Source organism: Adiantum capillus-veneris, chromosome 21, assembly GCF_014529385.1.
Source record: "Adiantum capillus-veneris isolate H3 chromosome 21, ASM1452938v2, whole genome shotgun sequence".
Lineage (NCBI taxonomy): Eukaryota > Viridiplantae > Streptophyta > Polypodiopsida > Polypodiales > Pteridaceae > Adiantum > Adiantum capillus-veneris.
Window position 1 is genome coordinate 88166577 of NC_140951.1, and position 72089 is coordinate 88238665.

At 42.5% G+C, this 72089-nt stretch overlaps 1 protein-coding gene and 1 pseudogene across 1 annotated transcript; one reads left to right on the forward strand and one right to left on the reverse strand.

Moving 5' to 3' along the window:
- The first annotated feature begins 28476 nt into the window (after positions 1–28476).
- Positions 28477–51785, forward strand: LOC147431309 (Nuclear transport factor 2 (NTF2) family protein). Its single transcript, XM_086493919.1, has 9 exons — positions 28477–28635; positions 28734–28842; positions 41607–41690; positions 41801–41840; positions 42503–42571; positions 42641–42715; positions 42940–42974; positions 51190–51337; positions 51617–51785. The coding sequence occupies exons 1-8, from the start codon at positions 28524–28526 to the stop codon at positions 51332–51334; spliced, it is 669 nt and encodes a 222-aa protein (XP_086350045.1). The 5' UTR covers positions 28477–28523; the 3' UTR covers positions 51335–51337; positions 51617–51785.
- LOC147431310 (chlorophyll a-b binding protein, chloroplastic pseudogene) lies at positions 32400–34543 on the reverse strand (annotated as a pseudogene).
- Positions 51786–72089: the final 20304 nt, after the last annotated feature.

The window sequence follows — 72089 nt, forward strand, 5'->3', positions numbered from 1 at the left end:
CATGCGTTTGTGGCAGTGGACAGCCCGCTGAAATACCTCAAGTCTAATCTGTGCCATTGATTCATGTTAGCCACGCTGTCTCGCTTCTACCCCCTGAGGTTCAAGACAAAGTATACGTAATAGATCCGCTGATATCGCCTTATCTGTAGAACTCAGTTTCCTTTTTGAGTCTGATGAACTGGTTTAGCAGAGTCAACTTTGATCTAGCGTGCTTTCTGGTCATTGCATACAATCAATCGTGAGTTTTTTCTTGCCTTGTAAAAACCATGTTGCATTTAGAATCTTTCTCCTCATCTTTGATGGTGTCTTTGTAGTGATCATTGGAGTCTCATGTTATTTGACATGGAAGCTAAGATTGTTTACTACGCAAACTCCGGGCAAAGCAAGGCATTTCACGGTCGTGTAAAAACGTAAGGCCGATCTGGGTACATTTGGAAGTAGTGTCTCTTTGTAATGTGTTGCTGACTCAAGTGGTTATGTATGTAGTGCCGCGAAAAAACTTGTATGCTGTGTAGAGCATGTTTTGTTAGAAAATGATCTAGGAAATACCGTCCTACACGAACGGGTAACCGTGCCCATGCAGACTGATGACTATAGCTGTGGCTGGTAAACTTGTTTGAATGCCCTGTTACTCCTCAATCAAATTATGGATGTACGGAACGTAAATAATCATGATCTTTCATTGTTTTCTGCAACGTTTCTATGAAGCAACAAATGTTTGTATCACGCTTCTACAGGAACTTCAATTACATAACTACACCCCCAACGATGTGCGACATTTTTTTGTAATGGCCATCGAGCTTATTATAATCTCGGTAAATAGACACACAAGAGAGGAAGAGGTGAGAGCTGAGGAGTTCGAAGAGGCTCACATTAACGAAATGATGCAATGCCACAATCAGACTCAAGAAGAAGTTCGAAATATGCAAGAAGCAATAAATCAATATTATGCGGACGCCGCAGAAGTAAAGGAATGGGCTACACGCCGACGGCAAGAGCAAGAACAGAGGGAAGCTTCACAGGTGCAAGAAGCATGACAGGTGCAAGAAGCATGACAGGTGCAAGAAGCATGGGAAGCCATGGAAGAGGCCCATGATTTCGAGCGACGCGATAGGATGCCCGAGACCAGCGTCCCCAGAGGCTGAAGTAGCAACAACCGGAGCAGAGGGCAAGGGAGCAACCGGAGCAGAGGACAAGGGATGAGTGGCAGCAACCGGGGGAGAGGACAGGGGACAAGTGGCACAAACCGGGGGAGAGGACAGTAGCAAGGAAAGGAAGCAATTTACTTGTATAAATCTTGACAGAAACAACACTATGTAAAGTTTTGAGACAATGAAAATGTAAATTTTTGAAACATTGTTTGACCGCCACAAAATGTCTCTGCATTAGTCATTTTGAAGAGTACATCATGGTTTGCATGGCATCAAAGCTCTTTGCGTGCAGAAGGTATGTGACCTAGCTTCCGGTGGAAGCAATTAAGTGAAGTGTATTTGTTAGTGACTCCTTGCACAATGTTGTTTTCTCCTTGCGTCTTGGAATCTGAAAAGAAGAAAAAGTTAGATTCTGTCTAATGTATTAAAGACAATCAAAATTCATCGATTTAGTAGGCACCTTTCTATTGTTGAGATTAAATGCATACAATTCCGGCAAAAGTGGAATTTCTTCACATCTAAGATCTACCCTGAGGTGTGCAAAAGTTGTGCTTGACATTGTCTCCATCACAATAAGTAGGCTGTCTCGAAAGTAGAGCTCCATTGATAAAGGTTTGTTCTCGAGGCTATTCTCTGTATTTTGGTCGAGTGGAATAAGCTGCCCACTAAGAAGATGATATCTAATATAGTAAAACGACACTAAGAAATTTTGAGAGCTTATAATGAACTTGCAAATTATGGACTTCTTTTGCAAAATACAGATTTTGTTATGTGATTGTTTCCTATCCCAATTATCATCTAAAAAGTCCAAACAACTCTCAGACTTGCAAATGAACATTGTTGCGGTAGTTCTTATTTGCTCATCAAAGAAAAAATATACAAACACTTCAAGAGGCATAAATAGTGTGAGCCGAACTATTTTTGTGGCAATTGAATACTTGAGGGACTTTTGTATATCCTGAAACAACTTATTCCTAAAGCTTTCACTAGTTTTCGAAGCTGGTAAGGACCAATCCTTGTTGTCAAAGGATGGAAGTGACAAAGGAGCTACACGACCCCAACCAATGGAAGTTCTCGGTTCCACGTATGACATATCATAAAAGAAAATTCCATTATCTGCAAGTTCCTTGTGTTTTCTTCCTCATTACATTTGCTCACCAATAAATGCATGGAAAGCATCAAAATTCCCATCTATGCTCTCAACTGGTTGCCAATCTATCCTATTCGATGGATAAATATCTGAAACATACCAAAGATGATATCCACCACTTAACCTTCGAATATAATCATGCACTAAGCGAGATGCTCAAAATAACTTACAGTTGGGTCGATGCCTTGGAAAACTTGGAGGAGATGTTTGCAACCTTAAGTCTGCATGCTGGGAAGCATGTTGTATGAGGACCTCTTTCACCCGCTTGCTTTGTGCACACACTTTAAACTCTTTAACTTGTCCCTTGAAAGCCTCCACGAAATCATTGCGTTGCCTCCTCTTCCTCCTCCTAGTTTGCAGTAGAACCCAACTTTTGATAGTTATTCGAGATGGTATCCATGCTTGATCGTCTGTAGTATAACTGTTAAAAATGCTAACAGAGTCAATGGTAGTGCTAGGCCTTCGAGAAGTAGTCATGGTGTGCAGTAGAATACACAGAAAGGTTAGCACAAATATGAAAAAGGGAAGAAGTTTTGAGAGGGAAGTAGAGCTACTCAAAGTCATATTTGGTCGAGAACAAAGATACTAGATAGAGTCTTCAATGAAAGTTCTGAAATTCTTCGGTACAGAGTTAGTACGACTTACGGCATTTATGCCTTGAAAGCGTGAAGCTGTGCAATTTGATGAACAAAAATAATATTTCCTCCCTTTTTTTTAAAGAGCTTGACTCCAAAGTGTCGATTTTCAACGTAACGTTAGCCTCTTCCTCATTGGTCGAGCGCCACTCTCTCTCTCTCTAGAACTAAAAGGCCCAAAAGTGAGTCCAACTTTCTCCTAATGAGAATCTCTATGCCGTTATGCTAAATCTTTCTCTATGCTAATAATATTTTATAAATTACTCACTTTGTTTGCTTAGACAAGAGTCGTTATATATTATTATCATGATTGGTATATTATGCACTATTAAGCATATTTGAGTAATTAAGAGTGATAATTATGCTCTTGTTAAGCATAATGCATCATTAATTTATTCATTAAGTATTGTGCATACTTATAATTAAGAGAAATATTGACAAGATTGATTTTGATTAGCAAAACTTACTTTAGCTTGATTAGAAAATTAGTCAAAATGGGATTCTCTATTGCATGGTTAAGAGACATGCGTTATCAATTATTATCAAATTTTTAGCCATACACCTAATTTTGCTATTGAATTAGAGAGAAAATTATTTATTTTGAAGAACTAAGTGGATATATTTTCCTAAACCTTTAGGATATTGGGAAGGACAATAATATAGTTATGTTATCGGCTCTTTCATTTTATGTAGTTAATCTTAAAACACCTAGGATATAGGAGATTATGTTGTTCGACCTTTCACTTTATGTAGTTAACCTTAAAACACCTAGGATATAGAAGATTGCATCAATTAATTATATGAATTTTGGAAATAAAAACCTTATAATCAAATGTATCTTTTGATCTTAGAAAGTTTTGGTAATTTTTGAAGATATTTTAAAGCTTGTTTATTATTAATTTTGGCTATTCTTAGCTAAAATAATAATAAAATTAGGTCTAAAATTTAAGAAAGTATATAATAAAAATAAAAAAAATTAGATTTGTTATTTATCTATTAGAACAATCAAAGATAACAAGAAGAAGCTTAAAAGTCAAATTTTTATAATTATTATTAGCAAAAATAACAAGGATATTAGTTAATTATGGTAAATGGTATACCTAACTATGGATACCATAAGAGATCTCAATTAATTCATAGGGATTCAGTAATCAAGTATTTATACTAAAGGTAGCCAAGAATGCCTTAGTGCATTCTTGCCTATCTTTTGAAAAAATAAAAGAGACCAATAAAGTAATAAAAAATGTAATAGCTATGGCACCTCACAAAAGAGTTTGAGATCAAGTGGCAAATGATCATGAGGCTAGTCTCAACAACTAGATGACACCAGTGGATCATGAGGAGGTGATACCTATTATACTTGCAACAAATGTTACATAAGTTAGAAATTTCATTCAAGCTATGCATACATTGCATACATGACACTCGATATGAACATTTGACGTATGAACACTTGACATATGAACAAGTGTGTTTGTCGTTAACGGGAAGAAAAAAAAACCATATAGGTGCTGCATGACTGTCGTCAGCTCATGTCGTGAGACGTTTTTGGTTAACTCCTATAACAAGCAGAATCAATAGAAAAACCGATCTTAAGGAAAGCAATGACCAAAACATAGGGTTTTTCCCAGAAAACATGTCATTTGGTTGTAAACTAGGAAAAAGGTGTTTGAGACACACTGATTGACTAAGAAATTTTTTTTGTTAAACCTTTTGATATGGTTTCTCTTAGACTCTCTACTTACTAGCATTGCTATCAGGTGGCAGTTGCCATGACATGAGACGACGGACAAGGTGCACCACTACCGCTATGATGGGAGTACATCCTAGTTGGCCCAGTGGAATACTGCAAACTTCTTGTTTTTCTATAGCATGAGACAATGTCTAGGTTAGTACCATTGTTGCTTTTGCAAAAATATTTCCAATTTGGCTAACCGAGTTACTTGCCGAGTGGTATTGTAAGTGCATAGCCACTGTTGCAGAAGCGGATCACAACACCTATGAAGTGCATGCAGCACTACCTAGATCAACATAATGTTAATCGGACACATATGACACGATAGGCGCACAGAGGCAATCTCTTTAGCTTGTCAAGTTGAGACCATCTCACACATACAACACTCTGGAGGGCTAACTAAACCACAATCTAGAATCTCACTGCTCTCAACTACACCACCCAATCCACATACACACAAACAGAAGGAAACTCACTAAACCATGCCAGAATCGTAGGACACTTAAGGAACACCATCCCCTCACTAGGATACACATGTCCCAAAGCCTCTACACTCAAAACCCTCAATCTAGACCCATCTGCAAAAAACATGTATGAAGACAGACTTAGATTTTAGAAGTGCTCAAAACTAAAATTTATGACTGCATATGTGTAGCTTATGTTGCCACGATTCTAATGGCTACTTGCACGTAGAAAACAGACATCGTTTGATATACTTACGGCCAAAAATAGTTCGTAGATATATGGGCGCGTTTGCGCTGTTCCACGTGGAATGCATGGCGTTGATGAGCTCTCACCGAGCCTCTCGAGATGGTGCAATCGGATCTCCAATGTGATGAGCGAGCGGGGAGTAGCGCCAGGATGAAGCTCGCGCTCTCTCTTTTTCTCTCTCACACATAGTTGATGGCAGCTTAAAACTTAGATTATGATAAAGTTCTCTTTACAAACTGGCCAAGTTACCTTATATACAAAGGCTACCATAGATTAAACCTAAAATAGAGTTCAAGGGGTAAAATGGCTTTGTATGTACAATCTGGAATTGCCGTTGCACCCCCGCTTCTGCAACTAGACTAACTACTCATTATAAATGATGTTTTTAACCATAGTCTACAACATTTCATAACTCTCATAAAATAAGGCTTTGTTGAATTATTTCGTACTGTTGACCCATGGGTCAACACTCCCCCCCTTCGAACTCATGTCGTCCCTAACATGACCTGGTTGTCAATGTCGATGCGGTCATTGTTGTCGTTCTTGCTTTCTTGTGCTCCACTGCTTGTACTTTTGTCAAACGACAACAAGAACTGTGATCCATGAAAATCATAATTGATGACGAACTTTATGTCCTTCACATCCAAGCCCCGAGCTCCAACATCTGCTACTGCCAACTGACAACTTTGTAAGGATTTTGTAGAAATTATATGGCTAAACCGTCAACTTCTTTAGGCCAAATTGCACTCCAATACAAAGTCTATCTGTCATGCCGAATCTAGGATATAATTTTTCTGATTAGAGGTTCAAAATCCATGTCGAGCATTCGATCCGCCTGATCAAGGACAAGATAACTAAGATATATTGTGATGTGCACAACTAAGAGAGAATTTGACCAAAGTAAGCATGCCCTTCTAGAGTAAGGTTTTCCCTTATATTGTCTATCATGAAGTATATGTGCATATCTATCTATCTATATCACATATATTACATATATTTCTCTCTTTCTATGGTGTGCAGAGAAGCATCCTTCAAACTCTTGTGCATCCACGTGTGCCGTTTGACCAATCCAACTGATTTCTTCAAGAGTAAGGCTACCCCTTACATTGACAGTAAGATAACCCTGAAACCTATGAATTTATCTATAGTAGCATGGCCTTTGATGTTTGACATCCCAGCTAAAAGGTTTTGTTGTTTGATTTGTAATTGATGGTAGTTATAATGCTAGTAGTGAGTCTCTTCTCAAGATATGATAACTAACATACATACACTACAAGTATATATCTAACATATATCTACATGCATCCAAGTGCACAAGTATAGGAAAATTGGATGTGACAAGAGGGACACTCTTTCTTGCTTTAATGCAGTGAACCAAGAAGTAAAAAACTGATGGATGTGCCAAAAGAGGCACTCACTCTAAAGTTTCAAGTGATCAGGCTATTTTAAGTTTTCAAATCAGTGAGGTGTCACTGTCTACAAAACTTGAAATGACCAAAAGGGGCAATCACTCCCAAAAGGTAGTGCCTCCCAAATGTTCTCCTCCTTCAAATGTACTAGAGAGTTCTCTCCTATCCTCTATGGTTTACCACAAAAATGTGCACTATTGTCATTGGATGCCAAGGGCAACAATAAGACTGGCTCCTCCTCCGGTTCAAAGCAAAACAAGAGAAAAGGTGACCATAAGAGTCTAGTGCAAGATGAGAGGAAGGAAGGGGAGTGTGAGGGAGAGCAAGGCCCAGCCCAGGAGACCGAGGCAACATTTGTCATCTCAACCTACCTTGAAGGGAAGCCTCAGAACGTGCAAGACTACTTCACCAAGACACATGGTTCCAAAGATGGAAAGGACTACTCCCTTGGTTTGGATCTCCTGATGGGTGCAATGCTGGATTGGGACAAGAGTGAAGCATCTCACCCAAATAGGTATATGAGTGAATTGTGTGAGTTAATCCGTTGGGAACTTGAAGAGAATGGGTCAATTGATTGAATGGCCCTTTGTGTTCTAACTTGTGGCCCATCTTGAAGTGTGTATGGACTCAACAAGATGTATAGGACAAGAAGAAAATAACTATTTTGATTGCAAGTATTGTGCAAATACTTGCGTCTCTGTGATTTTATGCTAATAAGCATACTCCAACTCTATGGCTATAGTGTACCAAGCATATTCCATCCTTGTCAAGTGTTTATTTGCTAGTGTCCCTGTAATTTTATGCTAACTATCATTCTCCATCTCTCTTACTCCAGGTTTAGCATATTCTCTCTCTCTCTCTCTCTCTCTCTCTCTCTCTCTATATATATATATATATATATATATATATATATATATATATATATATATATATATATATATATATATATATATATATATATATATATATATATATATATATATACACACACACACACACACACACACACACACACACAGATATATATTACAACTACAACTCTTTCTACTACAATGCATGTAGATGCATTTATCCAAAGCTAGTGCATCCATGTATGTTGTAAGAGAAAAGGAATATCTAGCATCAAACTTTCTTTTGATTTCTCTTATGGTGCATGTAGACGCGTTCATCTAAAGCACGCACATCTTTGCATGCCATGGGAGAAAAACTTAAAAAAACAATTAAACACGAGATAATAACAACATTTGGAGATAATACCTTTTCCTTGGCTTGGCATGGCTTAATATTATCTTTGTGAGATATGGGTGATTGTCTAGATCTCTAAGAGATCTGGGGGACTTCTATCAATGACAAGAGCAAGGCATTCTCTCTCTCTCTCTCTCTCTCTCTCTCTCTCTCTCTCTCTCTCTCTCTCTCTCTCTCTCTCACACACACACACACACACACACACACAATGTATTTGAGTGGTTGTTTATGTATGCAATTGTCTTTTATAAATTTGATGTTTCACCATGTAATATTGATGTCTTATTTTGATTATTTACAAGTGATGGTGTTAGTCAATTACTCAACTTTTGTTACAATGGTTCACACGCCAAGAAGTAGACCAAACAAGTATGCATAAGACCACTCAATTCTCAATCATTTTACACTACTTTTATGTTCATTTGAACACACATGTTTGAGAGGACTTCATTGACCAACCAAAAATTATTTCCAATCAAAAGTTGATTGCAATTTTTGTGCAATTAAGCATGCATGCACATACACACAATGCTAGTGCACTAACCCTGTCATTTTATTTCATTTTTAAAAACCATGAGAGCATTTTTTAATTAGAAAGAGAGAAAACTATAATCTCTTTAGAGATGTCAAGGTTGATAATATAACCCCGGAAGTCAATTTGTCCTTAATGTAGGCACATGAATCTTGAGAAATTTTGGATAACAACAGTGCCCCCTATTAATCAAGCATTAATCACAATGTAGGCACATGAACCTTGAGAAATTTTGGATAACAATAGTGCCCCCTATGGGCGTGCTTATTCCAATAACTTTTCTTTTTTACCATCAACGTGGGGGGGTGGGGGGTGGGGGAAGGTATTAGAGAGAAACTTTTATGCACATCATATATTTACAACTACACATTGTTGTATATTACACCCTCGAGGGGTAACCATAGGAACAACCTCCCCAAGGGAGAAACACCCATCAAGAATGCAACCCTTTGAGCTTAGACACTCAACTTTGGGGTTACATTACTAAGCCCTAACCAACAGAGCTACGCGTCCAAAACTTGTGGTGTTGGCACCTTGGAATACAAAATAAATGCAATGACTCTAGTCTTGGGATTTATGAACTGTGTAGGCTATTTTAATGGCTCTCTACATTCAATAGGGTGCTTTGACCACCCTCTAGTGTTTCCAAATTATGCCTTTTGTGGACAAAGGTGTAGGAGGTGCTCAAGGCCTATGGTCTCCTTGGGATGCTCTATCAATTTGTATTAATTGTAATAAGCATGAGAATAGGAAGATGTAACACGTTGAAAAAGGGGCTAATATTTAGAAATATTTCTCCTAAGAGACTATTAGAAAGCAAGATTTAAACTAAAAGTAATTATTTTATAAATGATACATTGATTGTGTTTGTCATACTATGTTACATAAAAGGTCTCTGTCATAGCAAAACACCTCTACCTCTCTCTCTCTCTCTCTCTCTCTCTTTTGCTCTGCATATTTTCAAAAAATCGGGATTTCTAGTATTTGGAAGAGTCTAAAATTGCAAACTTCCCAACTAGATTTTCAAGCTTGCTGAAAAATTTTATAAGTTTTAGTGTAGATACTGGCAAATGCTTCAAATTTTGACCTAAAGTTTGGAAGAGTTTAAGGGTGCCCTTATTTTCTTTGGTTAGGAAAAATGTTTTTGGCAAAACTAATGATGCTAGCTATACCACATAGCATAGCAGTGCAACAATGATGATTCAAATAAACTAAGTTTATATATTAAGAGCCCTCCAATAGACAGAAAAATCAAAGCGTGTGTCATATTTCTCACCGTTGGGGATGAAGTTTTAGTGCTTATACTATTGTGAGGAGTCAGCCCCTATGCTTGGATAGCCTTCAAGTCATAATGATCTCCCTGGACTTTTAGAGCCGAGTCCCACTATGTCTTTGTGGGATTAGTAGTATTAAATAAATGTTGCAAAAATGTTAGTTACGCTTCTTAATTTTCTATTTCGTTATACTTAGGAGATAGACTCCTATAATACGTAAGCGCTCTTATTGGAATTGTGTATTGTGTTATGCATTCTGATGGTATTCAAAGAGTAAAAGTGAGTGGGACACATCTATAATGTATTTGGAGAAAATTCTCATAATACTCTTAGTGCACAAGGGGACCCGGTTCTTAGAGAGCCCTAGGGTGCATACATGCAAGTTTGAGGCATCCTAGAAATAAGGAGACTAATGCTAAGGCTTCTTTACGCACCTGATCTCCTCATCTCCATCAAAATCTGTGTGTGTCTTTGTGCGTGCATAGTTAGACTATCAAACAGTAGTGAAAAAATTCATTCAAAGTCATTCTTTGATGCGTTTGACATCCACCTCAAGGTTTCTTGCTGCCGCAATTTTTTTTATTTTTTTTTCCATACTCACAATTGTGAGTGGACATGGTACATTAACTTTGAAAATAATGTACAATGAACCTCAAGCACTACTTGTGACTTGAAGTGGCAACACTTCCAACATGGGGCATTACAAATACTCAACAGACAATCCTAATTTTCCCCAATCCCACCAGTGCGGGGTGGGCTACTCGTTACCACATTAAGCCATCTGATCACGTACAGCATGTTTCCACTTGTTGGCTTGTGAGGCTATCTTGACTTTGGACGTTAATGCATAAATGAGCTCAGTGCTCTATATCATTGAACTGTGCCACTACACAGTCTCCTCCGAAGACCCGAAGGTTTTGGGCTCTCCATATTTGTTTTAGATAGCAATATCATTGAATTATGCCACTACATAGTCTCCTATGAAGACTCGAAGGTTTTGTGCTCTCCATATTTGTTTTAGATAGCAAACTCTGGTAGTTTATGTGCGTACTAAAATAGCTTGGTTTTGATAACTTCTTCCTCTAAGGATCATGCCATTCCTAAAGAAGAGAACCTTCCAGGTCTTTTGCACCCATTTACATATTTTTGTAGCCAGACTGCATGTGGAGGGGTAGTTTTTGAACAGATGCAAAGGATCTTCTATGCCATCCACTAGCGTAAGTGTCTGTGCTGCCTAGCCCTCTAGCACAAATTTTATTCCAAGTTGGGAGAGCTCCCCATAACTTGCTATCGTAGTTTTTAACTACACATGCGCACCCTTTGTGCTGTTGGACTATGGGATCTATCTAAGGGCGGATCCGCATGCGTGCTCCTGCCTTGTGTGCATCAACAACGCTGCTTCCCTTACGAGACAAACTTGTTGATGTGAGCTCTACCCCCGCTATGGATGTGTGCAAATCCCCTCTAAGGGTGGATTCACATCTCCCATTTTTAAAAATAAAATATTTATGAAGATATGAAGTAAAAAAGATCCTTTTTAAATGCCTCTTATCAACCCAAACTTCTAGTCGGTAGAAAAAAGTTAACCGACTCAGCCATGTTTATCAACCTCAAATATTTAATTCCCCTTGGGCTATCTTGAATTATTCTTCACAATTTTAGTATGTCCAAAAAATTATATCATCAAGTATCTTGTATCAACCTAGTGAACGAGGTGTCAATCCCTCCAAAAACACCACATCAGTACCACCTCTTCCTATGTCAGAAACGAGCAAGAGTTTTTTTTTAAAAAACCCTCAATTAAAGATTGTCCAAAAAAAATTACCCAGTATTGTCAGCGTATCTTCCAGCTGTTACGCTATATGAGACAGTAAGCGAGCTTTTAGGTATATACAATAAACCGAAAGCGGCACAAACCGTCCTACTAAATACCCAGTACCATCGTTGTGTGTACCGTATTGTCAAGAGTTCAAGCCATATGAAGAGTTCCCTTCTAAAGTATAGGCGGATCATATCAATCCCTAGTAATGAAACATTCCTCCACCATGTGTGGTTCCTCCATTTGGGTAAGAAGGTTACCTAATCAAGCAAGGAATATGCAGTAAGTTTCTGTTACACAGGGCCACTTACCAAGCCATTTTATGCATGGCTTAGTTCAAAGTACATAATACTGTAAAAAGCGGGTTAGGAACAGAACAACCCTATCAAATTGCTCCTTCATCTCAGTGCCTTTTATGGAAAGGAATCAACCTAAACGCTTGTTATATTAACCATTAACAATCAATCATACCAAGTGTTTAACAGGTAGCCTTTTACTATCGAATTTTTTTGTTTAGCCGCCCACACAGTGGGCCTTACCAAGCCATGCCATTATCACAGAAGTTACATAATGTATACAAGCAGAGGTGCTTACATCACCTTAGACCCACCCTTTCAAAGAGACATAACCATACTATAAAGAGCGATTTTGACGCAATTACCGACCGATGTGGGCTGCACTATGAGCTCCATACCACCACAACAAATAGTAATACACAGAGTCCTCTCTTTCAATTATACAAATCAACACACACAAGGCTAAGTGAGAGGCAAAATGCACTCACATGTTTAAATAGAAGAAGATTGATCATGAATAATCATGGCGTGTAGCGAGCAATATACTCCATCATTCAAAGCTTTGAGTAGGCAAGGTGCCATTTTTACTAGGGAAACAAATGCAATCGCCTCTGATGGGGATTGATTATGGTAAACAGAGTTGCCTAAGCGCCATTACCACGGCAGGGAAGAGAGAATGAGTGAGGCAAAGAGGCAGAGTGTGAGGCTGGTCTTGTTAAACAAGACCTTTTTGATGCCCACGTTTTAGGCTTTATTAGTGTTCCTCCTTAGGGGTACCACCCCACGGTGGGCTTATCCAAGGGAAGCCTAAAAATAGGCACCATAACCAATCCTATAAAGCTAGTTGTTCCGATGTTATCATCCCCAGTTATAGCATGGGTGGATACCCATAGAAAAAATGAGAGCAATATGGGGGTGTTTTTGTAATGCAAAGTAATATGAGAGTAAAACCTAGGGTTTGATTTAAAAGATAGAACATAGTTGTTAGGTAATAGAAAGAAATATTAGCTAAATAAGTACTTATGTGTGTGTGTGTGTGTGTGTGTGAAAGGACAGGGGAACTGAACATGCTCATCACCACCCAGCCATGCCCTATATAGGCCCTTGGCCTTCTAAATAAAGGGACCCCCTTGACTGCATGTCCGTCCTGGCCCTTGGCCCGGACTGGTCCTACCCTTGTCCTGACATTACTCCCCCCTTGGAGAAGCGTTTTCGTCCACGAAAACACAAGTGATGGTATCCTTATAAGAACACTAATGTTTTCTACCATAACATCCCACATGGATCCAACGGTTCATTTGAGCGGAACCCGGTTCAGTAGGAGGTTCAATGAAACCAAGAGTAACATCTTGATTTTCTACATTGTTGTCCATTTGTAACCATCTGATGGTACCGGTTCCTATCCAAACGTAGTGTGTAGACTCCAGTTAGAAATCTCATGAGCATGGTAAACGAGTTTATCACAACACAGGTGTACCAAAAAGAGTACCTCTTTTCACTTTCCATGAAAGTAACTTGCTGACATAACTCATCAGCCAATTTTAAGTCCTTGACTTGGCCCTCTTCTTCATCATCAGTAAACAACCCCACCCTAATGAGTGTTCAAGGTTGAGAACCTGAGTTATACATGAAGAGACTACCTAGTCGCAACATGCGTTAACTGATAGTAAGTAAACTCCAAAAAGAGCAATAAATGCTTATGAAGCTAATGTACGCACTTTGCATATCCTTTAGCCCAAGATTACACTTTGTAATCTGTCAATCCCCTTGGATACTGACAGTACTGAGGTGTGTTTCCCCCACGGTTTACAGACAGTCTTTCCAGATGGCAGGTAAACGGAAAATCACAATAGCGTATAACATGGAATCAACAATGTGTGGAATAACCATCATGGTTAACTTTAAAAAATCCACAAACACCCAAACCAAGCCATGACTTCTATTGGTGATTAGTAGACTTAAAGGTAATCTCATAGAGATAGTGCACATAGTGCAAAATGCTTCATAAGCAACAACTTGAGGAATATGCATGCCGTTCCAAATCAGCCTTTGCTAAACACTAGGGCCCATAACACCTAGTGTGCATGCATTTAGCAAAAAACAGATCCGAACCTGTATTTCCATGGTAATTCTTGCCAATACTTATGGCAAATGTGATGCGCCTAGCACACATTAACAGGAATGTAAATAGTTCTGAAAAGAAACTAAATACTTTCATTTGCAATCTTTTGCAAGATTTTCTTAAACGTCTGAACCATAATAGAAGGTGAAATAGTGATCACTTCTAGATACAAACAATGAAACTTTTTCATTTGCTATATGTATAAACAACCATCTGTAATGTTGTTTAGCAATACTTGTACCTTAACAAGTCATTCTAAGTATCCGACAATTTGTGGCCACGAAATTGCTCCTGATACGTCGTGCTAAAAATGGTCTAGAAAACAGATGTGACCAGCACTTAGGGACTTTGTCGTGACACATATTTGAAATAGGAGGCGCCAGTGTCAGTCCTAGAGACTCATATTCGCCACATGTGGAATATGTCTCAACTAAGGATGTCTGAAAAAGAACATCCTACAAGTACAAGATGTACTTGTGTGTGGAGGTAGCTCTAAACACTTTACGACAAGAGTGAGAGGGACCCTCATTCATTGCTCCACACTGGCTAAACCGAACTCCTTGAGTTCCTAGACCATGTTGTATCCTATGTGACAACATGTGCCAAACCCTACAAGTAGGTTCGTAACAGCATAAGGCAGAAAGATAGATTGGATACTTGGCCAAAAATACTTTGTGCCGACATGCCCTTCGCATGACTCTGTAACATTCAAGCGTACTTATACGTCTTGAAAACCAAGCAAATCATACTAAAAATGGAATAACACCAAATCAATAGATGCATACATGGAGATTTGAACATAATGTTCACTTACCCATATTCGAATGGAGAGGAGCACGTCCCCTACCTGAAAAAACAAACAGCATTGCACTGGGAAGCCTGGGTGTTGCCTTTGCAATCCAAGCTCTTGGATTAGAATCTACGTAGTCAAACCCCTTGATAAGACTCTTTGTAGAAACTGCTCAACTAGCAGATAACGGTAACCAACATAGTCAACCGTGTACAGGTTGATTGGAATCAACTTGAAAAAGTGTGTTCGTCTGCTACCACGTGGTAGATTGCGGAATTATTTCCTTGAAAGTATAACTGGGAGAGATCAACAGTGATCTTCAATGCAGATCAAACTATGATCCTTAATGCCTATGGGGTGATGTAGCAATCACCCGCCGGGTCTTACCCCAAAACAGTATGTCCATAGACACTATGTAGTGCTATAGAGAGAGCAGGAGATCCACACAAGTGAACTGCCAAGCTCTTATGGACAGCCATGCTGTCTCAACTGATTGCTACATCTAGACTTTCTTGTAGAGATCAGCTACTGTGAGTTGAAGATGATCAAAAACTCAACTTGAGTGTCGCGCTGAAAACAAGTAGTGCAAAAATGACACCCTAAACATCCGTAATGACAAGACTCTTGCTTGTCCATTAATGTCGATGTGTACTTTCATGGGTATATCTTAAAACAATCACCCAAAGAATGCCAGTAGTTGGGTCTTACCCTTGTCCGGACATTGGCGCTTAGCCTGTTTGGCTCATAGCCCTTATGCAAAATAGTGTTCAATCGACGAACCGATGAAGACTAATTTGAGTACCATCTTAAGCATGTGCTAGCTGTGAGTTAGAGCACCTTGGCTCAAGCTGACTCACGAGCAGAATATGTATCAAAAGCTTGTTATATTATTCCCTTAAAGAGAGAGAGAGAGAGAGAGAGAGAGAGAGAGAGAAGAAGAGCATGCTGGGCTGAGGAACTTTCCTTAAGGTTGTAGAGTGTGTACCCAAGTTGTGTGCCCTAACGCATCTTATACCTGACTTGCAGCTTATCCTATAAGCATTCCACAATCTGTCTGTATAATGCTCTCATCGAGAGAGGCAACAAAAAACACAAGTTAAATCTTGACCATCTACCGTGTAGGGTCGTGACTGTATGAGGATGACTTGAAAGGGGCACGTTGCCGTTGAATCTAGTCGAAATTTTAGGTTCGTTTTAGTATTGTTGAGTGTTGATAACAACCAACAATCCATCTGTACTCTGGCCTTGACAGAGTTACGAGTGTGTTAGTGGAAGCGTAATGCATGAAGCGGCAGAATTGAATTCACGTCACTGGCATGCCTTTCATAAAGAATGGTAAGCCCTTGCAGAGAGTGAAGGCTTCCACCGTGAGAACCACATCCGTAAGTACCTTGTACAATTTAGACTGGTAGGGAGTTTAAGAGTTGAGATCCCCTATTTTGCCAATTTTTTTTCAAGCTTGTGTGCCCTTGCTCGTGATTCCAAGCACCTTGGCACCAGGGAGAAGCCTTGCTTTATGTAAAATTGTCAAAGCACTTTGCTTTACACAACCGACAATATTTTTCAACTGAAATGTATAAACGTGGAAAAATAAACAAAATTGAATATGGTCTAACCTAGTCATCCTGTTGTAACCAGGTGGCTGGAGATGTCGAAAGAAAAACTCGCTCCAAAACAGCTCATAGCCATATCGATACAGACGCCCTCGTATATCTATATCGTCTGGTACTTGATGAAATAACTTGCAAGCATATTGTCAAGTCCGTCCAAGTTTGTATGCTCATAGCATAGGCCAAACGTGGGTGAAGGAGTACGAGCGAAAGTGCGACGCGACAAAGAGTGCGAGAAGAAGAGCACGACGATATGGTGAACTCGCTCTACTGTAATGTGTAGAGCATAGTGAGTTCTTATTAGGTTTTTACAAAAGAATATGTGTACATACTTGGCGGCCCGCCCACTTACCTGGGCGACCACATTGGGCTTTATACCCCAACAACCTCCCACTTAAAGTCCAATGTGGTACTTTAAGTGTGAGAGAAGCTACTATACAAGCTAATATACAAGAGATGTAGAGAAGTGATGTACTACCCTACACCTAACTGCTTGCAAAAATGCGCAAAGATCTCTGAGGGAAGTCCTTTTGTAAGTAGATCAGCAAGATTTTCTATGGTGTGAACTTTGGCAAGCTGAAGTTGCTTATCCTTGAGCATTTCCCTGATGAAATGATACTTCACATCCACATGCTTTGTCTTTGAGTGATAAACTGGATTGCGAGCCAATTGTATAGCACTTTGACTATCACAATATAACACAGGCATCTCTTCTTTGATTCCCAAATCTGTTACTAGTCGATTAAGCCAAATTGATTCTTTGCATGCCTCTGATGCTGCAACATATTCAACCTCTGTAGTAGACTGAGTAACACAATCTTGTAATCTAGAACGCCATGATACTGCTCCACCAGCCAATGTAAAGACATACCCTGACGTAGACCTTCGGTTGTCTAAGTCACCTGCATAATCTGAGTCTGTAAAACCCTTTACACGCATACTCTTTGTAGCTTTCAGGTATCTCAATATTCCTTTCATTGCCTCCCAATGTTTCTTGCCTGGGTTTGACATGTATCGACTTACTACTCCCACTGCAAATGCAATGTCTGGGCGAGTAGCAATCATTGCATACATCAAACTACCCACTGCAGACGCATATGGAATCTTATCCATTTCAGCCTGTTCTTCCTCAGACACAGGACAATCTTGTTTGCTAAGTTTCACATGTGGTGGCAATGGAACACTCAGTGCCTTTCCCTTCTCCATATTGAAACGTTGCAAAACCTTGTCAATATACTTTGTTTGAGATAACCAAATCAACTTCTTTGATCTGTCTCTCTCAATGCGCATACCAAGTATATGACTTGCCTCACCCATGTCTTTCATGTCAAACGATTTTGCCATCTTTGACTTCAAAGCTAAAATTTCTTCCAAGTGCTTGCCAGCAATCAACATGTCATCCACATACAAAATAAGGATCAGCCAACTACCATCCTTAGCCTTCTTTATATATAGACAGTGATCGAACTCACTACGTTTGTAGCCTTGAGAAAGCATAAACTTATGGAATTTATGGTACCATGCCCTCAGTGATTGTTTTAATCCATAAAGACTCTTTAACAACTGGCATACCCAATCTTCCTTGCCTTTCTCAACAAACCCTTCTGGCTGCTGCATGTAAATTTCCACATCTAAATCACCATGCAAGAACGCTGTCTTGACATCCATTAGGTGCAACACCAAATCTAATATGGCAACCAATGCAAGAAAGCATCTCAATGTAGTCATCTTGACCACCGGAGAGAAGACTTCCTCAAAGTCAATGCCTTGTTCTTGCTTAAAGCCCTTGGCAACAAGCCTTGCTTTGTACTTTGGCTGACTATCATGAGCGGTGATCTTATACCTGTAAACCCATTTACAAGGTAGAGCCTTTTTGCCCTGTGGTAATTTAACTAGCTTCCATGTCTTATTTTTATGCAGAGCTGTCATCTCTGACTGCATGGCCAATTGCCAATTCCTGGAGTCCTTCATTTGCACTGCTTCCTTGTAACATGAAGGCTCATTGCAATCAGTCAACATAACATAGTTCATAGATGAAACAAACGTATCAGGAGGTCGCGTGACACGTCCATATCTACTCACAATAGGTGGCTCAGGCTCAGCCACAACCCGTGGTTCCACTCTATCCTGTCCTTGTTCCTCTTGAGCCCTGACATTTTGTCTTGCACGTGCAGGTCCATCTTCTTGGAAGACAACTCTTCTAATCTCCTTAACCCTCTCTGGTTTAGAATGATATTTGGATTCATTAAAGTGAACATCATTGCTGCGGACTATTTTTCTGGATTCGGGATCCCAAAGTCTGTACCCCATCTCACCAGAATTACCATAGCCTAGAAAGATGCACTTTCTACTCTTTGGCTCAAGTTTGTTCCTAAATTCCTTTGGAACGTGATTATATGCCTCACAGCCAAAGACTCTGAGATGCTTGTATGAGGGCATTTTGCCTGACCATACCATCTCTGGCACTGAATCCTTCTGCAAAACCTTGCTAGGAGATCTATTTACAAGATGAATAGCTGTTGATACAGCTTCAGCCCAAAACCCATTTGGCAGCTGTGCATTAGACAACATACTTCTGAACTTCTCTTGTATGGTCCTATTCATCCTCTCAGCAACACCATTTTGAGGAGGATTGTAAGGAGCAGTAAGTTCACGTTTTATACCTTTTGACTCACAAAAGTCCTGAAAGGCCTTTGAAACATACTCTCCACCATTGTCAGTGCGTAAGCATTTAAGCTTCTTGCCACTCTGATTCTCCACAAGTGTCACAAACGTTTTGAAAACACTAAACGCTCCATCCTTGTGCTTGAGAAAGTAAACCCATACTTTCCTTGAGTAATCATCTATAAATGTCATAAAGTAAGAAGATCCCCCTAGAGATAGGTTAGGCATAGGTCCACACAAATCACTATGAACAAGTGCCAGCTGTGTATCTCTTCTACTGCTTCTATGCTTATGTGGCTGCTGTGTTTGCTTACCATACAGACAATGTTCACAGAATTCAAAATCATTAAATGAAAAGCCAGGCAAATAACTAGAACGAGACAAGATTTCCATTCCCTTCTTGGACATATGTCCTAACCGGCTATGCCACAAAGAAACGTTCGGCTGCTCGGTTACATTGATTACATTTTTAGAGACATTTGATACATAAATCATGTAAAGTCCTCCAGACTTTACTCCATGTGCTACTGTCATAGAACCCTTGGATATCTTCCACATGTTCTGTCCAAAAGTGGTGACGTAGCCAGCATCATCAAGTAAACCTGTGCTGATCAAGCTCTTTGTAATTGCGGGAACATGTCTCACATTCTTCAGCGTGAAAGAAGAGCCATTCTGAAACTTCAATTGAACATCTCCAACACCTAAGATCTCACATGTCTGCCCATTGCCTAGCCGAACATGATCTTTAGTGGTCACATAAGAGGTAAACCACTCCTTGTTTGGAGACACATGAAGTGATGCCCCTGAGTCTATAATCCAGTCACTCAGTGCATTTCCATCAGATGCTGTAAGAAGAGCTGAGTCCATTGTATTCTTCAAGAAGTAGATGTCTCCTGACACTAGAGTGTCATCCTCTGCAATAGTGTTTGTCACATTTATTTCTTGAATCTTCACTGAGGACTTGTTCTTCTCACCATGGTCTTCAGCTTTCTCTTTGCCTTTTTCTGCTTTCCATTCTCTACAGTCTCTTTTCATGTGACCCTTCTTGCCACAATGGTAGCATTTTATGTCACTCTTGCCTTTAGCACTGCGGGACTTGCTACGAGACTGATTCCTCTTTCCACCTTTGTACTTTTCTTTGGTCCTTCCCCTGACAACTAAGGCTGTTCCTTTGCCTTTGTGCATTGTCTTTCTATTGGTTTCTTCAGTAAGCAGACTTCCTTCTACACCTGCTATGTTCAAACCATCTGGAGGTGCAGAATTACTCAAAGCTGTGCGAAAAGTGTCCCAACTTTCCGACAATGTGATCAACAGGAACATAGCTCTAACAGGTTCATCAAACTTGACACCTTGAGTTGACATAGATTGTGTTGAATTCATTCAGATGATTGGACATAGGTGTCCCTTCTTTCATCTTCAAGTCAACAAGCTTCTTAAGCCAGTATACCTGTGAAGCTGCACTCTGTTTCTCATAAAGATCACTCAGCTTTAACCATGCTTGATAAGCCGACATCTCGTCTGCTACATTGAAGTAAACGCTTTCTGCCAAAGTCAACATAATGGTAGAAAGTGCCAATTCATCCATTTCGCTCCATTCATCTTCGTCCATATCTTCTGGTTTTATCCCCTTGAGCTTTATAGGTTTTATCTGCTTCTTTTGTACCAACACGTGCCAAATCTGCTGCTTCCACAATGGGAAATTGGTTCCATCCAGCTTCTTGATATTGTAAAGAACAGTGTCCTGTGATCCAGCCATAGCTACGCTTCACAATAGTTTACTTTTCTGGGAAAAATTCGGCATAGTTTCCCCTGTAAACTGACCTCTGAACCAATATCAACCTGTCAAATGAACCAAGAAAGCTTCAGATTCTGCAGAAATTTTGGTAGAGTCTCCTTTGTAAAATGGCTCTGGTGTACTAAAAACAAACCAAAAAACAGCTCAAAAAACACTGTCTCTCTAACACTGTAAGATGTGGGTAAACCTGTCCTGCACCTGTACTGTCTCTGACTGTCCTGTAAGCATAGACTGTGACAATGCCTCAACGGCAGTAAAGCAAAGATGCAATCCCAACTGTCTAACTCACAGTCAATACATCCTAGCTGCCTATCTAAGGGTGCTCGAGGGATCGCTCCAAGACCTGTATCACCGAAAGGATCTCAACATTCGAGAATCCCCCAGCTCAATAAAACCTCACTCGACCCTCAACAAAGGCTGCAGTAAATCTGACAGTACATAGACTTCCCACAAAGTCATACATCCACAAATTTCCCACTGTATGCTGTAACCGTTGCGGCGGTTGTTTGCTGCGTGACTCACAGCCAGCAAACCCTCAACAGACATACATCATCTCTGACAATACATCCCATGTGGAAGTACGTGCAATGTCAGGATGAAATGGGCAGTTTATCGAGGAGGTAAAGCCATCATCTAGGAGTTTCGAACTCCCAAACTGGCTCCCCCCTCCTCACCTACCCATCATAGGTTTTGTTCACTCCACTTTATCTTCTCTCTTTTCCACCTGTCGATGGGACCCTCAGTCCTTAACTGATATGTATCCGAAGGCACTCTTTGTAATGTTTTGTTTCCGGTCCCATAGGTCATATCTGACCTCCATGGACGATAATTCAATCTCTCTCTCTCTCTCTCTCTCTCACACACACACACACACACACACACACACACACACACACACACACACACACACACACACACACACACACACACACACACACTGTCAGGACAAGGGTAGGACCAGTCCGGGCCAAGGGCCAGGACGGACATGCAGTCAAGGGGGTCCTTATATTTAGAAGGCCAAGGGCCTATATACGGCATGGTTGGGTGGTGATGAGCATGTTCAGTTCCCCTGTCCTTTCACTGGTATCAGAGCAAGGTGGAGAGGAAGAAGAAGGGTGGAGCCATGGTGGAAGAGAAGGCATGGACCTCTCTCTCTCTCCCTGTAGGAAAGGTCTCATTCTCTCTCTCTCTCTCTCTCTCTCTCTCTCTCTCTCTCTCTCTCTCTCTCTCTCTCTCTCTCTCTCTCTCTCTCTCTCTCTCTCTCTCTCTCTCTCTCTCTCTCTCTCACGATCTTTCTCAAAAAAGAAATCATGGAGTTCTCTCTCTCTTGCTCCTTGAGCAAGGAGATGGGGGGAGCCTAGCTGTGGCGGCATGCAAAGCCATGGCAGAAGGGAGAAGCAAAGCACGGCATGGAGTTTGTTTTTCCTCGCTCTCGATCTACATGCTCTACACCCGACGAGCTCTTGTCGGATTTTGGATGCACAGGAAACTCCGCTAAAGCATACACAAAGCCGATGCTCACCCGGCATCAAACAGCGTGCAATTAGGCCCGTTAGGAGCGCGCGGGCCTGTAGCTCCATTTCCGAATCTGCAGATCGGAGCCATGGTTACTTCGGCGGCCTGTGTGCCCGTTTCTTTGCTTGTGCAGCCCGCCATAGCCTTCTGCATGCTTTTTTATTTCATACCAAGATTAATTGGGCGCCCAAGGGTGCCCAAGGGGCAACCCTAGGGGCCCATCCCATGGAGAAAACTTCCCAAAAAAACGGCAGAAGGAGCGACTGGATTTCGTGACCACGGAGGCTAATGGCATACACAACCCGAACTCTGCAAGGGTGTAGTCTAGGGCGAGTTGCAACCTCGGTAGGTGCTGAAAGGCTTCTCCGTAAGCTCGACTGTGGTTTAAGGTCCATGGACACAGTGACTGACAGGTCGAATCGCATGATTAACCAGGTATGCAATAGTTTTTGTTTTGGGTTTGCTGACGTTTTCAAACATGCTATGTGGCTATTGCATGCAGGCACTAGCACGGCTTATGACAATTCAGTATATATTCTACTTTTGTTGCCTACTTTGTTTGCAATGACCAACTGTTGGGTTGCGGGATAAACATCAAGCACGGCTTGAGTATACAATACTTCGACACCCCACGTTCGTCAGAGACTGAAGTTTGATACAAAAGAAACTAAGGCAGGGCCTGTGCCATATCCTAATACAATATTCGGCAAGGCCGACCGGTAAGTATAATTTTAAGTAACTATCTACCATCAAAAACATGTCAGGACCAAGGCTCCTTATAGCGAAACCCCAATAAACCGATTTCTGTCTTACGTCGGTTGTTAATTTTTGATCTTTCGTTGTTGTGCTATCTCAAGGCGGAGAAAATCGAGATCCCTGGGCTTCATGCATTGGATGCATACTCGTTTCCAAGCCATTGCAGCTTGCCAGGGAGCATGCATTATACATACATGAAGCATCGTGGAAAAAACATTGACATCCACAGCTAGGAGCTGAATGCAATGTTGACCACCATATGAATTTTCACAATGCCAACTTGTCAAGCAAAGGTTGCTTTGAACAGCAGTATTGGACAATCGCTGCTTTAGATAATATCTTTTCATTGTCGGGCAATTTAATGATCCTCAATCGGTAGCAAAATTTGGCAAGGCCATTTTACTATGTATGTCACCAAGAGCATCTGTTAGCTATGACCACTCAGGTTACATTCTTGTCCCATCCATTTGATGAACTTATGTGAAGCATGGCTTCTATTTATGCATCTTGCTTTGTGACTCCCCATTGTTGGGGTATAAAGCCCAATGTGGTCGCCCAGGTAAGTGAGCGGGCCGGGTGTGCTCAGAATTTCATTCTGAGGTCATCTCGGTCACCGTTCGGCTTCGACAAAGTTCTGCACAGGCCATTTTCGACTATGTGGTCTCAGCGGGTGCAGATCCGACTCTGCAAATTTGGGGTTTTCGGCCTACGATTGCAGGTGCTGCGGATATCGACACTCCCAGAGTGTTGATTTGTGGCTGTCTACACATCGAAGGACGGCTCACAGTTCTTGGAGGCGTGTCACATACGACACGGGCGCATCTACACACAGACTGTAGGCGACATCCACTAGTTCATCAGGTAGCTTGTGTTTGCTGCTTGATATTCCACGCATCTTTTGGAGTTCGGCCTTCTTCTGTTTGAGTTGGGTGGGTGTAAGATCTTTAGCAAACCAAATTTTTGTGTCCTTGAGAAGCCTTGATTTCTCAAGGAGCTTGATCCAATCCACTTTGGTCTTGAAGGTGACGATTGCATGGTTGGTACGATGCTCGTGAGCAAGAGTAGTGATTGTTGTTGGATCCCAATGTATCATGGGGGTTGTTGTTCGGATGCGAGCGAAAGACTTGTAGAACTTGGGGTCCTCCTTTCCTTGCCAATGGCTCGGGAGCCTGCCAATGCGAACATTGAGAGAAATATCATCTTGTCGATGTCATTCGCGTAACGTAGATGCCACACGATCTTCAATTGTGCTGAAAATGGCATCTTGCACTTGAGACTTGACCTTGGTTTCTACCTCCACTTATGTTTTATTGAGCTTGATTGCCAACTGTTCCATCCCTTCCTCCTTGGAGTTCTCCACTATGGTGAGTCGAGACTCGATGGCTACGAGTCTTTGCTTCAAATTTTCGTTTTCCTTTCGCAGTCTTTTGACTTTGTTTTGGAGACAGACCATGCTGTCTACTTTTGGGGGTGTTGCCACGACCCCGGTGAACGTAGGCTTTCCTCGGGAGGAAGCTCGAGTGGTCATTAGGCACTCGGGAAAAGAAACCAGTAAGTTAATTTGTGGAGGCTTGAGGGTAGCTCTGTGTAGGCAAATCGGCAAAGCGGGTTGGCAACTGCTTGGTCAGCAACAACAGAGAAAAGATGTGTAACTTGGTCGGCAAATAGGACGACGCTAGGCTTAGCTTTAATTGATTTGTGGGGGCCTTAGAGTAGTGATAATATCCTGTGTAGGCAATTCGGCAGTTCGTCGGCAGCAACGAAGCAGTCGTCAGCAGAGAAGCAATGCTCGGGCTGTAGGCAAGGCGACACTAGCAACAGAGAAGCAATGCCCGGGCTGTAGGCAAGGCGTGGCTGGCAGGGGGTTGAGATCGGTTTGCGGGCAGCGCTCATGCATTAACGCCTCCCCCACAAGGCCGCCCTTGCCCAGGGGGAGACACGCTGTAGGGCTTAGGGTTCTCGCTATAGGGCTTAGGGTTCGCGCTGCTGTGTGTGTGTGTGTGTGTGTGTGTGTGTGTGTGTGTGTGTGTGTGTGTGTGTGAGAGAGAGAGAGAGAGAGAGAGAGAGAGAGAGAGAGAGAGAGAGAGAGAGAGAGAGAGAGAGAGAGAGAGAGAGAGAGAGAGAGAGAGAGAGAGAGAGATCTTGTTGATTGAATTTGATGTATGTTGTGAGAAGAACGTGAAGACATGTACACAATGCATGTTGTGAAGGATGTTATGCTGGTTGTTTCTGAATCTGAATATGGACATGCATGAGAGAGACATGTATCACACACACACACACACACACACACACACACACACACACACACACACACACACACACACACACACACACACACACACACACACAGAGTCCTTGTCCTTTACAATGTGAAGAGTGATAGCCATGCAACGATTGTTGGTGGATGTTGAGAATCTTGATGAGGAAGAGGTACACTTCAAGGAGCTTAGTCAAGTTTTTGAGATACCTAATTCCTCTTCATTTGGCCAACCCATATTTTTAAATGCTGGCTTTGCTCCAATGCCGACCTCCACCTCTCATGTGTGCCACCTGTGCCTAGTCCAACATCAACTCCAACATTGGTCATTGCGCAACCAACACTATAGCCAAGAGCCAACAATGGTAGGGAATCCTAAGAAGATGGAGCATCTAATGTGAAGCGGCGAGCTAGAAAAGTTGGGAGTACTCAAGAGGAAAGCGCGAACGACAATGTGATTGTGACAAAGCTACCAACAAAGAGATGAAAAGGCAAGAAGACAAAGGTGGATGCAACAACGGAGAAGGGTGAAGAAGCGAGCATGAAACGAGAAATGTGGAAAGATCATTGGGTGGTCAGTCTTTGCCATGAGCGAGGTGCCTTGCAGGATGATTTCAACAAGCCTAGAAAATAGGGAACTGATTTATGGTCCAAGATAGCTAATAGACTGTTGGCCTTGTACTCTTATTTTGACAAGGATAGTGAGGCATGTAGGAAGAAGTGGAGTCGTGTGTATGAGTTGTATAAGGCAGCAAGCTCCACAACTCCATCAAAGGGCCTGCAAGTGGTATGATATTGTAAATGAGTACATGCATGATCGGGCTCATGTTAAGGTGTATAGTCATGCATCTACTTTAGGGGAGCAAACAGGAGATGTTGGAGCATTGCACTTGTTATCAACAACACTTGAACATAAGGATGGAAGAGGATCAGTATCGACCACCATCGGCTAGACTAGCGGTTCTCAAGTAAAGGTGCACGGTGGAAGAAAAAATGCACATATGGAAGAATTCATTGCCCAAGTTAAGGAGAACGGTTGCGGCATCTTGGCATATTTACAAGAGTCTGCCTCCAAACATGAGGCTTTGCTATTTGTAGCAAATGCAACAGAGTCTTGATGTTTGGATATTTTGGAGGGTTTGATTGCTGCCATGATTTAGTACATGCAAATTTGAGGTTACGATGGAGTGTAAATGATGATATAATTGTATCTATTGTTTGCAAGAGAGGAAATACAAAGTTGGAAAGTTGTATTTTGTTGCTGGTATCAAACTTTATTTTTCTTTGTGCATAGATGACATGTGCTGGTATACACTTTATTTTTCTTTTTACATAAACTTTATTTTGGTGGTATCTCTTTGGTTCAAACTACTTGTGCATTTCAACTCTAATGTGTTGTTATTAAAGATGATAGTACATGAGTTGTTTTGTGCTTGGTTATGTTTATTTTTTTCAACCCTTGAAATGGATAGTGCCGATGCAATCGTCTTTGTGACTTTGTGCATTGTTATGATAGGCTTGTTGGATGAGTCTAGGTGAGACTTGATGGAAGATAATCTTGAGCTAGCAGTTGGTATGCATAACTGCCACATTTCTAGTTTTGCATGACATGTGCATTCTTCACAAAGATACTTTTGATACGATTTGGATTGAAGAGGCTCAAGGTGATCTAGCTGTGCTACTTGTTAGACGTGTGCATTCTTCACAAAGATACTTTTGATACGATTTGGATTGAAGAGGCTCAAGGTGATCTAGCTGTGCTACTTGTTAGACACGCGAGTTGCGACCCATAGCACGTTCATTGCTTCATGAGGTGGAAGCAATATCAACTGAAGATGAAGTCGATATAGTGTGGCGAGGACTAAGGAGAAGGATGTGGATATATCTAGTTCCAAAATTCGTGATAATCTCATGAAGTCTACGTGTAGAGAAGACACTTGCATGATGACAAAGCATCCGAGGATAAAATCTTGATGGTGAAGCATGAACGTTGTGTCAGCAAGCTGGTGTCTCACTCTTGCTTAGTAATAGCACCGTTCTTTTGGTTTCTTGCCTCTTCTGGGGCTCTCTTGCTTATTTTAATGCATGCGTGAAAATATGAATTTTATATATCGAAAGTATATGAGTCAAGAGAGAAATGGTGCAAGCAAAACAATCATTTTGTTTATCTTTGGTTTATCAAAATATTGTGTGATTCTATTTATGGCCAGCTTTGGTACTCGCAGCAGTCATAGATCCTTGTTGTGTCGTATGTTGGTGCAAAGCTAACATGTGTGAGGAGGATGATCTGGTTATCTAGCTTAATGCATCGTTGATGGCAGTTTGTTGTTTTGAAAATACAAAGTTGTGGGGAGAACGTGAGACAAAAAAGAAAAAGTGTGGGTCGTTGTTTGTGAAAGCCTCATGCATGCCCGCATACAAATAAGGCCACTTTCATAGGCGAGTGGCAGACAGGGCCGTAAAAGTTAAAATTGGGCGTCTTGCTTTTCAAACAGGGCTCGCAATCTTTAATATTTTACTTTTCATGCATACTATTGTCCAATTGTCGTAGCCCAGGTAGAAGGCTTGGCTGCATTGTCGTGTTCAACTCCTCTGGCTAAACTTCATGTTGCTTATTTTGCGGATGTTTGCCAGTGAAGGTAGATGGGTGAGGGTCTTCCCACAGTTCTGTTTGTAGAGCACCAGAAACATTCAAAATCCAATAATCTTTTGCCACGGCATCCCCACACATATCCTAACGTGTGTGACAGAGGCCTAATGCACTTTTGGTGCCAAAAAAGTCAGGACTTTCACGACGGACGTTTGTGAATTCGCCCTAAGGTGCCAATAGGCTAAGGCGTGGCTTAAAAAAAAAAAAAACCAAATAAGCGCTTTTGAATTAAGTGGGAAGCAACTGATTACAACTTACCCAAGGAAGGGGTAACAGCAATAATTACAAGTACTGTAGTAGTATCCATAAGCACTTGCAAGTGCAAACCATAGAAAGAGAAGGCGTGGCCTTTGAGTTTATGTATACACGTTTACACAGTGAAGGTGTGTCCACGTGTGCTGCAAATGCTGCTAACCATTTCCAAGCACACACATCGCGGTATCCCACACTTCAGTCTCCCTCTACGCTCTCACCCGACTTACTGCTCCAGCTTCCTCTCCTCCATCGCCATGGACGGTACTGCTAACCTCTCTTTGTATTTGAGAGTGAGTGTGCGCGCGCTGGCGCGTGCATTTGTTTCGTTATGTCGTTCATTTTGTTTCAATGCTTTGCAGATAGTCAAAGCGCTCATGAGAAACGTGAGAAAGAATTATCTGACAACGTAAATGCGGATAGAAAAGGAGGACCTCTGTCTGAAAATATTCTCCCCCATCTCTTGAATTTGTAAGTCCGAGAGTCAGAGAGAGAGAGAGAGAGAGAGAGAGAGAGAGAGAGAGAGAGAGAGCGAGCTACTCAACAGGGCAATGGGATAACCAATATACCACACATGGGTGGTAGAAAGGGTATTCCATTTTCTCCAACTCATGTGCGCACCCGCACTCAAGACATACCCACGAGTAGAGAAGTTTTATCGCCATAGAACAATCCTAAGAGATCTCTGAGGTCTATCTTGAACTCAATGTTGCTCACAGAGAGAGAGAGAGAGAGAGAGAGAGAGAGAGAGAGAGAGAGAGAGAGAGAGAGAGAGAGAGACTTAATCTTGGCCTTTGCTTCAACCTGAAGTCACTAAAAAAGGGAGCACAAGAGCAAAACAAACATGGAGATTGTACTTGAATGTGTGTGAATTTGTCTATTTTCTAAAAAATTAGGTTGGGTTTTTCCTTTAAGAACTAGTTTTCTCATTTTATTTCCCTTTGGATGTTTTTCTTGAAGTAATACAGATGTCCCTCTAACGAGGAGACCTCAAAGATACCTCCGAGGAGTCTTGTACTCAAGACCCGGTAGTCAAGAGAGAAATAATCCACCACACTTGGAGAAAGACGTTAAAGAAAATGAAGTGATATGAAATGTTCATTTACGTAGGCAAAAAGGCCTAGAAAATATTTGAGACCAAAAAATTACACCATTGTCATATGGTCCAAATGTTTAAACACAAAAGCCTAAGGTGAAAAATGATAGAAACGTAACCAAACAAGCCATTAAGTAGAGCCAGCTGGTAGCATATCTCGAGATTTCCTAAGTAGATTGTGACTAGAAGTGTGATCACATCAACCCTCACGAGTCGTTGCATCATGGCATGAGAGAGAGAAAGAGAGAGAGGGAGAGGTAGGTGGAGATGGATGTCAACATAGCCCACCCTTCCCCCCTCCTCCCTCTTTCTACGAGGGCCTATCGTGCTCACGTGATAGTCTTGCTTTGTTTCTTGTGTGCATGTGTAGGTTTGCATCTGTTTGCAAGATGATTGTGGTTGCTTATTTTCTTGCATGTTTGCTTGCTCATTGCTTCTAATTCTTTTTTCCATGTTTTCAGGTTGCATAATTTACTCCTTTTAATTTGTTCCCCTCCCCCCCCCTCCCCCCGTGTCCAACTGTATGTAGATGTGTATGCAACGTTGGAGGTGTCTCTTGGTTTTGTCTTGGTTTCAGTCTATCCACATGCGTAATTCACAGGTTTCTACTGTCGCATGCACATGGCTCTATGTGCTTTGTGGACATGCTACTACTGCGATAGTTTTATCTATTGGGTTGTCTAAGGGATTTTTGCACGGACAACTTTGTGAGCTTGTTTGCAAAACCTACATGTCCATTAGATTAGGTTTTTTCACTTGGAATCCACTTTGCATAATGGTTTTTACACGTGTTTGACGGTTGTTACATTTGGGCGGGCATTTGGTATCACTAGAAAATGTAGAAGCACCTCACCGACCTCTCCCTATTGAAAAGTGCAAATCCACAAGGTTTCTTTGCAATAATCGAGGCAGAACACTTGCAGCCCTCTTTAGGTGCAAAACTCAAGAAGTGGTGATGATTCTACGTGATGAATACGTAGCCACAAGTTTCCCTACTATTGGCTGAAAATCAGGACCTTCTCGCTCTCAAAACTGAGCGGATCGATGGCAAGCCTAGCCTCCTATACCATGCCAAAGTTTAGTGGAAAATGTGAACATGGGTGGAAGAGAGGTGTTACATTATACATATTGTCATGTGCACATCTAACCCTATGGGCATGTGGACAAGCTAACTCTTATTTCTAGGGTTTAGGACAACCTAGGAAGTGTTTAGGCACCCTTGTGAGCCTCTACGTAGGATGTGCATGTCCAGGCACTTTAGATTAGTTGCATACTCTTTGATTGCACATGAGCATAGCCAGTGTGTGCTAGGTGTAAGTATTGGGGAGTGTTCCCAAGATCATTAGTACCCAGCATAGGTAGTTCACGGCATATGAGGCACCTCTTATAAGTGAGTTTATATTAACTCATTAAATAAGCGAACTTTCAAGAAATCATGAGTTTTTAGTGGCATTGCCCGACTGAGCTTTAATTGCATATATGAGTGACCCTAGGGGTCACTACTCAAGCATAAGTAGTACTCTCAGTACAAGCACCAAGTACCCACAGTACCTTAGCATTCCTAGCGTTTTTGCACCAGATCAGCCTACAACATCCCATCAGCTCTGCCTTAACCTCGCTGTACCGTCGCAGATCCAGCCACCAATACCAGCGTTTTCAGTTATCAGCCCAAGACAATAGGTCAGCCAACATTTTCAGATTTCAACCCTAGCCTCATCATTGGATCACAGTTCCAAGCTAGATCAGCCCTAGCGATTTTAGTTTTCAGCCTTCGGCCTCGTAGATCCAAGCATCAGTAGTAAGCAAGATCCCATCAGCATCTCAGCATCTAGGACAATTGGATCAACATTTGTGCAATCTAAAGCAAATACCTCACTAGCGACAGAGAGGGGGTGTTAGTCCCTCACTGCACACATGACATGACACAAGCCAAACTCACACCTAGACACACTTAGTGAGCAGACATTTGGATCATCTCCTAGCCATAGAGCCAATACGGGCTCACCCCCAAGCCTGGGAACTGTGGGTAGAGCTGCCAAAGGCCTAGAGTCCAAGTGCGGTGATCACACAAGATCCCATACCATCAAGCCCACACCAATATGTGTGCGGGTAGAGCTGCCAAGGGCCTAGAGTCCAAGTGTGGTGATCACACAAGATGTCTCACAAATGAGACGCGAGTCCTATTTATAAGACTTGATAACCAAAGGGCCAGGTTCACACTGGCCGGACATACCGCGATGTGTGGGGACGTAACACTTCCCTTATCTTTAATTGTTGTCCTCAACAATATCCTTGGTTATAAAATCGGGAAAGTATTTTCTTAACGATCTGACTGACTCCCAAGTGGCTTGGGATTGAGGAATCCCAATCCTTGAGCGAGTACTTCCGAGCAGACAAGAAACCGAGCGAGCATAAGCAATGAAAAAGATTAGATCAAGATCTCAAAAGTTACTCTATAGAGTATAGTGTAGCAAAATAAGTATGTTGCATCTCAAATAGTCTCAAACAAAAGAGCCATACTCTTCCTTTAATGTGTTCACACACATTAAAATAGTCTCGAACAAAAGAGTCCCTAACTGATATGTATCTAACGCTTACACCCCGAAAGAACAGATGTAATGTTTTGTTTTGGTCCCATGGGTCATATCTGACCTTTGTGGACCATAATCTCTCTCTCTCTCTCTCTCTCTCTCTCTCTCTCTCTCTCTCTCTGTTTTTTTGAACATTTAAGCCAGACTTCATTATCTTTATTAATTGGGAGAGATGAAGGGCTCAAATGAGAGGCATTTGGTGAGAGAACAGTGGCAAACTTCCGATGTAGATAACAACCAAAACAAGCATGTTTTGTAATCGAAACTGACTCATACCATCAAGTTAATACAATGAAACATGGCGCAAGTAAATTGACAAAAGTAGATAACAACCAGAAAAGGCATGTTCTGTAATCGAAACTGACTCATACCCTCAAGTTAATGCAACAAAACATGACGCAAGTAAATTGACAAAAGTAGATAACAACCAGAACATGCATGTTCTGTTATCGAAACTGACTCATACCCTCAAGTTAATGCAATGAAACATGACACAAGTAAATTGACAAAACAAGAGCAGGCACAGTTTACACGTCAAATAGGACCTTCCAACCAAATAAAAGGTTTTTACAAACGTCTCAATCTGCATACAAAGAAAGCAAGTGTCAATATTTTCTCCAAGTGATGAAGGTACAAAGATCATCACTCACTTGGTCAAGAAAGCCGAGAAAATGGTGTTGTGGCCAGGGTCGAAAAGATGGGCGGTAAGGTTGTCAATGGGGCCAGTGCCTGTGTAGATTGCTTGGAACCAAGCACCCATAACGGCCAATATAGCGAGTCTGCCGTTCTTTATCTCCTTAGTCCTAAGCTCCATGATCTTCTCAGGAGAACCAAAGCCCCAGCCAAGAGGGTCGAACCAGAAGCCATCGGGATATCCAACATCTGTGCCTGTTAGCTTGTTGTTGGTGAAGATGGGGTCAGTATTCACTGATCCTGGAGTAATGATGTCTGCCCATTTTCGGCCCTCAACCCAACCTAAGAATATAAGCTCCACTGCAAAGAGGGTATTCGTATGTATGAAATAATCGGCCTCTCCAGCTGAGTACCAGGATTGGGTGTTCAAAATTCCTGCTTACATAGCCCACTTGCACTTCACTATCTCTGATTGCGCAAACCACATGAGAAGCTTGGGCTCGGATCCAAGACCAAGGGGGTCAAAGCCAAAGTCCCCAAGTAGGCTTCCATCAGGCCATTCCGGAGGAGTGCTGCCAAGGAACCACAAAGGCCTGCTGCCGCCGAAACGACGAGGGTAGTGGTAGCAATTACATGTAATCAAGCTAGGAGTGAGCCGAGTGCTGAGCATTGAGCTTAATTGTGGAAACTTGGAGTTTTGGATGGAGTGGGTGGATGCAACGAGCTCGACATTTGATGGGACAAACTCCACTTGATAGCATGCATGTAGGTAATCAATCTTGACATACTAGTTAACGTGGTTAATCATTTCTGTATCAAAGAAATTGGCATCAAATTGTCCCATTTAGCTCACTGCATTAAGCCCTATACTTGACAAATTAGTGAACATTGTTAACCATTTTTGTATCAAAGAGTTTAGCATTTAAACACTTGATTAAGCTCGCTACATGAATTCTTAACCTTTTGGCCAGAGTCAAGCAACTACGGTGATGGCGATGGATTACCTAGTGTCATGATCTTGTGGACCATGTCATGATAATTGCCTCCTTCCTTCCCCTTCCCCGTACCCAAACTTTCAATCAAGTATTCACTCCACATTGCTTTCCTTTTTGTCGAAAGACTTTGTGTGCCGTGTGTACTTCTTCCCCTTTTCCAAATTTCAAATTTTGGCTTGTGACCTTCTCATCCCCTTGGCGACAGTTCGTTATGAGCAGCACAAATGCTTGCATCTTCTGGTGGGTAAATTGAAGGTACATTGAACCACCAAAATCACACACATTCACTCACTTAACGCAAACACTCGCTCTCTCTCTCACACTCATACACAGACGAACCACAGTGCACACGCACTTCCACACACACATACACACACTCAACCTCTCTTAAACAACTCTCCATATGTGCACAATACATCTTCATCGGTGAGGGCTCGCAATGCCCGTCCGGACACAAAGGAGCTATTGCTCATGGCGAGGGCATTCGTAATTTCATGCAGAAGGGGCTTCTGTCAGGAGCTCATCATCATGCCGGCCCATTGCAGACTCGGTCACTCTCAGAGCCTGTGGGAAGAGCTTCTAGGTGGCACCATGGAAGCGTCCACTGCAAAGAAGCTGGATGATGCATTCATGGAGCACGCCACAGCTGTGAGGCTACTAGAGGAGCACACTGCGGATGCTATAGCCACAAGCTCACGATGATAGATTGCAGCTGCTGCTCTCTCTTCTGGGCTGCTACCTTGCAATCACGAACACAGTCGATTTTGTTGGGCGCTGACAAGCACGCTGACTCTCTCTCTCTCTCTCACAAAAAACTAAACTCTCTCAAAGAGCGCGCGTTTGAGAGAGTTCAGTTTTGTGTGTGTGTGTGAGAGAGAGAGAGAGAGAGAGAGAGAGAGAGAGAGAGAGAGAGAGAGAGAGAGAGAGAGAGAGAGAGAGAGAGAGAGAGAGAGAGAGAGAGAGAGAGAGAGAGAGAGACTCTCAACACACGCGCAACAAACGGGCACTCATGCGCAGCCATGGTGAAGCATCATCCTGATCTATAATGTGTCGCAAGCAGCCGGGCATTGCTATAGGGCGACTTTGCGAGAAGTGCGATGGCAAGTGCGTTATTTGGGATTCGTACGCGCGCCCCCATGCACAGTGGCATGCGGTCATGGAGGCATGTATTGTGCAGGGAGGGAAAGGTGTTTTGCACCCGATGAGGGCTGTGGGTTCATCAGCTAATGGAGGCAGCATGGGAATCCCGATGGATGAGGAAAGAGGGTGTTGACAATTGCCAGCCCTGGAGAGAGAGAGAGAGAGAGAGAGAGAGAGAGAGAGAGAGAGAGAGAGAGAGGGCCTCACAAAATGTGAGAGAAGCAGCTTCAGCCTTCCAAGATTGTTTAGTGGCTACTTCGAGGCCCTTGACGCATAGAAACCCTAAAAGATGTCGCCTTTTCTCTTCACCTCGAAGTCAGTGAGTTAGGGACATCTAGACAAGCTGTGGGATCAAGTGTCTAATGCAGTACTGGATGCATACCTACAACAGGATCAAGAGAGTAAGGTGGCTTGTGAGATGTGCACCAAGAATAACATGGTGATGATCTTTGGGGAGATTACCACCAATTATGGTAGATATTAACTACGAGAAGATTCGGGACAATCGTTGGGAAATTGGTTTGTGTCACATGATGTGGGTATTGATGCTGATCATTGCAAGGTTTTGGTTAACATCAAACAGTAGAGCCCAGACATTGCTCAAGGTGTGCATGGACATTTCACAAAAATAAGGCCGAGGGGATTGGTGCAAGAGATCAAGGGCATATGTTTGGTTATGCTACTGATGAGATTGATAAGGAGCTTATGCCCCTCAGTCATGTCATGGCTACCAAACTAGGTGCCATGCTCATAGAGGTAAGAAAGAATGGAACTTATGCATGGTTGCCCAAACGACAAAACTCAACTAACAGTTGAATACAATGGCCCATGGCCATCTATCGGCTTTAGTCCAGGACATCCGCGTGAAACAAGATGTCCTCTACATCCACTACATGTGCAATACCACCACCGCGGTTAAAACCCAAACAAAAGAAATAAACACTGATTTAAGATGTCCTCTACATCCACTACATGGGCCACAACACCATTTTCTCGGCTTTCTTGACCAAATAAACAAGATGTCCTCTACATCCACTACATGTGCAATACCCAAATAACCCAAATTTTACATAGATGACCCCCCAAAAATCCAGCTTTGCATGGTTTCACGCGGATGTCCTGGACCAAAGCCGATAGATGGCAACAAGATGTCCTCTACATCCACTACATGTGCAATACCTCCACCGTGCTTAGTAGCATCACGTTCGTAAGGAATTTGAACATAGCTTTGTGCAATTTCACCTCATTGCAAGGCAGCAAGTATGGTGCATAAGTTGCCACCAGAGATCTAAAAGTGGCTATGGCAAATCTTGGCACTGTAGTTCTCATAGCATGTAATGTAAAAATTCCTATTGTATGGCTAATTTCTTGCAACTAAATCCCTTGAGCTTGTTTGGAGGAACTTGCTCGGTTATTGCCTTGCTCGGAAATATTCGCTCGCCATTCGGTAGGACTCCTTGGGATTCATGACGATGTTGACGATGTTTCCGCTTGCCCAAATATTTGGGGTATGAAAACTTGCAAGACTTGCGGAGCCTTTGATCGAGAACTGATTTGGGTTCAAGTGGAATATAACGGGTGCTATCTTGCAGATTCAGGAATTCCTCTGGAGAAGTCACTAAGTCATACTGTCCCATCTGTTCTTTCAGATGGCTCACATGGAACACGGGAAGAACAAGAATGCCTAGAGGCAAGTCCAGCTTGTAAGAAACCCCACTGATCGTCTTTGTGATCTAAAACGGACCACAATAGCGAGGATTATTTCGAGCATGGACATGTTCGGATCATTTTGGAATCCTTTGGTACCCTGGAGTTTACGAGGTTGTCGATGCTAATTAGCGCAAAAAGTGGCACGATCTTGTGCAGTCTTTATGCTCTGTTGAGTGCGGCCCACCTTGCCTTTCGACCATATTTCAAAGAATGGTGGTCCATCGATATCACGAAGTGGGCACCATAGAGGTAATGGTGCTAAACCTTCAAGGCATAAATGACTGCCAACAATTCCTTCTCTTATGTGAAATAACGTGTTTTTACATTTGTGAGCTTGCGACTTTTAAATGCTACAGGCCGCCCATCCTGGTATAGGACAACGCCGATTGCATACTTACTTGCATCCATTTCCACCACAAAGGGTTTGTTTGGATCCACAATCTGCAACATCGGAAAGTACAAGTCGCTTCATTGTTTGGAAACATTGAAGCGATGTGTTTTCATCGGTCCATCTAACAGACGGACTAACATTACACTTTTTGCTTTGGACACCCTTTACTCGACACCCTTTAACAGTTGAGTAAAGTGTTCTGTAATACGAGCGTAGTCCTTGATAACTTTTCAAAAGAAGCTCGTAAAACCCAAAAAGCATCTCACTTGCCTAATTGTGCAAAGAATGGTCCAATCCAACACAATACGTATCTTCTCGAGGTCAATGCGAATGCCATTAACCGAGATGACATCACCCAAATACAGCAACTCCGTGCGGAAAAATTCGTACTTAGTTTACTTCGTGTACACTTTTCTCGTCTCAAAGCCTTGGCGGGGTTGGACGCCCCTGGCTTGGCTATGGAGAAGCGTTGGTAGCCTTGATAGAAAACGCCAGGTGTCAATGCAAAAACGAAGGTTGAGGAGGTTCCTCCGTAATAGAAAAACGCAGATTTCATCGCTTGCCTGGTGCATGCAAAAACGCTGGCTGTTGCTGATCTTGGGAGGAAAGCTTGATGCTGAGATGCGCCTTGGAACACGGCAGAGCCTAAAGCTGCTGATACCATGTGAGAGTGCACGTGTCACAGTTTCAGGGAATGGCCATTTTCAGGTCCCCGTTCCCTGTTTTCATCCCAATTTCCCGTTCGAGATCCCCATTCCGTGTTTCAAACGTGGGTATCCGAAACAGGGAATGGCATTTCATGCATGTTGCCGTTCCCAGTTCCAATTTCCCGTTCTGGGTAACTATGGCGCATGTGGAAGCGTGAGAGAGGAGAGAGAGGGGAGACAATAGACACAAACACAAGATATATGGTGAAGAGGGGGCAATCAGCCCCCCATGAATACCATGAGCAGAAGACCCAATACAGAATGACCATATATATGATGGAAGTGGGTACCACCCAACAAAAAAATGATATATGGAAATGTATGAGGGTGCCCGGACAAACTCGGGCGGCCGGCCCAGGTACAACCTAGACTATGGGTGGCCAGCCCGGAGACATACTAGCCATACATGCATGCCTTAGGCCTGTGAAGCAGTAGAGTGGTGTAAGCCCTTGAAATGTATCATGGTTACGATGTTTTTAATTGTTGTACTCGGCAATATCCTCGGTTATAAAATCAGGAAAACGATTCCTTAGCAATCTAATTGACTCCCAAGTAGCTTGGGACTCAGGACGATGCTTCCACTTGATTAAATATTCGGGGTGCGAAGACCTGCGAGACTTGCGGACCCTTAGATCCAGAAGCAATTCGGGTTCAAATGGAATATAACGAGTGGTGTCCTAAGTTCGGGACTTGCTGAAGAGGAATTACTAAGTCATCCTGTCCCAATCGTTCTTTTAGACGGCTCACATCGAACATGGGATGAACAGCAATGCTCGGAGGCAGGTCCAACTTATAGGAATCTTCTTTGTGATCTTAAATGGACCACAAAAACGAGAAGACAATTTCGAGCATTGGCCAGTTTGGATTATTTCGGAATCCTTCGGTACCCTAAGGTACACCCACATGCCCTCTTGGAGTTTACGAGGTTGCCGATGGTGATTGGCATAAAAAGTGGCACGATCTTGTGCCGTCTTAATGTTCTCTTTCTCGATGTGAAGCATTTCTTGCATATTGTGTAAGAAATTGGCTACTGATCGCATCTTGATCCCCTTGAATCAGGTGGCAATTGGTGGTTTCAGCTCATAACGGTACTTAAGCATAAACGGGCTATAGCGAGTAGCCGAGTGCTTTGTCCATACCACGAAGCTGGCACCAAAGAGGCAATGGCGCTAAACCTTCAAGGCATGAATGGCTGCCAACAATTCCTTCTCTTGTGTGAAATAACGTGTCTGCACGTTAGTGAGCTTGCGACTTTCAAATGTAGCAGGCCGCTCATCTTGGTATAGGACAACGCCGATAGAATAATCATTTGCATCCGTTTCCACCACAAAGGGTTTATTCAGATCCACAATCTTCAACATCGGTGCAGTGGTAACAAGTTGCTTCAATGTTTGGAAGCATTGATCGAGCTCATCGGTCCATTGGACAGACGGATGGAAGCATTGATCGAGCTCATCGATCCATTGGATAGACGGACTAACACTACGCTTTTTGCTCATTGAGTTGAGCTCATCGGTCCATCGGACAGACGGACTAACACTACGCTTTTTGCTTTTGACGCCCTTTGACAAACGAGTAAGGGGCTCTACAATACGAGCTTTATCTTTAATAAATTTTCAGAAAAAGCCATCAGCCAAGATGACATGACCCAGATACAGCAACGCACTTGCTCTGCTTCGCATACAGTTTTTCTCGCCTCAAAACACGCAAGACGAGATGAAGGTGTTGCAAATGCTCCTCGAGTGTTTTGCTGTAAATTAAGATGTCGTCGAGGAACACAACCACCCATTTTCCCAAATACGGACGAAAGAGACCATTCATCATTTGTTGGAAAGTGGCGGGAGCGTTGGTTAACCCAAAGGGTAAAACCAAAAAGTGGTAATGCCCAGAACGTAGATCAATCTTAATGAAATAATGAGCACCTGAGAGTCGAGCCATAAGGTCATCCATGCGAGGTAACGGATACTTATTCTTGATGGTGACCTTATTGAGACCTTTTGTAATCTACGCAGAAGCGCATTCCTCCATCCTTCTTTTTAGCGAGAAGAACCGGAGCGCCCCACAGAGACTTACTAGGTTCATTAAAACCTTTGGCAAGATAGGCTTGAAGTTGCCTTAGCTATCTCTCTTCCTCTTTCAGGCTGAACCTATAAGGTTGCCGAGAGATGGGATGGCTACCGGGCAAAAGCTCTATCTTATGATCGAGATCAAGCCCACGAGACAGTGGAAGCCCATATGGTAAATTTGGTGGAATCCAAATAGCGTTGAATAGTTACATCATGATTAGACAAAGACTTCGGAACTTCCAATGCAGTAACATCACTTTTTGGAAAAAGAGAATGACATTGAGACGGGAAATTAACAACAGAATCTTTAACCCAACAAAGTGCAAGTTGCACATTGGAATCATGAGACAACGCATTGAATTCATTAGTTGAAAGAACATTTACATCATAATCGGTAGTTAGGGAAGAAGGAGATCCCTTGACCACATCGTACACACCCTCAAGTTCAAAGAGAACTTCTACGTGCTCAAGTCCCATGATGTGGAAGTCTTAAGACTTTGTGGTAGTGCTGGATTCGGAGGTCGAGTCGTGGCACATACGGATGGTCTGCAGGTGACGTATTGAGCTTAAGTGCCTGTACCACACAAGAAGAAATAAAATTATGAGTAGAGCCGTTGTCGAATAAGACTGTCATTGCATGACCATTGATCTCTCCTTTAACGCGAAGAAGATTATGCGGGCCAAATTACAGCCTTATTAACGCGACAACCCGGGCAACTACGTGCATTAACGTGAAAAATCTCTGATCAGAAAAAGACAAAGTACTTGGATTGTCGACGACGTTTACCGAAGTGATCGCCGATGCGGAGGCAGACGTCTTTCTCTTCTGCTTTGGCCACACCTTGTCACCGCGGAAGTGGCCGGTCAGGTGGCAGTTGAAACATCGGTTCTTCTTCTGATCCTCCATGCGAGCTACCTTTGATTTGCCGTCATGTTTCGGTTTCTTGTGCGGAAGGTCCGATGACTTACTCGCGGCTGCAAAAGCGTTTGAACGCTTGTATTTTGATGTGGAGGGACCAGGGCGAGGAGTCTCCCCATCCGTCTGGCCACGTCTTCACAGAGCTCCTTTGTTACACAAGTCTGTACTTCGGCGATGGTTGTTGAATGTGCTTGGCTAACCTTTGCCTCAACCTCCTTTATCTTGTCCGTGGTGAGGTCAGCCATAGAATCAAAGCGTTCTTCTAGCTTGCCGAGGCGAGATTTGAGCTCGAGGTTCTCTTCCAAGACTTGATCGAGAGCTGCTTGAAGCTTAGTAATTTGATCGAGTTTGCTAGGGGCTGCTACTACAGCTGCAAAACTCGGTCGTGTTCTGGAAGGGGTAGTGATCCCTATGCATGCTTGGGAAGGTCAGCAAATCCGAAGAGAGCTCAATGCAAGAACCCCTGCTAGGTTGTGGAAGACAGTAAGACCACGAAATTGCAAAACTCCAATGAAAACCTTTGGGTTTGCTATTTGACGGGTGACACGTAGATTTCTCTGCGTAGGGCTCTGACGACCTGCCGCGGGCATGCCTACTGACTCCAGAGGCGGAGACCTTCTGCTGAAGGCAGCGCAACAACTTGCATGCCTACAGAGGCCGCCGGAATCAGAGCCACGACCAGCATGCCTAGGCCATGGCGCACTGTCGGAAACCTGCTGCAGAGATGGAGCGAGGCGACGATTCTCTGTAGGGTTGTGTAGGGCAGGGCTGGATTCAGATGCCCTCCCACAGGGCTGCCCCTCGCCCATGGGAGGACAACCTGAGAGGGAGAGTTCGTGAACCCTAACGATCCCTAACGCGCAGAGAGAGAGAGAGAGAGAGAGAGAGAGAGAGAGAGAGAGAGAGAGAGAGAGAGAGAGAGAGAGAGAGAGAGAATTTTCAAATCTTTCTATTTGAAACCTGCGGCTCACTGTTTACTACCCACAGGTACAACTGCACCTCTTCGGCAGTAGATTATGAGATTTATGCGCCAGATGGGACCTTTGAAGATCCGTTGATGTGTGCTCAGGGGTATGGTTTAGGAAAGCCAGTCAACTTGTTAAAGCTGTGCTTCTAGTTGTTTTTGTTTTGTTTTGCAGAATCTGATCTTTAATTTGTTGGCATTTATTGTACGAGTTTAGGGTCAAACAAATCAAGTCTGCATTTTACTCAATTCCGAAGGTAGACTGGAAGTTCACTTCCTTGAAAGTTCTATCACTAATCAGCTGATTTTTTTGCAAATAAATGAGTGGAGCAATGTCTACTCAGTTGAAACCTTCTTGCTTTAATAGCGTGTTTTATTTCTTCAAACATGAGTTTTTGTCGACTTAGTCAACATGGATTCGATGAAGTTGCAGAGCATTGTCTCTTAATTGTGAAAGTTTAGCTAGGAGATATTTTTATACAGATTTATTATTGTGAAAGCTTATCTATGAGATCCTTTGTATGTAAATCTGTAAACCTCATATTTTCCTTTACTGTTGGGAACAAATGAGTACGACTCCAAATATACTTGCTTCATAATTAGGTGTCATTGGACCATTAGTTTCATGATAATATTCTACTGAAGTTTCTACATGATTGTGGCTGTCATCCTAGTACTCCAAAGAGCGTTGCCTTGTGAGTTTCCTTTTTATGGTATTCTACTGAAGTTTCATGATAATATTCTACTGAAGTTTCTACATGATTGTGTCTGTCATCTTAGTACTCCAAAGAGCGTTGCCTTGTGAATTTCCTTCTTATGGTATTCAGCACACATTTCATCAACAAGAATCAAGGTCCAGTAATGAAAAACAGTTCTTCTGTGAGTAATTAATTGAGATGGTGATTATGATTTATTGTAGGTGTTTAGTGAGGGAAAGATGGGTGAATACACGGTTCATGAAAACATGATCGGGCCTGGCACTGGCGAGGTAATAGGTGTTACGGATGGTACTGGTTGTTTTTTGAGGTCCCTAAATTTTTAGGTACTAAATTTACAGATCAACATTGACAATGTTCAACATTATAAACTTTTGGGACGGCAAATTGATATGGTTTCACTAATTAAGTTGCAGGTATGCCAACTCCTCGAGCACACATCCCTCTCTGACCTCCCCTCCCTTGCCCTCTGTCTAAGGCTCATGAACATGCACGTGCACAAGCCAACCCCCCCCCCCCCCCCCCCCCCGGCCCAACAAGAAAAACACACACACACACACACACAAGAGAAGTGACGTGTACACACATGCAAGAGGAGGGGCTCTTATGTTTTTGATGGGCCGATCGATTGTGTATGCAGGTGAAAGATGGGAAAGTCGTGCGACATGAAGATTTGTGAGTATTTTTTTTTATTTTGAGAGAGAGAGAGAGAGAGAGAGAGAGAGAGAGAGAGAGAGAGAGAGAGAGAGAGAGAGAGAGAGAGAGAGAGGGGAAGAAGAGAAGAGAGTTTTAACGTCGTAGGAAACTATCCCAAGAGACCTTAAAGATCTAGCCGACGAGGAGTTGAACTCAAGACCTGTTATTCAAGAGGGAAATGAGGTCTTCTCTAGGTCCGTGCAGTTTCAATAAGTATAGTCTGAGGCATCTCTGATTATGATATCTCCTGACCCTAGAAAGTGGTCCAAAACGCTCTCTGAATAGACAACAAAAGTGGCCTCGTTTTTTGTATTATACTGGGTAGTGACATATGTAGTGTAACTCTGTCTTGGGCTCCATTTGACACGACTAATAGGTCTTGGACTCGGCTAGCACTCCTCTAAATCTACATGTCTCGATCTCTAGCTGGTGTGAGGATGTGCGTAACTGCCAAATAGCACACCGTATCCTTTGAGATAGATGAGTATCCATGTTTCCGGGTCCGATCACAAATCCATCCTCCGTAAGTTGAAGAAGATGCTCTCTATAGAAAGCCATCTTCGTATCCAACTCATGTGTAGGCTGTACAATGTATCCATGTCCTCCTGGTATTCATTGAGTCAAGTCCTGCATGATGAGCCTAGTAATCTCTGCCCGAGTGAGGGAGGAGGGTGCATCCAAAGAGTACCGAAATGGGGGTAGTCTGTCCATTCTAAAACCATGCAGCTAGAACCAAGATGCCATTTGTGCATACCAACATGATCTATCTCCCTGTGATGCCAGCTCTTGTGAAGACTCCAGGGCTAATCGACTGTATCTATCTTTGGGGAGAGTCCAGGTGCTATGCATAAAAGAGATTGCTCGAGTGAGCGCCTCCATACCAACGGAGGGGCAGCAAGCTCTACCCTAACTAGTGACAATCTCATGTGGTACTGAGGCCTTGGCCCTAATCATTTGAGAGATCATAGAAACCAAAGGCCTCTCCATACATCCCCAGCTATCAGCACAACCAACTCTGTTGTGATGGTCCACTGAGGGTCCCCATATCTCCACTCCATATAGTATGACAGAAGTGACTAGAGTGTTAGAGCTAGAGCTTTGTTTGGGTTCTTGGAACTGAACCTGTGAACACATCCTTTCTAGTCTCCCTAGTGCTGCGTAAGCTCCGGTCAATCTCCTCTGCTGCTCTCCTCAAGGAAAATACTGGGCCACTGAAGACCACCCCGAGATAGGTATATGCATTTGTATACTCCACAGTCTCTCGACCATATGTAAAGGTGGGAGCTGACCTCCTGACCCATTATGCCGTGGTGTTAAACACCATTACCTTGGTCTTACCAAGGTAACAAGGTTCACTGACAATCCACTATCCTAGGAAAACACATGCAATGCGTCCAAATGACGCTGCATCCCCTTTGGAGAGTTTGAAATCAGCACAATATCATCAGCGTATAACAACAGAATTCATGTTCATGCTAGCTGAGCACTCTGTCTCCCTCTCACTCTACTTAGTCTGAAAACTCATCCACATACATCCCAAAAAGAGTCGGAGATACAGGACAAGCTTGCTTCACCCCAATAGTGGAATGAACCATGTCAAACATGCCGTGAGCAGTACGTACCCGCCCCACAACTGTCCTATATAAAGCCAAGATCCCCCATATCAGCTCTATGGGCACACCCATGTCCTGTAGTCTGCGTATAAGTCTGGCTCTTGGCATTGTGTCAATAATAGCTCTGAGTGTCAGAATATCAAGAGTTGAGAAACCTCTTTTGAACCCTGCCTGCCCTGATGCCAGTATGCCTTCTCTCTCTACCCCATCTACTCAACTCCTGCTCTACAATAGATGCATACAACCTAGCCAATGTGCGACCAACCATGATGGTGCGATAATTCCCTAGAAGCATCATATGATGGGATCTATTGACTTGAAGATAGGCACAATTGTGGACATACTCCAAGTCTCAGGAAAACCCTCATACATGGCTCGATTAAACATCTTAGTAAGAGGCTCTGCAAGCATATCTCTGGCATGAATTAAGTGCTCTGCTACCAAACCATCTATTATATAATTATTGTCCTCTCTTCCATGTTTAAGATGCTTGCTTGCATGATGAGTGCTAAACTACGGCCTTTCTTACTAGATGTGATACAGCGTCCTAGACGTGTTTTGTCCAGGATTGATGTATCGATGTCTCTCCTCGGTTGTCTGTTGTCCCACAAGCACTCCCAAAAGTCTGTTAGGAACTCGGTTGGGAGACCCTCCTCCCCTGCCACTGACCTGCTGGAGCAAGACAGGCCTCTCTTTGAGCAACAAGAATGTGGCGCCCCACTTGTGCTGTGTACTAGAAAAAAGGGGTCCGTGGGTGATTAGCTGAAGCAAAAGGATCCCGCCAAAACCACTCCCCAGGGTCCCACTGCAGTTGTGACAGAGGGCGACTCTCCGAAGCCTAGAGCCTCCAATGTCCAATCTCAAGATCTGTTGGGCCGGGATCAAGCACACATATCCTCCCTCTGATGCCCACAACTTGACGCTGAAAGCAACACTTTGCTACCTCTGGTGCCTCAGTAGCAACGCTGTGGGGCCGGGATCAAGCACACATATCCTCCCTCTGATGCTCACAACTTGACGCTGAAAGCAACACTTTGCTACCTCTGGTGCCTCAGTAGCAACGCTTTGGAGGCGACCCTCTCGCTGAACCTCAAAGAACATGTAAAGGCCCGAGTCGGAGCAGGCCCGAACTACGATGAGGACCTCAAGGCGATTAAAGGCCCCCATCCAGCTGGGAGCCGTTGGCTCGAAAGGCGTGTGCCACTTTGCTGGTATAGCCTTGACGATGTCGTGACACATGCTCTGTATCACCCTCATGCCACGTAGCTGGATGCTCTGACTCTCCTAAGGAAGTGCTTTAAACTGCAAGCAGTCTCCCAGGGTGCGGGCTCGGTCCTCTACCATGGGACCCCATGAGATACGGAGTCTACTGCCAACCATGTGACCTCGCTGTGTATTGACCAACGGGTTCCATGTAAGAGGCTGCCTCAAGTGCTCCTCAATGCATGTGGGCTGGTGCTGTTCAAGTCTCCCCCTCAGCTGCTCCCAAGACCGAAGTAAGCTCAACACGAAACGGTCCTCCCATCTCTTGCTCAAGCCCAGTCTGTGCATCTCTGTGAAAAACCAATGAGTGGAGGGGCTCCAAGGGCTACATGTCTGTGGAACTGGGCCTCTGATGCGATGTAGCAAGAGCTCTTTCCAGGGCTCCTCCTTTGGAAGAAGACCCCTGACAATGAGCTTCCCAAGGAGGGCTCTGCTTTGCCGTGTTGGATCGAAGATTCCTAGCCCCCCTTGAGAGCAAGGTAAGGTGATGACCTGCCAAGAGACTTTGGCCCGAGCTGACTGTGTCTCTCCCTGTAAACAGAAAGTTCTTGATCAGCCTCTCGAGCAGGCTGATACAAGAACTCAAGAAGAATCAGCAGGATGTGATGCAGCACATGATGGCCAAAAGCACCTGATTGGCCACAACAGCCCTGCTAGCAAGATAAAGCTTCACCGAGCTCCAATGTAATAGCTTCCTCTTGATGGCTAGGAGGAGGGGGGCAGTCTGCTACTCTGGTGACAAGTCCAAGCCATCCTGGCAGTGCAAGTAGCGAATGAGCGTCCCTGGAGGGATCCAACCAAAGCCCTCTCCAGGCATCTAGTCAGGTGTGGGAGCATCACCAACCCAAAAATAAATTGTCTTTCGCCAGCTATCAATGCTCCCGGTGCACAACAAAACACCTCCAAAGCCTACTCACACTTGTGCAAATTGGCATCACAGCCCTCCAAAAACATGCCTAAGTCATCAGCAAACTCAGCGTCAAGAAGCTCGCTTGAATGGGTAGACTATAGGCCACGCAAACCAATCTCCTGTGAGACCAAAAATCTACTCATCGCCTCTGCGCAGAAAAGACAGAGGAAGGGGGCAAGAAGGCAGCCCTGCTGTACTGAGCGTGTAAGCATGAAGCGTTCTCCTCGACCTCCTGCTAGCAATACTTGACTAAGAGCACACCTATAGAGAGCAGACACCCCTCTGATCAATGCATCTCAAAAACCCATCTTGCGCAAAGTGCCCTCCAAGAAGTCGGAGTCAACTTTGTTGTAGGCCTTCTCAAAGTCGAGGAGCAGCACCGCAAGATCCTCTCCTTGCAGGCAGGCGAGGGCAGTCACCTCCCAAAAGGTAAAGATGTTGTCAAGGATACTACGCTCCTTGACAAAGCCCGTATGAGTCTCATGTATGATGCTCTCAAGTAGTGACTGAATTCTCAAACTTAGAGCTTGGGAAGAAATTTGTAGGGTGAGTTGAGAATGGTGATGGGACGCCACTGTGAAATCTCATCAGGAGAGCCCCCCTCCTTGGGGATGAGGTAAATCAAACCCTCGCTAATGCTATCACGCATCTCCCCCGCGTGTAAAATGTGCTGGTATCCACTACGTAGGTCCTGTCCAAGCACCTCTCAATACCTCAAGAAAAACTAGGAGTCAAACCATCCTCTCCTAGGCAACTACCATGAGGGAGTTCTCTGAGAGCCTCCTAGAGCTCCTCTAGTAGGAGAGGGCTCTCAAGCATCTGTCGCATCAACTCAGTGATGAGGCAAGGTATCTGTGCCCACACCCTCTCTCTGCATGCATCCCTACGCTTTTACTGTGGCTTAGTTGAGAGCAACTCTCGGTAAAAGTGAGTAGCTACTGCCCGTATGTCCTTAGGCGCTGTGGCAACTGTCCCATCACGTGTCCTCAACTGGCGAACATTGGTCTGCGCATGTTGAGGGCCTACCATCTCAAAGAACTCTCCAATAATTCTGTCGCTCACCTGTGTCCACTGAGGTGCTTGTCGGTGGTGGTAGGCAAACTCATGGCACTGCTCCTCAATGGTGATCAGCTCCTGTCGAGCCTGCTGCATCTGGTCCATTTAGGGACTACCTACTACCTAGATGCCGCTCCCTCTTCCTCTTTAAGGAGGCAATGCCCTGACGTAGTTGCTTCTCCTTTCGGGCCGCAGCCAATCGTGCTGTTGACTCCTGGAGGAAGAAACGAGTAAGCTCCCTGAGGCCATTAGCCACTCTAGAAGCAACGTACGCCTGTGTATCTAGACTCTTGGTCCACATCGTAACCACTTGCTCTTTGAGCTCTGCATCTAGCAAAATCCTCTCAGGGCTGCATGCAACATAACATTGCCACTCCTCTGCTTGTCGGCTAGAGTAAGGATCACTGGCGTGTGATCAAAGAAGGTAGTCCCTGCCAAAATGCAAACTAAACCACCCAAGTCACTAAAGTGCTCACTAGCATAGAAGCGATTTATCTCGGATAGATTCACTCTGCCTATTCTGCGGTGGGGTCTAGTAAAAGAAAGGCCGTTAGAGGACCGTGCAAATCCAGCATGCTGCCATACATCCGAGATTCGCAAGGCCATACATAGTCGTTCCCAAGCAGCCAACTCAGCCCCCATGTACAGTAGCATGACTACCCCCAATCCTGTTTGAGGGGTCCTCAAGCATGTTGAAATCCCCCCCCAATGCACCATTGCTCTGCATGACGTAGGGACTCCACCAAATGTGACCAAAACTGCGCCTAGTACTTGCATGGTTTCGCACATAAACGTTCAGGAAACCTACGAGGCAGCCATGTATCTGCATAGTGACCCACTGGGCCCTGCCTAGCACACTGATGCCTCTACCCACAATGGCCTGCGGCCATGAATCCGCAATAGTCGTACATACACCTCCCTGTATGCTACCTGGCCCAAAAGAAGCTAACCAAAAGGTCTCATAGCGACCACACAAGATCTGTCCAGTGCCCGATACGGCTTTCACACAAGTGATGCTCTTGGAGCATAAGCATATCAATCGCTCCACCCACAAGGCGTCTCTGGGGCTTCTGTCTGAGTCGACCACGAACTTGTTGCTAGCCCTCCTCTGCTTGGGTACCTGTCTCAGAGGAGGCACCCGTCTGTGCTCCCTGTGTCTGTGCCGGTTGAGCCTGGCCAACCTTAGTAGGCAGGGTCTATGATCAAGGATCAATCTTGTCTTGTTTCATGTTCACAAACAAGTGATAGCCTTTTCTTACTATGGAAAGAGAGCAATTTCGTTCGAGAATAAAGAACTGCAGAATTTAAGCAGAACGATGGCATTTTTAAAAGAATATCTGAATGCAAAGTTTTATATTAGGAAAGTCAAAAGGTCTAGAATATGGTTGAACTTATATAGGTAGGAAACCAATCAATGGCGAAAGAGGATTCATATCTGTAGTGACAAGTTTTGCTTGAACTGAATCACCGAGTTTGGTATAGTCAATGTCTAGTTTTCCGGCAAAGTGTACCGATAGGAAATTTTTTGAATCTCTTGGATTGAAGAAAATCAAAGCTCTCTCCTTTGACATGTCCCTAAACTTTGTATAATTCGTGGGACGCAAGGGAAGAAGCCCAATCATGTCTACAATCAGCCCGATAGTAGGTTTTGTTTGTATAATTTGTGGGACGCAAGGGAAGCCCAATCATGTCAACAATCAACCCGGTAGTAGGTTTTGTTCATTTAGAAGGTTGATTTAAAGTGGGAGAAGGCTTCATAAGAGGTTGGCAAGTATGAAAATTGTGACCACCTTCAGTATTCCAGCAACACTAGAGCAATCTTTGAGTCTTCAATATAGTTCCGTTGTTGAAGCCACATCAATTTTTGCAAAGATTGCAAGGCACAATGTGATCCATAACATCTGAGAAAAGGTGTCAAACTTGACAATAGATCAATCATCTTTGCAAGGTTGGGGGCTAGAGATAATTGAAGGAGGGTGGTAAGGATTAAAGCTGGGATATATGAAAAAGTATTGGTTGAAGTTGGTCTTAGAGGTGTTGGATTGACAATTGGAATAGGGCTCGAGATTCCTCAGTAGTACAGCCGGAGAAGTTTCCTCAGCCAGAGTGCCAACTCCTCCCATCAGAGGAGAAAGTAGTGGAACAGGAGTGGGAAATTTTTGGACCAGATAAATGCACTTGAGTTGCCAAAGAAACATGAACTTTATCATTAATGGTGGTTGAGTAGTACTGGAAGTTGAAGAGTCGATAGGGACACTTTGCTGCTGATACCTTGTAGTCGGTCCAAGCAAAATACATAACAGTAGCTCAAAGAGATTTGAAAGTCGCCTCCTACCATTTGCGCATACCGCTGCAAAGCGATAGCGCTCTATAGTCCCTGTATGAACAGGAACATTACCACTCTGATGATGCATGCCCATGTCAGTTTGTTGTCGGATTTGTCAAATTTGTAACCTCCACATCTTGTTGAAATGGTCGCTCCTCTTGTGAGGATGAGAAGAGCTTGAGCTCTGATACAGCTGAAGCCGTCTAGCAACTATTGACAGATGATGAAATATTGAAAAGATCTGCATTTGCAAAACTTGGAAGAGCTGAACTTGAAAACACCCTTAAATGAGGACAAGATCACCTGCACAAAAGCAGATGAGAGGCGGAGTTCTCTCAGAGTAGGATTGACCCCTAAGGTACGCATGCTTGGTGGTATTTCTTTATTTTTGATAATTCAACAGTTTACAAAAAGAACTTGCACAGTTTTTTCTGATGATTACAGGCAAAGCAATTGAGTTGCTGGAGTATTGCTAAAAGGCAGCTGCCATCTCCAAAAGCATCTTGTTTTGATTGTCTGTACAGCTGTTGCCACATGAGCAAGCCACGTCATCACCTGCACAATTGTCACTCCATTGCAGTACTACGTCAGCAGTCTGTACACCTGCAGCATCAGGATTTTGGGGACAAGTTCCCACTTTTGTATCTTGTAGAGCAGGAAAATTTCTTCCCCCTTAATATAGCTAAAGCTGATAAGAATGTTTATGTAGGAAGGCTTATGTTGCAGCTATTTCGCTATTGGTGCACCTATATCTGGGGTCTACACCTTCAATCATAGTGTGTCCCGAACAGCTGGGATGAGGAACAGGGGACGGGGCATAGAGGGGAATCTTGTTTCCACAAGACGGGTTTGAAACAAGGGTATGGTGTTGGGACGAGGACAATGGGAGGACAGTGGGGAATCGGGATGGGAAAAACCCATGTTTACATTCATACATACATACACATATGAGAGAGAGAGAGAGAGAGAGAGAGAGAGAGATTATTATGGGTCTAGCTACGTTAAAACAGATTGTTTTTCAAACAGGTGGGATAAAAAACCATTGTGGAATAGGACGACTGTTAAGGTACCTTTGGTTGGAAGGCTTGTTGAGAAGGTGCGAAGAGGTAACATGCTATTAACCCATGCACTGATGGGTTTTGGGAAAGACCCCAAACCAAAAACCTCATGAAAGGTAACTAATGTTAGCATTATTCTAACAAAATAGAGGCATTTTGTATGGGTTTGTTGGGTTTAACTACAGTAGTTGCACACACTTTTGGTAAATTGAATAGAGACCTAAGGCAAAATTTGCAATGGGAGTGACAACTCAGGAAGGATTGCAATGTAATGTAGAGTAACCTGAGGGATTCAATTGCATAAGCACTTTTCTCCCTGTGTTTAATTGTCTTTCAGCCTTAGGCCTGTCATGTTTGTATGGTGGTTTCTCATCGTTGTCTTCGCTTGCTGTCAGGTTGCTCAAAAGGCAGGCCTAGTGGAACTTCCTTTGAACTAGTTGAACCTCTTGTAACCCTGTTAATAAGACCTTGATGTAAGTTTGTAGCTTTGTAAATCTTCACCTATTTGAGCAAAAACATCCGACTGATAGAACAATATTCTATTATATTTTTTGACGTGTGCAATCTCTCTCTCTCTCTCTCTCTCTCTCTCTCTCTCTCTCTCATAACAGGTCTTGAGTTCAACTCTCCTCGTCGGCTAGATCTTTAAGGTCTCTTGGGATAGTTTTCTACGACGTTAAAACTCTCTTCTTCTTCTTCTTCTCTCTCTCTCTCTCTCTCTCTCTCTCTCTCTCTCTCTCTCTCTCTCTCTCTCTCTCTCTCTCTCTAGTTTAGTACACCAGAATTGTATGTGCCCCATCGTCCATTTTGTTCAATGTTTTCGTCTGCCAGTTTTTCTGGTTGGTTCATGCATATGATGCAACATGGACATGAACATCATTGTATACTATTTGTCTCCCTACTCACAGACGCAAATAGTAGGATCAACACAGTCATATATTTGTGTGACTGCTCGAAAACAACCAATTGTCAAAGTGTTGTCGTGTGGTAAGGAAGATCGAGCATCCAAGGATCTGGGTTTGACTACCTTCTTGTGGGAGGGGTGATAATGTGGTATGAGCAATGTCCAAGGTATGAATGGTAGGAAAAAGCTCCTTGATAAACATTTGCACAGTTCATACAAGGTGTATGGAAGTATGACTAATCGAAAACCTTTTGGAGATTATACTCCTCGTATGGTTCTTCTAACAACTCGTCTATTAAGAAATGCATTGTGGAGCTAGGAGTCTATGGGAATGGGACCCTAGGGGTATCCCTATGCCAAGTGATGCACACGTTCTAATTATACGAGCAAGGCTAGCCTATAAATGAAGTTGGTTGTGTAAAGCTTCTATGTGCTTTTGCCATGCCTCCTTAGTGGTATTAAAGCCAAGTTGAGATCAGTTTGTGTAAACATGCGTAAGGATAGTTCTTAGGTGATTTCCTATAAAACGGGTTGAAGAAGCATCATTTGTTTTCTAAGAGTATCTGAGCACATGACTTATGGTTTACCCCCCTTTCAAAGTCATTTGTGCCATTGGAATCTTCTTCCAAGTAGGTAGAATAAAATGATCAAAGGCTTTTGGATTCAGAAGGTGTGTTCTTTTAACCTCTAGTACTACTTGTCAACACTTCTTTTAGCAAGCATGTGTCCATGTCTTTGTGCTAAGATTTTCTCTCCTTGAAGAGGAATTTTGTGTAACATGTTAGAAGTGAATACACAAACTCTTTTGATGTTTCCATTTCCTAACCAACTCGAGACAAAAGGTCCAAATTGGCAAGGTTGTACACATAACACAATGTGATTTAATTGGCAAGGTTGTACACATACACTGATCTAATTGGCAAGGTTAAGAGTTCATTGTTGTTTTACATGCTTTTTCATGCTTGGATTAGGTTGGTTGCTATGATACATTAGTGCCCACCAATGGTTTTTGCTTCGTGCTTGGTAGCTTATGCACATCTTGGTTGGGCAAGAAGCAGTTTACAATGGCCACTTCTAGTTGTGAGGTTGAGTGCATGGCAACTTTCATAGAATAACTGTTAGTTGCATTTGGCTCATATGCATTTTGACTAACTTGGGTGTTGGACCACACTTTGCCACCACCATCTTTATTGATAGTCATAGTGCTTTGGTAGTTGCAAGGAACCTTGTGTTTCATGCTCACACAAAGCAACATAGAGGTTCATTATCATTATATCAGGGAGAGACTATGTGTAGGAGACATTAACTTGACATATGTGCTTATGTAGGACAACCTTGTTGATCCTTTCATAAAGGTTTTTCCTCTTGTGAATCTTGAAGGTTTCCATAAATCTTTGGGGTTGCTCCCCTTTATGGACTAATTATATAGGATCTTGAATTTCCTTATACATGTGCGAACTCATGTTCACTGCATCACTCCCAAGGTATTGTTACATTATGGTAGTGATGTGTGTGAGCACATCACTCCCAAGGTATTGTTACATTATGGTAGTGATGTGTGTGAGCACACTTAGGACCATTGATGTAACATTTTAGGAGGTTTTTTCCTTGGCTTACATATGCACCAAACACTCTAGGGGGAGCCTTATCTTTGTGTTGCCACGACTAGTAATATTACTTCATGTGTTTTTTTGCTCTTGAGCTTCTCCTTCATCTTCTCCATGTTTGTGTGCATTCTTGCAAGTCTATTTTTTGCTTAAGGCGTCCGAAGTATTTATGTGATATCAAAGAATTTATACTTCTAGCTGAAAATTATTGGAAATACTCCACATGCATGACTCAAGTAGTTATTAATAAAAGGCATAAAGTACAAATGATTCTCAAAAGATTGAAGTATGCATCAAACCACAAACATCACGATGGACAAGCTGCAATTTTTGAGTAGCTTACATAGAATCAAAGATTATGTTCATTTCATATGTTAGTAATCAGTGACTTAATACTTAATGATGAGCTCTCTGATGTTTGAAGCGTGTAGGAAGCATAGTTGTTGAACATAATAGAGTTGGTGACTCAATACTAATGTCAAGTTGAAGAATTGACAAGTTACAAGGTTAGAGATTCTTCGAGAGTGTGGTTGGCACCTACAACAGTGCAAGGGATAATATTATGCAATGGATCTTCACTAGGGATATGCTTTTCTTTCAGATTTGGGAGGAGAAATTTGATCTCTCTATGAGGCAAAAGAAAGTGTGAAGCCATGCATAACAAGTGTAGTGTCATGTTTAAATGAGGGTTCCTTGGCTACATAGCTAGTGTTATAAGATACGCCATGCACAATTTAATTCCTTTAAGAGTGGTTAATTGGTTTGACTCTCTATTGTTGGACTAGATTAGCATAACCGTCTCCATAATTTTCTTGCGCATCAATTTTCACAAATGGAAACAATAGTGCGGTGCCTTCTCGTTCTAAAGAAGTTGTTGGAACTCTTGAATGTGATGTAGCAATCTCATAGCCACATGGATGAGGAGATGACTACTTTGTGAACCACGTATGCATTTGTTGTTGTCATCTCCTCATCCATTGCCATGAGATTGCTATTGGTGAAACATGTGTATTTGTCACTTCATCTCCTCATGCATTGCTTCGAGATTGCTATTTGTGAAACACAGGCATTTGTTGCAGTCATCTCCTCATCCATTGCTGCAAGATTGCTACATCCCATTCAAGAGTTCCAACAACTTCTTTAGAACAAGAAAGTTCTGCACTATTTTTGGCATTTGTGAAAATTGATGCACAAGAAAATTATCAAACCTCAATTCTTTCTATAGCATACTTTACTTGAAAAGATATGCATAAAATACTTCTAATATTTGAGTGTCCTTTGGACCTAATCTTTGGATACCGAGCGTTCTTACCCTTTGTCGTGTCAAACTACTCCTCTTAAGTTCCCATTGTTGCTTGAATGATCTATACATTAAAACCATCCTATCCTTTCATCTCAATGTAGCCAACCATGGGCTCACATTTGAAGAGGTTTGTGAGCTCTTCTTGGTCCATTGACACACATGAATTTGATACCATCTCTTTTGCTACACCATTCTTTATTTCAACATCCATTTTGATAAATAATTGTGCATCATGCCAGCTACTCGAGCACTATGTCTTGAATCTCTGCAAGTTCATGTGTAACAAGCTCATAGCAATGGTTCCCTTTTTGCTCAAGAGAGAGCCCAAAAACACACTTATCTTCTTTTGGATCTAGCTTGGTAGTCAAACTCTCCTAGAATGCATACATATGCTATACATTCAAGCACTTTCTAGTATGCAAATTTTCTAAATGGAGGTTGCTCCTTTACAATCATGTCATGAACTTTTGTGTGGGGAAAAGTTTGGGATACCAAAGGTCATATGTATAGTCTCTTCCAAAGAGCATTGTGGAACCTCTTTCTACTCATTGAAGCACATGCTTTTTTTACAATATGCATTTTCTTCCTTTCAACCACCAACGTTTGGTGTGGCATAAACCTGCATTTCAATTGTCTCCTTATATTTTGTGCATTTGCAAAAGTTACTAAGGTCGTGCCAGGGGTGCTCACCCCCACCATCTAATCTCAAACGCAATGTGTATTCCTATATCTTCTTATCTCATTTTTTGAACTTCTTGAAGTGCCAAAGAGGTCATGATTTGCCTAGTGTGTATGAACCTAACATATGTCACATAGTAATTGCTTCTTGCCACTCAATCCTCACTCGTGTATCAACCTAAGTTCTTTAGTGCTTATGTTCCTTGTTTTTGCAGATAGATGTGATGATTACTGCTTAAGATGACAACCCTTATAGTATTTTTGCATGTCTACAACGGTGAAATTGAGGAGCCCAAACACAATCCCTTTTCAATCCATAGGTATTAGACTTTGCACATTTACATGGTCAATCCTTTTGTGCCACATGCACTTAACTCCACCCACACCATTTCCTTGTGTAAACAATGCAGTATTTCTTACAATTATACTCAAAATTAATGAGGTCATTCTTCTAGCTCTCTTTCCTTCATCATGTTAAGTATGGAGCCTGATTTACCCCTTGTAATTTTCTGTGGTAAAAGAGCACATTTGTAAGGCCCCCATTATGAGGAGAAGCCATCGTGCGCGAAGGAAAATCACTCGTCGGAAACCAAATTTTTCACGGAAAAAAATAAGGGCAACTTTAGGGGCCTCAGGGACGGAAGCCCCCGAGACTTTTTTTTCTTCATCAGAATATTCCTTTTCCTCGGAATATTATGGCCGGATGGCGGCCAAAAAGTGGTCAAAAAACGACCGGTCGGTTGGTTGGTGGTCGGTAGTCAATGGCCAGTGGTGGTCGGTGGTCGGAAGTCAATAGCCGGTGGCCGGTGGCCGAATTCAATGGCAGGTGGCCGAATTCAAAAGTGGACTTGTCTTCTCAAGGGCGGCCACACATGGGCGGATTGGAGGGTCCGATTTGGACTTATCTACACAAGGGCGGTTACACATGGCTGCCTCTCATGAGAGAGGGCAGTCCTTTTGGCCTATAAAAGGAGGCCATTTTTACACACATTTCATAGTGTGAAGCTGATGCAACAAGGTGAGTGTGAGGTGGTGAGAATGAAGCAAGGCGGGAGCTCTATTAAGGGTATAATCCCTTTGTAAACTACTCTTCTTTTGAAGTACTAAAGCCATTGAGTGGCTGCTTTCCCGTGGACGTAGCCCACATTGGGTGAACCACGTATATCGTGTGCTCTCTCTCTCTCTCTCTACTCTATAATCTCGTGTGTGTAATCTATCTCTCTCCATTAAGTAATCTACTCAAACATCTATTTAGCTACGTCATATTTTCTAACACATCAACCAATTTGCAACCATTTTTAGAATCTCCCACATAAAAACTATGATTTTCCAGCTTCACATCTAATCTTCACATCTAATCCTAATGCCTCGTTTGCTACAAAAGTTTCCTAACACCTCGTTTGCTACAAAAGTCCTTAAAATTAGTAGATGCATACTCTCCCTCATTGTCAGTGTTATGGAATAGATGATGAAAAGGTTGAGACTAGCATTTATGGTCATGTGTGCATGATGTAGCAGGTCAAGGCAGCTGAGTCGTGGGCAAGTGGTCGACAGCAGCTAGCATGACATTGAATAATCCAAGAAGACATAGGCTTTGTAGTAAGTTCAATAAAGTCCCCTTATCCCAAAGTGGAATGTAAATAAATGAGATGACCCTTTTTATTAATAAATATCAATACATGCGTAGAGGAAGCTAGCTCACTCTAGGTATGGGGGGATGATTATACCCAGTGCGCTGTGTGTGTGTGTGTGTGTGTGTGTGTGTGTGTGTGTGTGCGCATGGCACCCACACTAAAGACTTTGTCTTTCAACTTCAAAAGGTAGATCCACACCTTTTGAGTAGAGTAATCTAAGAATGTCAAGAAATAGAAAACCCCCCCTTAGAGACTTATGCGACGTCGGCCAGCCTAGTCTGTTTCCCGTATATGCAATTTGCTCACACAAACTAAAATTAGAGTAGTTTTAACATAGAAATATTGCTAAAACGTTGTAACTAATTCATTCTCTTTTGACTCATATGACAAAGCCAGATATGCCACAACTCGATAGAAGGCATCTTGGCTACATAGATAGAGTTCCCTTTCACAAAAGAGACATACAAGGAATATAATGGGCAAAAATTTCGGCCTTTGAGAATAACCAAGCTACCTTTTTCTATCATTCAGGAACCATTGCTAAACATTGTAGTGTACATAAAATCATCAAGCTGTCCTATTAAAACCAAGCTCTTAGTTAGCTTTGGCACATGTCTAACACCTTGTTGCATGAACTGAGTAGTGATGTGTATACACAATTTCACGTCTCCAATACCACATATCTCAAGCTAATGAGAATCACCCAGCTTAATTGAACCATGTGTAGAATCATAACTCGAGAACCACTCCTTGTGAGGAGTACCATGAAAGCTGGCACCTGAGTCAATAATCCAATTATATGCATAGCATTTGTCAAGAGAGCTAACAATGCTTTTGGACTCAAATCAGAGGTGGAAATTAGTACATTTGATGGTTGTGGCATGTCAAGAACAACATGAACATGCGCATAACATTCTTCAAGAGTTAACAATGCCTCTGGACTCAAATTAGAAGTGGAAAAGTGGCACATGAAGAACAACATGAACATGTGAAAACTCAATGACATTGAGCTCCTCTATCTTCATACTAATCTTAAGAGGTGTATAACTTACAACAATGGCTTTACCCTTCTCTCTTTGCAATAAATGGCAATCCTTTTTTATGTCATTTCTTATGACAATGGTAGCTTTCAATGTTCTTTGTGTCACATCCACAACTCTTGCAACATGCATTCTTGCAATCCTGAGAATGGCCGCAATTTCTATTATGACCTCTCTCCCTTTGATTGTTCTTCTTGCTACTTCCAATTTCCATATATGCATCACCATGCCCAGTAGTGTCAAGAGACTCATGTAGAATCTCTTTCTTGAGAAAAGCACTAGTGACATCACTGAAAATAAACTTGACCTAAGGGGCGACGAAGTTACTTATGGCAGTGTTAAATGTATCCCCCATGATGCAAGCAAAGAACATACCAAGAAAATGTCTTTCATTTCATCATCAGAATTAAGCCCTTTTGATGTCAAGTGATCAGTGTGATGGTTTCCTAGCCAGTTTGCTTGAACCCTAACGCAAACATTTGATATCCTCCATAATACACATGTTGTTAGATCCATAGTACGCTCTCTTCCCAGCTTCCAAACGACACATACCACATTCATGCCACTTGTGATTGGCCACTCTCAAGGCCAAGGTACTTAAATCTCTCAACAACTTCAAGTATCTCATTGTTGTACACAATGCATGGCTTCTCCTTATGGTTAGTTTTCACAAGCACAACCTTTGTTTTGGATTCATTCACAATCAACCCACTATGCAAGGGAAAATTCTCAAAGACAACCATAAGCTTTTGTGCATCCTCTAAAGTGTGTGACAGAAGCACTACATCATCCGCATACAACAGAAGCATGATTATCGCACCTATACATGCTTTCACCCTTGTGCAACTTGTGTGTGTGCAAAGTGCTCCTCGACGCCTTTTCATACAACCCTCACTTGCTTGGATTGGAGCTGGCTACGCCAAGATAGCTTCATTTTAAAATTTGGGTAATTTGGCGTGTGCATATAGCCCTTTGCATGAGCTTTCTAACGAGTCCTTAATCTTTGTTTTTGGGTGTAATTAAGCCTAATCAATCAAATCCCAAGATTAGGAGTGTGTATGTGGTTTCCTCACTACCGAGACAAATTTATAAAGCCTTATTTTGGAGGGGTATTGCAAGCAAGTCACGTGGATTGGTTGGCCTACCTCACTCAAAATAGAGTGTTCCTCTTAGAAAGGTTTGGGGGTCAAAACTTGTCCCGAATTTTGTGAGGGGTCATGGGTGGACTTAATCCAAGCCCTCAAATCCAACGTATATCCCTTGACAGGTCCGTTAATTACTGCTCACACGCATAGTCTTTTGCTTATTGACTGGATGTCAACACTCATGTAATAAAATTATGAATCGCCTTCGGGTCTGCCCCAACCAGGGCGTCCTTCTTGCATGGCCATTCCAAGAACTATCAGGAATCAAAGGTCATTCTTTTCAAGCATCCCAAGGATTGGATCAAAGCACATATGCATGGAGCTCACATTGGAATGTATGCACATATCTATGCTTTGGCATCTATGCACACTTTTCTGAATGGGTTTAGACACTACCTACACATCGAGTGTACGATAAGACCGCCCATCATCATGAGCACACACATAAGCACAAAAATCAAAATGTATGTGTGCTATGCACCATCGGTTACAAAGATTGTATCCTCTACACATTGGACCAATGAACAATATCAACAAAACAACATAATGAAGATGAAGAAGATGACAACAAACAACACCCACAACAAAATGAAGATGGAGCAATATTTGATGACAACATTGACAAACAAGTTTTGCAGATTTGTGTAGGGGAGAAAATCCTCCAAAACAAACAACAACACAATAACCATGCAAATATGTGTCACCTCGGTTGTGTGTCACCCTCATATCCAATCATTTATAAAATCTCCCATTCATTTAATCATTTTTAGCTTGATACTTAAAAGATCTCTTGCTTTGTGAGTAGCCAACTTTTCAAGCCTGCCACACACATCCTCAGTAGTAAAAAAAGAGAGCATATATGGGAGTGAACCATAAAATGGCATCTTTTTGGCGGTTTGTTGCTCATATAAGTGCCTACAATATGTGCACATATCCATAAGGCTCAAGTTACCAAAATTCTCAACCCGCTTTCCCTTTACGATTCTCTAAAATGTTCCACATGCACTTGCTTTTTTTTAGACTTGAAAAAATTGATGCTTGACTTCCCACGTTCTATTTTTATTTTGAAAAAATTGATGCTTGACTTCCCATGTTCTTCTCTTCTTTTGAATCAATGTTGCCTTGTATGTATGCAAATGACCTAGAGAGAGAGAGAGAGAGAGAGAGAGAGAGAGAGAGAGAGAGAGAGAGAGAGAGAGAGAGAGAGAGAGAGAGAGAGAGAGAGAGAGAGAGAGAGAGAGAGAGAGAGAGAGAGAGAGAGAGAGAGAGAGAGAGAGAGATGGCTTACCCTTGCGCATTGAAAGCAACACTCCACCAAAAGAAGAAACAAAAAATTGTTTAGTCTTACTGGTGTTTTGGTCTTTGGATACCTAGTGGTGATACACTTTGAAGTATGTGCAAGATCAAGAAACATAAAAGGATACACCTTTCAAATTATTTGGAGGTGAATCAAGTGTCACTTGGTGATGCCAAATAATTTGGTTGGAGTGCAGGGGGGATCGACAGGTAACCTCAAGTTTAGGATCTATACCTTGAGACGTTTGGTTTTAAAGTCTCCATGAAAAAACCTCGGTCTGGTAGTTTCAACACTTGATTTGGTGTAGTGCCTAACTCCACAAAGGGAACAATCCACTCTCTTATCGATAGATTGACTAATGTAAGAGCATAGTAGTCATGGTTGTGTTGGTTTTAACACTCCTAGGTATTGAGCTGACAATACTCTGCCTATGAGACTTCTATGAGTTAAAAAATGCATACCTTATGTGGCTTTACTGTGGAAGGAACTAAAAAGTGGGAGCTTTAGTTTCTACATAGAGAGAACTATCGAGTAAGATCACCTATCAATTGAGAGTTGGTAGAGAGGGTGTGCATAGATCGAGAGGAGAGTCTACTATTCAAGAGCTGCTTGCACTTGTATTGGACTCCATGCTAAAAAAAAACCTAGGTTTAGTGTAATCCCACCTACAAATTTTGAGATTTACCTCTAAATTTTTAGTTGAAGGTGAGAAAACCTACAAAATTTGAAAAAAATTAGTGTAAATTGGTGTAAAAACCTTTAGATTTAGTCAGTTTAGCCCATTGTTTCTCATATGTAGGTTTGCAAGTTTTTGGGAAAAAAAATCGAGCACTGATTGGACTTCAAAGGCTATGCCCACAGGTCGAGGACCCGCATGCTAGCTATCACCCCCAATTCAAGGGTACTGCACTCAGGTGGTAATGTGAATTTTTGTGCACTCGGTACGTGTGATGTTGTCGGTTGCTCAAGGTGAGCACATTGTACGCTTGCTGCTTGAGTTGAGTGCCACATTAGCAATATGTTGACGTGAGAGCCCTTTGGGCCTGTTGGAAGCATGTTCTTGTGAGAGCGTCCGACTGGCAAGGCAAGGGAAGAGAAAGATAGAAGGACATCATTCATTGTATTTGCAACCATTTCTAGCCAAGTGGATGACCCCCTCGCAATTTTAATTATAGAATAGATAAATGGGTTAGTAAGATGGAAATTGAGCAACTTGTAGATGCTTTTGGGGGTTGGTTATCTCCCAAGCGATGGATATTATTACCAAAAAAGAGTGGCTTGTAACATGCGATGGAGTACTCAATATCCTTGGTCCTTTAGCCAATAAAAGAAATAAAATTCTGTTCACGTGGAGCATGGGAAATTTTTCATTGATGTTCCATGCATAGTCATGCTACTCCTAAAAAAATTGTGGCTATCTATCTATGGGGAAAGAGTCAACGGATTGTGTCCTTGCAAACACTTTGATATTATTTTCTTGGTATTGGATCTAAAATTACAAGATGTATGGGGACACCACGGAATATGCACAAACATTGACTCTTTGATAGGTTTTGTACACTTTTGGCTGTGGCACCATAAGTGCATAAGTATATAAGCAAATGTGAAATTTTTATCATAGTTTGAAATTAGGGTGTGCCTAGCACAGGGTAAGAAACTATGGGATTTGAAAGTGCAGAGGTACACTAGGAAGCATAACCATGATTTATATGCACAACTACTAATGAGCCCAACTCAAAATTGACAAGCATCAAGGTTAACAAGAAATGAGTTGTCTTGTTTAGGAAATGTGTTTCCACCTTGCCAAATTAGCTATCATGAGTTTACAGCATGTGCTAAGGACAATGAGTGAATCATTGCCACTAAATATGGGGGACTATCTACATTGTTCTCGTGGATTTCTATCTCACCCTAGGACAATCCATTGTTTTACATAGGATTCAAAGAAGTATCTTATCATATATAGTGAGTTTATTGGCTGAGATGTAGAGGTGACAAATAAAGTCAATCTTTGGGGTTTAATGGGAAGGATCAAAAGTAGACAAATCTAATTCTAGATTGAATTATCTTAGCCAAGATGAGCTTCAAATAGCCCAAAATACCCAAAAACAAGCTCTTCACAATGAAATAGTATGCCACCATTTTGAGAGTCATAAGCCGATCATAGTAAGATTCTAAGATTTTCCATAGACGTAGACCAAATTCTTTGCATAGTTAGCGGTAGGGACTTTTGAGCCCAAACCCCATGTATAGGTCACCAAATAGTGTAGTAAGGCTTGCAAGACTCCACAAGGTCAAAATACTTGTTAACAACCTGACCTTTGTGACATGAGTATGTTCAACCTCCCATTAGTTGTGCTACAATGTACGATAGAAAAGTTTGTGGTTGTCGTTACTTTGATAGTAAGTATCTTGAGCTGATGTGGCATTCTAGCTACGTTGAATATGCCAGTGGATACAAAGGGCTTCATAACTAGTATGGAGGTCTTGTTTGAAGAACAAAGATAGTGTACATCATCACTCTAAACAATCACAAATCTACTGAACCACCATATGTGAATAAGATCATACTCACAATCACGTTAACTTGCTCAAAATTGAGGGATATATTGTTCTAGATAGTATGGAACTTTTGGAGGGAGAAAGCTCCTGAAAATTCTCTCTACATTACTAGCGCTAGTAAGATTTAAAGATCATTTGTAGTTGATGATAAGTTATGAATGTCATCCATAGTTGAGGACAAGGAGGTGATGCATATCATCTTCCCTCTTCTTGTTTGTGAGGAAAGATGGAGTTCTACTTGTCATGTGTGTGAACTTATCCATAGTGATTACGAGATTGACTATATAGCATTGCATGTACCCTTAATCCGCAATGATTACATAGTGAATGTAGAACCATGAAGCATGTACACAAGGATGCCTTGTTGATTGGTTAGTCATCAAGCATTTTTTGGGTAGATACTTTCACCTAGGGAGGCTGGTAAATACGTTTAGCTAGTATGAATAGGAGGCAACAAATTACATGTCCTAACTACACTTCATATGTTTACCCATACAAAAAAAGGAGGAAGTTCCAATGTGGGACCTTCACAAGGTATTATGATGAATGAAACTATGAGCATTAGGTTTACATGGTTTTAGTAGTTTGGACACTCTTTGCGGGTACCACCAGTTTAATTGCTCATTTGTGTGTAGCCATGTATATATGAAAAAGACACACATCATGCATATACCTTTTTATGCATAGGACCAAAACTAGTGCATAGACATTATTAACCATCTCATTGTGAGATATATTACGTTTCTTGAAAGGACACGAGAAATTGATGTGCTTTTAGGCATAGCTCGATCTAAGATTTAAATCTTGGATATGATACATTACCACATAGATTTCCAAGAAAAATTTCTTTTGAGGACAAAAACCCTCCTTGAAAGAGAAGGGAAAAGACATCAAGATGTCTCCTTAACTATTTGAATGCCTCCGCTAGAGTAAGAATATTCAATTGTAGTGGTGCAAGATTTCCAATGGACATCTTTAAAATGTGTATCTTCATGTATTGCGTGTAGTCTAATGTTCAAATTTGAATTATGATGCATTGGCACCATGTGGTATTACTTAGAGTGTAATTGCATTGGCAGTGTGTGGTATTATTTAGAGTGTAATTTGTTTGCATGTATACTTAAAATGGAATCCCTTGTTAGTTGTAGAGTTAAAAGTGAAGGTAAGAGCCAAGATAGATGCAAAATATTGTCAGCTCATCAATATCTTTTTCAATTTTCTATCCAGTATCTGTTCTAGAGCTGTTATCTCCTCGCCCAGCTCTATTTCGGCCTATCAATCATTCTCATTGTTGCACCTTTCTGGGGCACCGTGCAGATATATGTCCTTGTTCTTCACAATCAAAACACTTTCCCATTTTGAGATATTTGTCTTTCTGCTCCTCTGTTAGTTAGGGGCGTGAATCTTTCTTTCCTCTTCTTCTATGATCATTCATCAAAAGTTGTTCTATTGGACAAGTCAAATTAATTGAATGCATAGAAAACCCTTTCTTAGCATGTCCCATCAGTTGTTGTATGGACTCAAATTTCTGTAATAAGTAGTAGTCGCAAATCTCTTTGGGAAGTCCACAGCAAAATCGCTCGATTTGTTGCTTAAAACCGATCTTTTTAAAAGATGAAGCAGGTAGAAAAACATCCCAAAGTCTTTTTAAAAGACTTTGACTTTTCCTCTACTACTGTTGCTGCTACTACTACCTGGATATTTTGACGGTGAATTCTTTGATGTCAAAGTTTCTACAAGACTTATTCTTGTAGAAATATTTTGAGAAATGCCAAGTTGGTTTGAAGCACTCCGTTACACTTTTTATTATTAGTCCTACTTGATAAAGATGCAGTCCTAGATAATGATGCAATGTAAGCTCATCCATTCACTCCCGCCTTCTTTGTTTGCTTCTTTTCTTCTTTGATTTAGGCATTTATGACTTGTTGGAAGGTGGGCATTGGTTCCTTTTGTTCTAGCATTGTAACTATGTTATCAAAATTTTCTAGAATGCTTAAGAGCACAACAACCTTATCTTCCTCTGGAATCTGACACTCAATGTAAGTTAATTGAGTAATGGTACTCATTAACCTATTTACGAGGCTTGAAATGTCATCCTCTTGATTCATTATCAGTTTGTAGAGGTTCTTTCTAAGGCTAATTTTGCTCTTTGTACCAAAATTTTCTTATAAGATTGTCCATGCTTGGAGTGTCGTGGTGCAATTCTCAGTGAAGTACACATAATTATCGTGCAATAAGATTATGATTATGCCTAGATCTTATTCATATTTGGCTTGCATTTGTGCTAACTAGGTTCTAGTGAGTGTGTCGTCAATTGTGGATGGTTCAATTGTGCATGGTTTGAAAAAAGACCATAGTTTCTTTCGCATGAGATACCCTCGCAGTTTAGTCTGCCAGGTATGGATCCCTTCCCCATTAAATTTTTCCAATCCCCTTTTCTCCCATATTTCTGGTAGAGGGGTCTTCGCAATTAGCTGGGGCTATTGCCAGTCTCTAGCCTCTTTAAAATTGGCACTCGAGTGATCTATCCTCTAAGGTGATGGATAAATACATACATTGATTTGAAATCTTAACTTTAAAGTACAAGAGATTCAGGGAGAATGAGAAAAAAAAAACTTGCTTTGTTTTGAAGCTTGAAAGAATTCTTAAAGTTGGAGGTACTTTGATTCTCTGGTGCTTTGTAAAATTATCTTGAAGCTTCTTTGGATATACCTTGATGGATGAACACCCTTGTTGAAGCTCTTGAAGCTTAGATCCTTCCCTTGAATTTACTTTGAATTCCGAATCCCCTTTTGTGTGTTTCTCCCTTGAAGGAGGTAAAGATTGGTGGAGCCTTCCTTTTCAGTGGGATTTCTCTCTAGGGATTCGTTGTCAAGACTAGCTGGATAACATTGTGGGAAATGGCCCTTTGGAAGCTTTGAAGCTTCGAATTTGATTGTAAGCAAATACATAAGATCAAGGCTCTGAAAATCGTAAAAAAAACAAGAAAACGAGTGTTTGTGGACACTTTCCACAACCCCACTCGCGGCCCCGAGGATGAACCGACAGATGGAGAGGCCTCCAAGAGGCCTTGAATCCCTACAGGGTAGGTCAAGGCAAGCGTCCTCTCCTCTGCGGATGTGTCAATGGCCGCGGGCTTGGGGTCCTTCACATCAGCCAGTACCCCGCTGATCTGCAAGTGTGGTAGCACTACGTCAGGGCCTGCTGGGCACTCGTGAAGGAGGAAGATCATTATGGCCTAGACAGAGAAAAAAGTGTTTCCGATCTTTCCCCTACGCATTGCTCGCACATCATCATCTTCAAGCCGCACATATTGTCCGACGGGCTGTGCTATGGTGGCAAAGCGTGCAAGCCGCTCATGAAATGGCATGTCCCCTTTGTAGATGTGGTGCAGAAGGCCCTCATGGACCCATTGCCCTTTCCGGTTTGGTAACTCAACAATGAATCTCCCCATGCACGTGGATATGTATGAAGTGATGTGCTCAAGAGATTGAGAGTGGAGGGTCAAGGTGGTTTCCAAATCGGGTTGGGTTGTGAAAAATGCATGAAGCTCAGGGCGATTTGCATGCCCAGCCTCAGTAAGGAATGCAGCTAAAGCACTAGTAGCAGCCATGTCTTCTCTTTGCGTGATTGGGTATGCTAGGTCTCTCTGCAATCTTGGGATGAAAATGGTAAAATGAGGAGGTGGTCCCCCTTATATAGACATATTCCATCTCAAAAAAATAAAAAATATGCGTTTTGAAAATAAAATTACACAAGACATTAAAACTCAAGTACAACACCTTAAAAATTTTCAAAATCTTTAATAAAATATCCAATATATAAACGATTAAAGTTACAAGCGAATTCACTTAGACAAGATGATTTCGTATGTAGCCCAATCTTTGTAAACAAGCATAGTGGCCTCCATCCGCCTTCCAGCCTACACAACCAAAAAATGGGCAATCAAGATACAAATACCCACAAAAATTAAGAAAAGGTAGCTAATCAAGCACAAAGAAGACCTTGCGTTGTTCCAGTTTGAAACTTGCATTGCCGACATCCTCGAATCCCATTATGACAAAGTGTTCCCGAAGATTGGCAAGAGTCCAATGCGGATTCACTGCAACCACCTCCACCTCATTATTGGGCATGCGGACACGAATTTCAAAGGATTGAACCTCTTCGGCTGTTAGCTGCAAGGGTATCCATTTGCCACGTTTGTGCATCCACCTTTCGTAGCTAAACCGTGCATACAAGGTGCACCTTGCCTTCAAATATCGAAGGCAAAGCTGTGTGGGGGACACATTGCACTTGTAACGGTCACCATCATGCAAACCGTCAACATAGCCCCAATTGACACCTAGAATGGTGTCCATTGCATCTATGTCAACTTCTTTGCAAACAAACATTGTTGGTGTTTCCACAATCGGCAGAGAGCGGAATGCATGCACAAACAAATGAATGGGACAATGCCAACTGAGACCCACCGATCTGGTTGCCTTACCAAACTTTAGGGACCCTTGAAAATCTTGCAGCACCTTGCGCTTGAAAGAAAGCAAGGCCCAATGGTCTGGAGTTGACCATTCTGCACTCTACAATGAGGGTGTCTCCACAACTTCTAGCCTACCATAGCTTTGGCTTGACTTCCGCACCACATACTTGTGGGAGTACATGAATATTTGCTACTCGGTAAGTTTTTTCGACGAGACATTAGGAAACATAAGCTCCCCAATGTGAGCATGCACAACCATGAACGTGCCTGAGAGGCACTCAAGCGGCTGCTCCTCAACTAAGCTGGATGGAAAAACATCTTTACAAATGCCCTTAGTCAAACATAATGATCGCATGCACGTAAACATGATATATGCATGGGATAGCTAAACCATGGGACCTACAATGAGGTGCAAATTGAGTTGAAGCTCTCTTCAGGTGGATCTCAGCTGCACTGTACACGTGTTGCACGATGGCCACCTTTCCGGACTTGGTTTCTTTGAATACCAATAGTCTTCCCTTCCAATGGCGTTCCAATACGCCTCGACATCGTACGCAATGAGGTCCAGCACTGGACGGTTGCATGTAGACCCATGAACCCTTCTTGAATACCTGTGGGATCCATCCCCCCTCTAATTTTTTTGTGTTGTGCAACACAATCTCCTGTATCTCTGGTTTGGGCTGTCTATGCGTGGTAGCGGTGGACATGCTTGGGAAGTTGGGCTTAGGAAGGGATTGGGAATGGATGGGAGGAAGGCGAGGGAGAGAAGTGGGCAAGGCGTGGTAGCGTGGGATCCATCCCCCCTCTGATTTTTTTGTGTTGTGCAACACAATCTCCTGTATCTCTGGTTTGGGCTGTCTATGCGTGGTAGCGGTGGACATGCTTGGGAAGTTGGGCTTAGGAAGGGATTGGGAATGGATGGGAGGAAGGCGAGGGAGAGAAGTGGGCAAGGCTGTGGGCTATTGTGTGTGGGTACTGTGGAGAGAGAATGAGGAGCTGAGGGGAGGGTGAGGTGAGCTGCCTATGGTGGCTTTGACAGTAGAGATAGAGAAAGAGGGGAGGAGTGAGAGGTAGAGAGGATAGTGGAGCTGTGGGCTATGGAGTGTGGGACTGTAGAGGGTTGATGGAGGTGTGAGAGAAGGGGGAGCTATGGAGAGAGGAAGAGAGTGGTGGAAAGCTTTTGGCTATGGATGCCTTGACTGTAGAGAGAGAATGGGAGGAGGGAGAAGAGGGAGAGTGTGGGAGAGAAAAGTAGTGAGGGAGGGAGAGAAAAGTGGATTTTGGGGGGAGAAATTGACCTTTTGAAGTTAGTATATGTTTTGGAGGCAAATGAGTCAATTTTGACACTTATTTTTTTTTTCATTTTTTAGGGTTTTTAAGGCTACACATTTTTTTCTTTTGGGGGGGTCCCTCCCTCTTTTATGACACCTCTTTCCCCCTTTTACCCCCCCCCCCCCCCCCCCCCCCCCCGCCCACACCCCACCACACCACTCTCTAAGAACCAAGCATTGAAGAGGGAGACAATTAGGCTGCACCCCTACCATTCCTCCCCCTCTAGGTGATATCCCAAGAGCCCTCTCATTGGTTCTCCCTTAAGCCTTCACTAATCAAAAAGGCCCAAAGAGAGTCCATATTTTTCCTAATGACTTTGTCGAAATAGCCTAAGTTGGCTTCCAGCTTTGTGCAAACCTTTGAAACTAGGGACAAGGACTCTAAAGCTTTCAAGAAAAACATAAAAGTATTACTTGCCAAATGATAACAACCAGGGTGGGGTGTAGGAGTTGCTGGTCCATCGTAGTGGTTTGCAACGCCTTCTAGATATTGAATATAGGCTAGTTGATTGTTTTTATATCAAGGTCTGGTATCAGTCCTACATGGAGCATCCATAGGCCTTGTTTTCTTTCAACCAACCAAGTAAACGTGTGGTATGTCAAGAAAATTAAGTCATGTGGAAGGACATAGGAAAGGATGCATCTTCTTAGGAGTGCTGGTGTGCTATTATGAAAAAAATTGCCCAATATCTTTTCAAAGAAAATTCTTTTCGGGGGGGGGGGGAAATGTCATGTAGCATAATAGGCTCTACAGGTTTATATGGTGCCACCCATAGAAATAGTAGAGCTCAAGTAGGCATTAGGAGGATTGGATGCCGAGTGTGTCTAATTTTTAGGGGTGAGAGTGACCACAGTCAAAGTGCCAATGGGGTGGTTAGGCTAGTGTGGACAAGTAGTCCAACACTACATAGACAGAGAGGAGTTATTATTGTAGTATGCACAAAATTTGAGGTGCATGGTGCACTATATAGCCCTCCACACAAAATCTGAGCTCTTTGTCTCCTTCTCACTAAGTCATGGCGTAGACTAGGATGACATTACAAAAGAATAACAAAAGGTTCATAACTTCAAAAGCAACAATTTTAAGGCATCTACTAGATAACAAATTGTAGTCTTGCTTTTAAGGATTCAAGGCTATGGAAGCAAGGAGTGCATGCAGAAGGAGACAAACCCATGGCAAGGTATGCACCTTTTCAAACAATAAAAGGAATCCAAATGTGCTGCATGTGCCCTGAGTGAGAGAGAGAGAGAGAGAGAGAGAGAGAGAGAGAGAGAGAGAGAGAGAGAGAGAGCATGGGTACCTCCCCCATCTACAAGGTTATGTTGCAAATGGACTCAATGTGTCTTACACACATGCAATACTATCAACTCCTTTTGGTGCTTATGGTGTTGGGATGGAAAACTTGTGAGGCTTGTAATGTTGCTACAAGATCACGTTGCAAGTGCTTTTCCTTCTTTCATGCCGTGTTGAACAACTTCCTGTCCTTTTTGGCCATGAACAAAGGCACAAAGGGCCTACATGTGCTCCCCCATCTAGGACACGAGGTCTAACATTCTATATTTTTGGGCTTGGTGGTGGGTTCTTCAACTCTCTCATGATTCCTTTTTGACTTATGTAGACTACCCATTCTTTTTAACTTTAGCTAGTTCACTTGCTCTGTTCTTCTTGTGGACTGGTATCATCTCATGTGAGATTCATACCAATGTGCCTTGGAGTAGTATCATTCATTTTATTGCTTTTATCCTCTCACTCACATCATTCTAACATACTATGCATTTTTTTCCTTTGTCTTCTGTAAGCATTGGGTCCTAGAGATAAAAAAAATTACGTGACCTTGGTTTATCTTTCTTTAAGTAAGTTTGTATCTTACAATCCAAGCCATGGCACACCTTCTCCCATCTGGCTAGCCTCTGATCGTGAGGCTACTGGAGGGGAGCAGGGTTGTGCTCCAATTTGTGAGTTTTGAAAAAAAAGGCTATATCTATCAAGTAGTGTGGTATATTGTCAAGACAACGGTAGGACCAAGGGTGGGCATGACAGACTAGGCATAAATGGTTCAGGGGCTCCTAAAGTTAGGCAAGAGCCCACAAGAGGAGGTGGTTGCCATGAGATCAACATACAAGTCCCTATTTTGTTCTTTCATTGGTATCAGATTAGGGCTCTAGGGTGTGGCTTGCATGAATTTTGCATTCATGCATCATTGAGCAAGGTAAGCCAAGCATCAAGGTCAAGCTTGCGAGCCTATAGAGAGGGAGAGTTGTGGGAGTTGTTCCCTACACACACGCACACTTGTGGGTTTACCATTATCAATCGTGTTGTTGATGAGCTAGATGTGTTCATGATGCTATGTGTAGAAGAATATGTCACTATAGTGGGGTGCATAGTTCAACAACTCGTCATCTCTCTCTCTCTCTCTCTCTCTCTCTCTCTCTCTCTCTCTCGGATTTGTGTTGCATGTTTGAGGCACCATGGCTTGGCCTTCCTTTCACATAGGTGAGCGCCCTTTGGGGTATTGAGTGGCCAAGTGGCCACCACCCCTCCACGGAGCCACTCCCACTACTTCGGCAACAACAAAAAAAAAAACAATCGGCAAAACAATCGAGTCGCGAGCCTTGTCGACACAGTAAGCGTTGGCAAAATTTCAACAATTAATTTTAATATTTCTAAAATTTCTACCAAAATTTCCCTTGGTTCGAGCTAGCCTTTCATCACATTGGCTTAAATTTGAGATACAATCTCACTTTTGTTTTCTTTGATCTTCATCATCTTCGTGTTGTGAGCTCTTTGAAGTAGACTTGCCTGCATGCATGGGCATGCACTGCATGCTTTCACTATGAATTTTGGATTGAGATCGGTTTCAATTTTTTCATAGTAGACCTTCACATTTGCTAC

Bases quoted from the DNA above. Each gene is read 5' to 3' on its own strand.
- LOC147431309 (XM_086493919.1), top strand. From the start codon at position 28,524: ATGCTGCTAACCATTTCCAAGCACACACATCGCGGTATCCCACACTTC. The intron at 28,636-28,733 runs GTACTGCTAACC...AATGCTTTGCAG, and splicing joins CTCCTCCATCGCCATGGACG to ATAGTCAAAGCGCTCATGAG. The intron at 41,841-42,502 runs GTAGACTGGAAG...GATTTATTGTAG, and splicing joins CATTTTACTCAATTCCGAAG to GTGTTTAGTGAGGGAAAGAT.